At 39.6% G+C, this 54,580-nt stretch overlaps 1 protein-coding gene across 3 annotated transcripts; it reads left to right on the forward strand.

Annotated features, from left to right (window-relative positions):
* Positions 1-19,355: 19,355 nt before the first annotated feature.
* E2F6 (E2F transcription factor 6) lies at positions 19,356-39,680 on the forward strand. Of its 3 annotated transcripts, none has more exons than XM_006869451.1 (7): positions 19,356-19,463; positions 27,012-27,066; positions 32,618-32,834; positions 34,293-34,448; positions 35,731-35,845; positions 38,820-38,967; positions 39,563-39,680. In XM_006869451.1, exons 1-7 carry the CDS (start codon positions 19,356-19,358, stop codon positions 39,610-39,612), a joined length of 849 nt encoding a protein of 282 aa, XP_006869513.1. In that variant the 3' UTR covers positions 39,613-39,680. The 3 variants fall into 3 exon arrangements, with proteins under 3 accessions (XP_006869513.1, XP_006869515.1, XP_006869514.1); XM_006869453.1 differs by having other exon boundaries at positions 32,694-32,834; positions 39,563-39,612; XM_006869452.1 differs by lacking the exon at positions 27,012-27,066 and having other exon boundaries at positions 19,362-19,463; positions 39,563-39,612.
* Positions 39,681-54,580: the final 14,900 nt, after the last annotated feature.

Raw genomic sequence — 54,580 nt, forward strand, 5'->3', positions numbered from 1 at the left:
GGAGAGGCAGTCTGATGGGGGAGTGGACATGCAATCACGTTACCAGTTTATAGGGGAAAACAGCACAATGGGGTATGGGACGAACAAAGTACACTGACAAATTTTAAGCAGAGTAGTGATGTAATTAGATCTATGCTTTAGAAAGATTTCTTTGACAATGCAAGAAAAAGAAAAAAAAAATCCAGTGGTTTCATTTGGCAGTTGTAGGTGGGAAGACCAAAGATAGGGAGATGAATTAGGACACAATTATAATAGTTCAGGAACAATGATCCGAGGGCAGTTGTGGGGCAATGGGAATCATGAGAAGGAGGAAAGAGACTGAAAACACTTTTTGGAGATTGGACTGACAAGACCCATGCCTACCCATTCCCTTCCCTTTGTTGCTTTCACATTGGGGCTCACTGAGGCGTAAGGCAATAGTTCATCTTTCCCACATCGCTTTTCTGACAGGCTTTCATGGGGATTTACCCTTGTGGGTGTATCTGACTGTAGGCTTGTCTTTTTGTTTCCTTTCAGAAGCAGGAGGCAGATACTGTTGCTAAGTGGGGAGACTGAATCAGTGTCTTTGTACCAATGAAAACTTTTGTGGGCTAGTATCTTCTTGGAGGCTCTCAGTAAGACCTGTCAAGTTCTGAACAAAACCTCAGAACAAAGAGATAACTGCACCTCTGTTTGCTCCATCTGATGTAATTCTAGAACTATTTTTTTCATCACAGATGCAGGGAGCTTTAAGTTGATTAGAAACACTCGCTGTGAAACTGTGAAGTTTGTGTTTTCGTTGAAGATGAACTGTGAGCCAAAAACGTCGATCTATTCTATCTAATACTACGGGGTTTCAGGGACTCCTACCCTTTGTTTGCACATTAAAAAACCCTGAAGTCCCTCAAGGGTAAGATACATGCCAAGGAGACCTAATAAGGGGCTAAGGTAGGGCTCTAAGCCAGGTTTGTCTGCTCCTTCTACCAGGTCACCTCCTCCTCTCCTGCCAAGTATTTGCTGTGAATTCTGTCACCTTCTTCTCATCTTCCTAGAAAGCTGACTGGCCTGGAAAGCAAAAGACCAGGATTCCAGTCAGATCTCTGATAGAGACCATCTTCATGATCTTAGGAACAAGTCACGTAACGTCTCTATTCTCAATTCCCTCGCCTGTAAATGCAAAGGGTGTTACTAAATGATTCCTGTGTTGGCTACCTAGTGTTGCTATCACATAAATACCACTAGTGGGTGTTTTCAAGAACAGGAATTTATTTCCCTACAGTAAGAAGGTCAAAAGTTAAAATCTGTGTTGATTCTTTCTGTGACCCACGTTCCTAGTTTCTGCTGTTTGCTGGTGATCCTAGGCATTCCTTGGTGTATATACAGTCCTCATGTGTCATCTGTCTTCCCCTGTGTGCCTCTGTGTGTGTGTTCTGGTCTTTTTATGACTCAGAAGTATTAGGTTTAGGATCCATCCTACAATGGCATGAGCTCAACTGACTGATTGAATGTGATTATATTATGTTAGATTATGCTTTGGAAGGGTATTACATTACAGTAAAAAACAACACCAAACATGTTGCTGTAGAGTTGATTCTGACTCATGGCAATCCTATAGAACAGAGTAGAATTGCCCTACAAGCTTTCTAAGGCTGAAATCTTTATGGAAACAGACTGCCACATCTTTCTCCTGTGGAATTGTTGTTGTGGTTAGGTGCCATCAAGCTGGTTCTGACTCATAGCAACCTTATGCATAGCAGAACGAAACACTGCCCAATCCTGGGCCAACCTCACTACTGTTGCCATGCTTGAGTCCATCTCGTTCAGTGTCTTCCTGTTTTCTCTGATCCTTCTAGCTGAAAAAAAAAAAAAAGTCAACTTTGAGGATTATGCTCTTTTAAAAAGAACTATCTGCTGTTGTTGCTGTTAAGCTGTAAGTGCTGTCGAATCGATTCCCACCCATAATGAGCCTGCATAGGGTTTCCGAGGAGCAACTAGAATCATTCAGGAAGTACAAATAGAGTGAGGTAGGGCACGCCCGGAGGACTGAACCCGAAAGGAGTACTGCCTGGTCCTGTACCATCTTCATGATCCTTGCTGTGTTTCCGTCCAGTGTTAACGGTGCCAGTCCATCTCATGGAAGGCCTCACTATTTCCGTCCAGTGTTAATGGTACCAGTCCATCTCATGGAAGGCCTCACTGTTTCCGTCCAGTGTTAACGGTGCCAGTCCATCTCATGGAAGGTCTCACTGTTTGCTGACCCTCTATTTTGCCAAGCACAATGGGCCCTCCTGACAACCTGTCTAAAAAATATTCAAGTCAACGCCTTGACGTCCTCCATTTTAAGGTTGTACTACCTCCAGGACTAATTTGTTCAATCTTCCTGCAGTCCAGGGTTATTTCTAGCATTCTCTGCCAAATCACAATTTGCATGTGTCAGTTCTTCTTTGCTTTTGCTTTTTCATTGTCTAGCTTCACAGTCATATGAAATAATTAAAAAGACCATGTTCGGGTCCCCTCAGTGCAAGCCCCCTTCCAAGACTAAGACTCAATGGGAATACACACTGTGATTGGTGACCATGCTCAAAACCGATAAGGGGAAGTGAGAGAAAAACAGCAATGAAGTGGTGAGCTAAGCCCTACAGCATTCAATAGACTTCTGTGAACCCGGTGAAGACCTAGTTGGCTAGCAGTGTGGCAAGACCTGGAGACTCTTGGGCCCAGAGTCAGTGACATAGCCACAGAGGACTAGAGTGGAGAGTGAAGCGTCCAGCTGATAAGAAGAGGGGGCATATGCATAAGAACACCCACACTTGCAGATAATACCCACTTATCCTGGCTCCAGTGACTGGATGATCAGAGCTCAATCAGAAGTAAAAAGAAGAGGGAAAAAAAAAGTATTCTCATACAATTTGATGAACTTGACCTACACCTATGGAAGCAGTAGCTCAAAAGAGGGAACAAGTCCTTACAGCAAGAATCATTCCCACCCCCTCCACATACAGAGTAGACAGGGATGGGCAACTTGGACATTGGCTACCCAAAATGGGGGGCGGGGGGCTACAAAGGCAAGAAGTGACAGGCTTACAAGCTTTCAAGAGGGAACCTAGATCCAGAGGGCCTGGAGGAAGGTAGAATCTCCAGTGAGTAGTATTCAATCTGACTAGGCGGGGCTGATGCAATGAAATGCAAATGGGTCTCTTGTGATACAATAGTGAATAATTGTTATCAGGACTGATTGTGAGGGTCGGAAATGTAAAGGTAGACATTTTATAGCAAGGAGGGGAGTGATTAACTTTTCAGTCTAGGAGCAGAGGTCCCTAGGACCATCAAGGGAGAAGAGCAGAGAGCGGGACCCTACCCAGAGAAGGAGTGACGCCTGAAATGGAGCCAGAGATGATGATGTGGAGCAATGGAGCAGCTGGAGACTTTAGATCCAGAGAGGGAGAGCGACTATGTGCTGAAGACCTGGGGGGTACGGGGGAAGGGGCATGGAGGGGATTGTAACCATGGCAATGAGAGGATATATGATAGAATGAATGTAAAATTAATGTTCTCCCATGTAAACTATCACATAATTCACAATAAAATATTTAAGAAAAAAAAAAAAAAAGACCATGGCTTGGGTTAGGCGCACCTCAGGTGAAATCAAAGTGATTACTTTGTTTCTAACTACTTTAAAGAAATCTTTTCCAGTAGATTTACCCAATACAATACATTGATTTCTTGATTGCTGCGTCCATGGATATTCATTGTTGATCCAATGAAACAGTTAATAACTTTTATTTCTCTAATAATTCCCTTACATTTAATGTAATATAATTCAGGAGTCTTGGTGACACAGTGCTTGAAACTCTTGGCTGCGAACTGAGCAGGACCTTACTCTATTTGTGCTTCCTGAATGATTCCATCTATTCCTAACTACCCAAATTGCCATTTTAAGTCTTCCCATATGCCCAATCAGACCCACAGCTCTGCCTCTTTTTCCTCTACCCTCTATACCTGATACCGGTTCATTTCTCTTCAGTTTCACTAACACCTACACAGTTCAGGCCATCAGAAGCTTTCTTTTCAGTTACAATAGCAGGCTTCTCACTATTCTTCTTGCCTACAGTTTTAATCTTGTAATATTTGTCTGAGGAGCCCTGGTGGTGCAGTGGTTAAGTACTCAGCTGCTAACCTAAAGGTTGGTGGTTCAAACACACCAGCTGCTCGGTGGGCAAAATAATAGAGATTACAGTCTTGGAAACTTATGGGACAGTTCTGCTGTGCCCTATAGCGTTGCTATGAGTTGGAATCAACTCAATGGTGGTGTTGTTGTTGTTAAATGCTGATGAGTCAGTTCCACTCATAGCGACCCTGTATAGGGTTTCTGAGGAGCAGCTGGTGACTTTGAATCACAGGGTCAGTAGTTCAAACTGACCTTGCAGTCTAGTGCTTATCCTACAATGCCACACCAGGACTCCAACTCAATGGTTGTTGTTAAGCGCCACTGAGTCGGTTCCAACCCATAGCAACCCTGCATAGGGTTTCCGAGGAGCGGCTTGAGAGCTTGAACCACTGACCTACTGGTAATGGGTATTAAATCATTCTCCACCACCACTACCACCTACCTTAACTACCAGAATAATTTTTAATATCTAAAACTATATGTGCTGGGATGAGATGTGTATACAGAAAGTTATAATAGCCGGCAAATATTTATTTAGCTTGCTTGCAGTGACCATTGATGTTTGTTCTAAGTCTCAATCTCAAAACACTGCATTTGAAAAGTCAATCCTGACTGCAATCTAGCTAGCATATCAGGTACTTGGAAAGGCAGGGGATCAGTTACTTACACAGAAAACAAGGGGTTTGACTAGACCAGTGCCTCACAAGTGCCCCTAAGCCCTCAGAGATTCAGAAGGTCTAGGGTAGGACCTATAATGTACTAGACTGCAAGGTTGGTTTGAACTGCAAGGTCAGAGGTTCAAACTCACCAGGCACTCCTCAGAAACCCTATACAGGGTCACTGTGAGTCAAAACCAACTCCATGGCACTTAACAACAAGAAGGGTAGGTAGGACCCAGGAGACCTGTGGTACAATGATAAAATACCTCCTAAACAAAAACTTGACGGTTTGCATCCAACAGCCGCTCCACACAAGGAAAGAGCTGCCCATCTGCTCCTGTAAAGATTTCAGCCTAGGAAACCCTACCAGTCAGTTCTGCTCTGTCCTATAGGGTCACTTTGAGTTGGGAATGATGCAAGAACCCAACAGGGTAGTTAGTGCTGGAGAATTTGCATTTCTAACAAGCTCTAGGTACTAGTGAGCATCAGGTCCACAGACCACACTTAGAATAGCCCTGCACTAGATAGCACCCTGTGGAGCACTACACTGACAAACATGTCCACCATGAGTTGGAATTGCCTCAGCAGATACTGGTACACGATACCCATGCTCTCCCCTTCCACAGTTTTAATTTCTTTGCCCACACTATCCATAGAGTAGCTAGTAGTCACATGTGGCTATTTAACATGTTGGGTTGCTAACCGCAAGGTAAGCAGTTCAAGTCCACCAGGTGCTCCTCAGGAAAAAGATAGGACTTTCTGCTCCTGCAAAGATTTCCAGCCTTGGAAACCCACCACAGGGTGGTTCTGAGATGATTCAGACTCCATGGCACACCACCACCACCTCCACCAATCGTATCTCCATGGAAACTAACAGCAGCAGCAATCTTTGTTATTGCTGTTAGGTGCCACAGCAGAATGAAACACTACCCGATCCTGGGCCAACCTCACCATTAGCTGCAACTTAGATGGCTGCTCCCAATACATCCAAAGTAGAATGTAGGACATTGTCTTTGTGAACTGTGTTGTGCCAATTGACCTTGATGTCCCCTGCAACTGTGGTCCTGAGCCTCCAGGCCCAGTGCCCCATTCCTTCAAAGTGTTTGGTTATGATTAACAAGTTTACAAACCATTGCCCTATATAATAGATTGCTCTGTTATATACATGGATATATTTATAGCTCATACAAATACATATGTAGAAATATCACCTGCCAATGCTGTCATCTTTATGGAAGCTCACTGCCACATCTTTGTACCAGCAACCACCATGCTCCTCCAAATAATCATTTGTTGTTGTAGTTATTATTTTGGGGAGCATGGTGATTTTGTAGGATAAGCACTGGACTTTAGGATAAGCACAAGGTTAGCAATTTGAGCCCACCAGCTGCTCTGTGGGAGAAACATGAGACTTTCTGCTCCTTTAAAGATTTACAGCCTGAGAAACCCTATACAAGGTCGCTATGAGTTGAAACCAACTCCATGGCACTTAACAACAAACAATTCTTATTATCACTACTACTACTACTACAATGAATCCTGGTGGCGCAACAGTTAAGGACTTGACTGCTAACTGAAAGGCTGGTGGTGCCAACCCATCCAGTGGTTCTATGGCAGAAAGACCAGGTGATCTGCTCCTGTGAAGGTTACAGCCAAGAAAACCTTATGTGGCAATTCCACTCCATCCCATGGGGTTGCTATTAGTCAGAATTGACTGAATGGTACCCAGCAACAATCACTATTACTATTGCCACACTGGAGACTAGTTATTCTCTCTTCCCACAGAAAATGGCATGCAAACCTCATAGTACAGCAAGTAAGAGTCAGGCTCAATATAAGTAGACAGGTTCGGCCAATACAAGATCACCACTATTGATAACTAGCCTGGAATTAAGAGATAATATGTACTTTTCTATGAATTTTTTTTTTTACGTTTTATTGAGAATAGAGTAAAGGGTTACCAACAAAATCATCCATTTTACATTCAACAAATCATATATATTGTTTTTAGCTCAATGACTGAAATCCCCTCCATGCAACAACAGTTATCCTGTTTCCTCCCTATGGCTCCTATTTCCATTCCACCCTCTTCCCATCCCTTCTAACTTTGTCCTTATGTGGCCTGTTTGATTTTTGAATGACTGACTGTCCCATGGTGAGCAGACCTTACTAGTGCTGTTGTCCCTCTTATATATTGCTTGGCTGAAAATTGGGCCACAAGAATAAGTTCCTTTCAAAAGAGTCATAGTCTCAGGTTCCTCCAATCTCTTTCTGATCAGTAAGCTTAGTCTTTAAAAAGAAAAAATTAAATATATAAATGAAAAGTTTAAGGTCTATTTAAGCCACTGCTCTTGGAAATTGCTTTAAAAAAAAAAAATTCATACAGTATACTTCCTTTGCATTGTCTCACCCTGGAAACAAACCTTTTACAAGGCTGCATTTAAAAGTATTGCTACAAAAGCATAGAAACCCTAATTAAACAAAACATCAAAATGTGAAGCTATTCTTTCTAGATATATCCTCCATCTAGGTCAATACACTTCTAAAGGTGGTGTTTCCATATCAGTAACTCTTCCCTGAAGAATTTTGTGCTCTTCAAATGACACCACATCAAAACGGAAGTTTGGGCATTCTCAAGGAAACCAAGCTGTGTGCCTTTTCAATGATCTTTTGAGTTTGGAGGGAAAAAAGAAGTCTGAAGGGGCAAGATCAGGGCTGTAGGGTGGATGGGATAAGGTTTCCCATCAAAATTCTTCTAGACAGTCCTTGCTATCCTTGAAGAATTAGCAGGTGTATTGTTATAATGGGAAAAAAATTCCTCACTGCAACTCTCCTAGCCTACTTCTCACTAATGTATTATTCAATTTTCTTAAAACGTCTTCCTAATAAACCACCATGATCTTCCTGTGTCCTTCTAGAAAATCTAGCAAGATTTCCCCTTTGGGAGCCTCTAAAAAACAACAGCCATAACCGTCTGAGCTGACTGAAATTTAACTGGTCTAGCAGATCCCCAAAGAAATCATTGTTATAATTGGACCTGTTAGTGTTTGTTTTGTTTGTAACTTTTTATTGTGAATTGAGTGAAGGTTTATAGACAAGATCATCTGCTTTACATTCAACAAATCATAAATTTTGTTTCATCCCAATGATTACAATCCCCCCTGCAATATCAGTTATCCTACTCCTTTCCTATTGTTGTTAAGTGCCATCGAGTTGGTTCCAACTCATATAGCAACCCTGTATGGTTCCCCATTTATATCTTTTATTTCACAAATGAACAAAGCAAAAATATTTGATGCACACATACAAAACAAAACAAAAATAGCTTCATTTAAATGACCAAAGGGCACATTCTGCAAGCCGGCCTCTTGCCCACAGGCACACAACTTTACCCAGCCCATAGGCCTAAAGCTGGAAGTTACTCTGTCTCTCCATGCCACCATCTCTGCTGTCTCTACTTTTCTAAGCAGGGATCTCATGCTCCACTCAGGTTTTTCCTTTTCGATCATCTGTTCTTAAAATGAAAGATTAACTACTGCCCCATTTTAGTTATACATCTTCTACAATTTCAGTTTTGAAATTCACAATTAATCTAGCTAACAATTATACACAAGTGAATCATAAAATCCTATCAGCATTATCCCCACCCCCTCTTTCACCAGACCCACCTAGATAAGAGGAAAATATTCAATGGGGATTCTACCTCACCCTCCTTATTCTGCAACTAAGCACATCCATGAAAGCTTGTGAACTCGTTTCATGCCTTGACAGCTAATGTCTAAAGTTCCCATCTCTATCAACCCAGTGCACCGAGGAGACAAGCAAGTTCCTTGATACGAAGAATCTTATATTCTGTTTAGAATTGTGAGCAACTGCATCTATAAGCAAAACTCCAGTTCATCAAAGTAATTTACACTTGCTCACAGTATCAGAAATCTTTATCTTCATCTGGTCAGGTTCTAAATTGGACCTGTTTTTGAAGACATCTTAGCTAGTAAAACAAGTGTATTACTGAGAGAACTTGTCTGCAGTCATCCACTTGCCACAGAGACAAGTTTAAACATGTTTTGTTTGGAATAAACCCATGATGAATGAACTGGAACCCTAGTAGCAATACTTTTTTTTAGTTATCCTTGTATTCTGATTCATAATCCTCTGAAACTCATCATAAAACACCACTCTATACCCGAATCACATACTTATATGCAAAAAGTGTAACCACCTCCAGGCAATAAAATTACATGACATTAACTTTTAGGTGAGATGGAAACTTCTTTCTTTTTGGCATCTCATATTAGTTGCGGTAGATGTATGATGGTTTCTAAGAATTAGAAATTTTAAGTATTCTTAAACATTTAAAGGTGTCCTGGTGTGGCACTGTAGGATAAGCATTCAACCTCAAGATTGGTTTCAACTGTAAGTCCAGGGGTTCAAACTCACCAGCCACTCCTCAGAAACCCTATACAGGGTGACCATGAGTCAGAACTGACTCAACAGCACTTAACAGCAACAACAAACATTTAAAGCTGGATTTTTATTATTATTGTGAACTGAGTGATAGCTTACACGGGAGAACATCAGCTTTACACCATCGTTTCATTACAATGATTATAATCTCCTCCATGCATCATCATTCAACAGTATTTGCTTCCGTTCCCTCTTGTTTTTCTTTTTTGGGGGTGGTGGGGGTACGTACACAAAATATACTCAGGAATATATAATAATTTAAACAACCAGAGGGCACATTCTGCAAGCCTGCCTCCTGGCTGCCAGCACTCAGTCCCTCTCTTTCCATGAGTCTAGAGTCCTCAGCTGCTCCTTCTCTCCATGTCCTCATCTCTGCCTCCATCTTTGGTGTCGCTGCTTCTCTGGATAGGGTCCCACATTCCACTTGTGTTGTTCTCCCTTGATGGTCCTAGGGTCCTCTGTTTCTGGACTGTAAGATTAACTACTCCCCCGTTTTTGTTACAAAACTTCTGTGTTTAGTTATGACAGTTGCAATTAGTCATGATAACAATTACTCACTATTGAATCATAAGAATCTTATCCCCATCTCTTTTCATCAGACCCATCTAGACAAGATGAAAACTATTCAGTGGGGACTCTACCTTCCCCCGCACACTCTTAAGCTAAACTCCCTCTTAAAAACTTGTAAGCCAGTCACCTCGTGCCTTTATTGCCCCCTCATGTTAGGTAACCAGTGTCTAAACTGCCCATCCCTATCTACCCTGTGTACAGAGGGAATAGCATTGATACTTGATCTGAAGATTCCTTCCCGATCTGTTGGTATTTTGAGCTACTACATGCATGAGTATAGGTCAAGTTCATCAAATTGTAGCAATTTACACTCATTTCCTTTATCCAAAAAAAAAATTTTTTTTTAAATCTTTCTCTAGTCAAGGTCTGATTAATAAGCCATCAAAGCTAGGTCAAATGGATACTATCTATCTGCAAACTTGGGTGTTCTTGTTAATCTCCCCTCACTTCATTTCAGCTGGACGCTTCAGCTTCACTCTCAACTCTAGCCCACCATGGCTATGTCCTTGTCCATGGGCTCAGGTGTCCCCAGGGCTCACCACACTTCAGGCCAACCAGCCCTTCCTTTTCTCTCTCTCATCTCCAGGTCAATGGGAGTCTATGGAACCTGGTTGAACTCAGAATTCAGCCCATTTCTTCATTGCTACCTTTCCCCCTCTTCCACTCACCAGTAGATCAGTGTGGTTGTCAGCAAGTTTACATGTCTGCTCATTTGCTCCCTTTGAGTTTCAGTCTTGGAGGGGGGTTTGTCCTGAAGGGACTTGATTGCTTGCCTTGATGGCTTCCCAGTGAACAACTTGCTTATTTTGGGTTTTTCCTTCTGATTTTTCTTTGAAAATGTATTTTCTGTTGTTCTAGCTGTTCCAGGCTTGTCCTTTCTAGTGGGACTGTCCCACCTCAGAATGTTCTAGATGGGACTCAGGATTCCACCTAAGGTCCTAAATACTGCAAAGGCTCTTCAGGAAGCCTCCTTCACTGGGCAAGTTGTAGAACCCCTTTTAGGTATTCCAATCAGTTATAGGCTGAAGACGGGCTTACAAGCTTTCTGTACTCATGTTTCCCAACATTCCTTTCTATCCCACTCAAGTGTCTATTTTACAATAACTAGTAGGCAAGGGACCAATATTCATAAGACAATCAAGCATCTTAGTATTATTTCCCCTCTTCAGACTATGCCTGGATCCCTGTATCACAGAGCCCTGTTGTTCCAAGGTTGAGCATGCAGCACTATTTACCTCTGTCCCATTTTTTATAAAGCAGAATTTTTACAATACAAATGTAGTCTTGTTATGATAAAATAAATTAGTATCTGATTTTTAAAAACTTTCAGATATTCTTGCCAAAAAGAGAAGAAAACTCCACAGAGAACAGAGACCCACGTCCATCATGGAAAGATTTGAAACCTTCGAAGAATATAGGAGTCACATGCTCCATTCAAATTTCAACTGAAAAAAACTTACTCAAATTTTCAAACATCTAAGGCCTTCTCTTGCTCCTGCCAAGTTTTGAAAAAGTATAACAATTTTTAAGGAATCTAAACTGGATACCCTTTGTAGTATTTTTGCAAATCATGTTTGAAAAAACAGACTGCTACCAATTAAGCATGTGGCAACAACAATGGGCTCACACTGCAATCATGAGGATGGCGCAGGACGAAGCAGTGTTTAGTTCTCATGTGTGTAGGGTCACTATGAATCGGAACTCACTTGATCGCACCTAACAACAACAACCATTTGAGCACTGTTGTTGTTTAGTGCCGTTGAGTTTATTCCAAGTCATAGCAATCTCATATAGGGTTTCAGAGGAGCAACTGGTAAGTTTGAATGGCTTGTGTTTAGCAGTCCAGTGCTTATCTTACAGCACCACATCATGACTCCAATTGAGCAGTTTCCTCTAATCTCATAGACTAATTGGTTAATTCATTTATTCATCCTCTTTTATAAACATTTGATGAGTACCTAGAACACTTTACCAGGTGAAAAACAAAGATTTGGGATACCCAACTCTGCCCTGAGTAAATAGATGTGGCTAGCAATAATCTCACAGTCTCAACGAATGTATTGCCAAATGTAGTGTTCTGTGTACTTTCTATAACTGAACTTAATCTCCATCTTCATTGTCCATCTGTTTCAGCAGGAAAATATATCCTGGTACTTTCCAATAAACTCTGTCAAATGCAACACTTTCTTAGCATTCCCAGTTTAAAACTTTGCAATATTCCACAAAGCCACTCCTCCCACCCTCCTCCCCTTGCTTTTTCTCTGGAATTGATGATAAATTGTTGGAGGGAAGGAGGCGTAGTTACAAAAACACTTCCGTGGCACTGATGAATAGGATCGTTTTTCACCAATAATGCATTCCATGTGCTGTATTGAAAGTGTGTTCCCCCTGCTGTCAATCTAATGCCATGTAGCCTGGTCACTGTCAATTCCCAGTCTGTCCAAGGCAAGTAGTCCACTCACTCTCAGTAACCAAGATCAATGTTGCTAACAGGAATTCAGTTTCCCAAGGCTGTTGCAACAAAACACCACTGAATGGCTTATGTTCTTCTTGTTCTTAAGTGCCATTAAGTCAGTTTACCTGCATAGAGTTCAAAACTAGTGGGTTTGAACTGCTGACCTTGTGGTTCACAATCCAGTGCTTATTCTATAGCACCACACCAAGGCTCTGAATGCCTTAAAAGAACAGAAACTTACTGACTTGCAATCATGGAGGCTAGAAGTCATGGTGTTGATTCTTTTTAAGGGCTTTGAGAGAGAATCTGTTCCATGCCTCTCTCCTAGCTTTTGGTGACTCCAGCAAGCCTCGGTGATCCTTGTCATTCCTTGGCTTGCAACTACAACATCACATGGTTGTCCTTTCTCTGTCTTTCTGTCTCTGTGTATATTCTCATTTATAAGGACACTACTCATCTAGGATGAGGACTGAACCTGTTTATGTTAACCTACCTGATAAGATCTTCAAAGGCCTTATATCCAAGCATGGGCACATTCTAAGGTATAGGGAGTTAGGATCTCAACATATTTTGGGGTTGTTGTTATTGTTATGTGCCATCAAGTTGGTTCCAACTCATAACAACAAAAGAACCAAACACTGCCGGGTCCTGCACCATTATAACAATTGTTGTTTGAGCTCATTGTTGCTGCCACTGTGCCAATCCATCTCATTGGAGGTCTTCCTTCTGATCCTCCACCTTACCAAGTATGATGTTCTTTTCCAGGGACTGGGCCTTCCTGACAACATGTCCAAAGTACAAGAGATAATGTCTCATCATCCTCCCATTCTGGCTGTATTTCTTCTAAGGCAGATTTGTTTGTTCTTCTGGGAGTCCATGGTACTTTCAGTATTCTTCTCCAACACCATAATTCAAATGCATCAATTCTTCTAAGGTCTTCCTTACTCATTGTCTAACTTTCACATGCATATGAGGCTATTGAAAATACCATGGCTTGGGTCAGGTGCACCTTAGTTCTCAAAATGATATCTTTGCATTGAACACTTTAAAGAGGGCTTGTATAGCAAATTTGCCTATTGCAATACGTCTTTTGATTTCTGATTGCTGCTTCCACAACCACTGTGTGGATCCAACCAAACTGAAGTCTTAGACAACTTCAATCTTGTTTCCCTTTATCATGATGTTATTCATTAGTTCATTTGTGAGGATTTTTGCTTTTTACATTCAGGTGCAATCCATACTGAAGGCTGTAGTCTCTGATGTTCATCAGTAAGAATTTCAAGTCCTCTTAACTTTCAGGAAGCAAAGTTGTGTCATCTGCATATCGCAGGTTGTTAGTGAGTCTTCTTGCAATCCTAATGCCACATTCTTCTTCACATAATCCAGTTTCTCCGATTATTTGTTCAACATACAGACTGCATAAGTATGGTGAAAGGATACAACCCTAGTACAAAGCTTTCTTGATTTTAAACCATTCAGTATCTCCTTGTTCTGTCTGAACAACTGTCTTGGTCTATGTACTGATTCCTCATGGGCACAATGAAGTGTTCTGGAATTCCCATTCTTCACAATGTTATAAACTGTTTGTTATAATCCACACAGTTGAATGCCTTTGCATAGTCAATAAAACAAAAGCAAACATCTTTCTGGTATCCCTTGCTTTCAGTCACAATCCATCTGATGTCAGCAATGATATCCCTTGTTCCAGGCCCTCTTCTAAATCCAGCTTGAATTTCTGGCAGCTCCGTTTTAGAATTATCTTCAGCATAATTTTACTTGCATGTGACATTAACAGTATTGTTAGATAACTTTTGCATTCCTTTGGGTTACCTTTATTTGGAATGGGCACAGATATGGATCTCTTCCAATCAGGTCAGGTAGCTGGCTTCCAAATTTCTTGGCATAGGTAAGTGGGAACCTCCAGCACTGATCAGTTTGTTGAAACATTTCTTGTCTATCAATTCCTGGAGAGCCTTGTGTTTCACCGTCTTCAGCTTGGACTTCTTTCTTGCATACTTTCAGTTCTTATCATATGCTACCTCTTGAAATGGTTGAACATCAACCAATTCTTTTTGGTACAGTGATTCTGTTTATTCCTTATATCTTCTTTTGATGTTTTCTGCATCATTCAATATTTTCTCCACTAGGAGCTCTGGTAGCGTAGTGGTTACGAATTGGGCTGCGAACCTTAAGGTCAGCGGTTTGAAACTACCAGCCGCTCCGCGGGAGAAAGATGAGACTTTCTACTCCCGTAAAGATTTACACCCTCGGAAACCCTGTACAGGGTCGCTATGGGTCGGAACCGACTCAATGGCACTTAACAACAACAACAACAACAAGGTGTTGTTAAGTGTGGTTGAGTCTGTTTCCACTCATAGCGACCCTGTATAGGGTTTCTGAGGAGCAGTTGGTGGGTTTGAACTGCCAACCTTGCAGTTAGTAGTCCAGTGCTTATCCTACAGCACCACACTAGTAGTCCTTCAGAATTGTAGCCTGAGGCTTAATTTTTTTTTCCTTAAATTCTTTCAGCTTGAGAAATTCTGAGCATATTCTTACCTGTTGTTTTCCAACTCCAAGTCTTTGCACATTTCCTTAGAATACTCGACTTTATCTGCTTGAGTTGCCCTTTGAAACTTTCAGTTCATTTACTTCATCATTTCTTCCAGTTGCTTTAGACTACATTCAAGAGCAAGCTTTAGACTTTTCTGACATCCATTTTGGTCTTTTCTTTCTTTTTTACTGACCTTTACATACATACTTAATGTATGATGTTTTTGATGTCAGACCACAGCTCCTCTGGCCTTCAGACATTAGTGTTTTATACATCAAACCTGTTCTTGTGATGGTCTCTACATCTAGATGGGAGATATGTTGGCTCTTGTAGAATTGCTTTAATTGTTTAATTGCTTTAGCCTAAGCTTGCAAATGAGCAACTGATGGTCTGTTCTACATTTGGCCCCTGACCTCGTTTTTTGTTAATGACATTGAGCTTCTCCCATTCTCTTGCCACTGATGTAGTCATTTTGATTCCTGTGTAGTTCATCTTGCGTGGTTCACGCATATAGTCACCACATATTGTTGAAAAAGGATATCTGCAATGAATATGTCACTGGTCTTCCAAAATCTTATCATGAGATCTTTAGCATTGTTTCTGTCACCAAGGCTAATTTTCCCAACTATGGATCCTTACTTTTTCTTTCAACTTTTGCATTCCAATCACCAGTAATTATCAATGCATCTTGATTGCATGTTTGGTCAATTTCAGACTAAAGAAGTTGGTAGAATTCTTCAATTTCATCATCACTGGCTTAAATGGTTGCTGAGTATTTGAATACTCAGTAAATTTGAATAATAGTGGTCTTCCTTGTAGGCATATGGATATTATCCTATTACAGATAGCATTGTACTTCAAGATCTTGACCTGATTTTCTTGACGATGAATGTGATGTCATTCCCCTTCAATTTGTCATTCCAGGCATAGTAAAACATATGATTGTCTGATTCAAAATGACCAATACCTGTCCATTTCAGTTCACTAATGCCTAGAATGTGGATCTTTATATGTTTCATTTCATTTTGATAACTTCCAATTTTCCTAGATTCATACTTCGTACATGTCATGTTCCAATTATTGATGGATGTTTGCAGCTATTTCTCCTTATTATGAGTTGTACCCCATCAGCATAATGAATCTCCCAAAAGCTTTGCTCCATCCACATCATTAAGGTCAACTGTACTTTGAGGAGACAGCTCTTCCCTGGTCATATTTTCAGTGCCCTCCAACCTATGGGTCTCATCTTCTGGCACTATATTTAAAAAAACAATGTTCCACTGCTGTTCATAAGGGTTTCAGTGTCTAACCCTTCAGAAATGGTTCACCTCTCCTTCTTCCTAGTCTTTCTTAGACTGGAAGCTCTGTTGAAACCTATCCACCATGGGTGACCCTTCAGGTATTTAAAATACTGATATTTAAAATAGTTTCCAGCATCATAGCACCACAAAGCCACCGCAGTACAACAAACTGACGAGTAGGGGTGAGGGGACAGAATGCATCCCATCACACTTTCTGTACCTATCATGGACCTCAGGAAACACACAGATATAGTTTCTGGGTAGCACATACTCTGAGTACCACACTGACACTCCCATTTCATCTGCTATGGTCTCTGTGTTGGGATAGTACAGGGGCTTCCCAGTAAGATCTATCACTTTCCTGGGCTTTACCTGAGCATGTGCTCTGCTCTGAAGTCCTTAAACCTATGTGTTCACCTCCCATCCCACTTTGGGACTGGCTATGAGGGAACACGTTCAGGGGCATTATTTTCACGTCTCTTTTGCTTCCTTTCCTAGCTTCATTCTTGTCATTAGCTAAGAAAGCATTTTATTCTGACTGGAGTAAAGAAAACTGATTCTGTCTAATAATGAAATGTCCAAAATCTATCATTTAACCTCATCCTCTGAGTTTAAAAGTTTTTATTTTTTGTTCTCAAGGCTGATTCTGAGAGCTCTCCCTTGGAACAATGGGACCTCAATACTAAAAATCTAAATGGTAGAGAAGAAAATAATTACTGTCCCATTGTATAATTCTGAAACACTATGATAAGAGCTAAACTAGAAATTTACTTAGAGGCCCTGGGTAATGAAAACGGTTAAGGGTTTGCTGCTAGTGAAAAGGCTGGAGGTTCCAGAGAAAGAAAGGTCTGAAAATCCACTTTGGAAAGACCAGTCATTGAGAACCCCATGGGTTCTGCCACAAATGGGGTTGCCATGAATGGGAATTAACTAAACACCAACTGATGTTTTTAAAAGAAGAAATATGCACAGAATACTAGTTGAGGGCATGGCGAATAGGGTAGGGTAGGGGCATGGGAAGAGTAGTAGAGAAAGTAAATCACACAGACTAGAGGGGCGGGGGGAGAAAAGTAGAGAAGTTTTCTGAAGAAAGAATAGCTATGTTGAGCCAACTAGGATGAGTAAAGATGAGAAATTACTGATTCCAAGCAAAAAAGCAAGATATACGAAGATCCAAAAGCAAGAGTATAACCCTATTCTGAGTACTGAAAAATCAGACTGGACCTCAATGTATAAAGGAGAGAAACGTGTGCACAGGAGACAGGCTCCAGGTGAGGCTCCCTTAAAAGGTCTGTAGTAGCCAGCTCATGACGCCCTTTGTGTGCCATGATGAGAAATTTGTCATTAAGGGGTCTTAGAAGGAAGTAACATGACCATATTTAAAATTTTTCTGCTTATTCCTCTGATCTTGAATCAACTCTGTGCCAAACTGAATATATTTTTTATTTATCTCAAGCCCAGTACAGTGCCTGACACTGTTTATGGGGTTTCTGAGGAGCGGCTGGTAGATTTGAATCCCTGGTCTTGCTAGCAGTCATGAGCTTATCTTATAACACCACACCAGGACTCCTGACAATTTCTTGTTTTTAAGTGCTGTTGAGTTGGTTTCATAGAGACCCTATGTACAAGAGAACTGTTCAGTTCAACATCATCCTCACAATAGTTTTTATGTTTGAGCCCATTGTTGCTTCCACGGTGTCAATAATCCGGTTGGGTGTGTTCCTCTTTTTCAATGACCCTCCACTTTTTCAATCAATATGTTCTTCTCCAGGGACTAGTTCCCTTCGGAAAATATGTTCAAAGTACAACCAAGTCTGGCCATCCTTGCTTCTAAGGAGCATTCTGGCTGCACTTCTTCCAAGACAGATTTGTTTGTTCTTCTGGCAGTCTAGGTTACTTTTAATATCCTTCTCCAACACCATAACTCAAATGCATCAATTATTCTACAATCTTCCTTATTCATGTCCAACTGCCATATGCATATAAGGCTATTAAAAATGCCATAGCTTGGGTGAGTTATACCTTAGCCCTCAAACTGACCTCTTTACTCCTGAACACTTACTTTAAAGTGGTCTTGTGCAGCAGATTTGCTTAATGCAATATATTGTTAGACTTCTTGACTGCTGCTTCCAGGAGTGTTGATAGTGTATCCAAGTAAAATGAAGTTTTGACAATTCCAATCTTTTCTCCATTTATCATGATGCAGTGTTTCATTCTGCTGTGCATAGAGTTGCTATGAGTCAGTACTGACTAGATGGCACCTAACAACAACAATTTATTGATTCAGTGGTGAGGATTTTTGCTTTTTTTTACATTGAGGTGCAACCCATAGTGAAGGCTGTGGTCTTTGATCTTCATCAGTAAGTATTTAAAGTCCTCTTCACTTCCAGTAAGCAAAGTTATGTCATCTGCATATCGCAGGTCGTTCATGAGTCTTCCTCCAATCCTGATGCCACATTATTCTTCAAATAATTCAACTTCTAGGAGTATTTGCTGACACAATAGGTAATCAATAAATTATTCATTAAAGAAAAGGAGGTAAGAGAGGAAAAGGAGAAAGAAAGAAGAAAACGAAGCCTGTAAGTAAACAATTCAGAAATTATTTGTTTGCCAACCTGCTACAAAGCATCAACTATGGGCAAGTGCCTGTGATGGGCAGAAGGAACTACAATAATTAGCATTCCTGCGTACTCAGAACTTTCACTTACTAGCGTCAACAATTGCTAGACCACAGTTGTGTTTCCCCATTGCCTCTTTTCTCTCACCCCTGCTCCTTTTCTTCGGAGCTCCGGCTCCACCTCTTCCTTTCCTTCGCCACCCTCTCCGAACAGACGGCCGTCCGGGCTTTCCCGCGCTCCGGCCGCTGGGAAAAGAGTAGTGTGTGGGAGCGATGCAGCAGCGGCAGACATGCGCAAATTTAGGACGGCCTACTGCGCATGCGGGAACATGGCGGCCCTGACGTTTTGAACAGTATTGGGTCACCTTTTTCTCCTACAGTCTATGCTAGCAACTCTTAGGTTCGTGGAGGTAGTGACGCTTTTGTTTGCAGGGTAACCCAGACGGGCGGCGCCTCCGAGTAGTCCCGGGATCTGTTTCGTGCGTAGTCCCCAGAAACTCGCGTGTTGGAGGCGGTGCTTGACTCGAGCGGGAGAAGGCGGGAGAGTGCGCGGGGTGCGAGGGGCGAATGGCTGCTTGGTTCGGCAGCATGAGTCAGCAGCGGCCAGCGAGGAAATTGCCCAGCCTCCTCGTGGACCCGGCGGAGGAGACCATTCGCCGCCGGTGTCGAGACCCCATCAACGTGGAGGGCCTGCTGGTAAGACACGATGGCCTGCCCTGAGCCACACGGGGTCGTGGGATAGAGGGTCTAGGCACTGAGAGCTCTTTGAAAGGGAGGCCAGACTGATTGTTGTCTATACTGTGAGCTTCCCCAGGGCTGGGACCGCTTCGCCTCCTGTGTCTCTGCAGCTTTTCCACTGCTTACTGGTGTGGCAGCGGAGGATAAATCACTGGAATGCAAGGTCTGTTTGAAACGCAAGGTTGGTGGTTCAAACTCACCAGCTGCACCTGGGAAACCCAATACAGGGGTAGTTTTGAATCAAAACTGATTCGATGGCACTTAACAATTACTATGGGGAGCGCGGTGGCCCCGTAGGGTAAAAATCTGACTGTGAACCACTAGGCCAGCGGTTCGAGCCCACCAGACACTTGGCGGGAAAAAGATGGGCCTTTCTGCTCTCTCAATGATTTGCAGCCTCAGAAGCCCTATGCAGGGCCTCTGAGTCGAAACTGACTCGAGGCACTTAATAACAGCAACACCTATTATGAATCAAACTAATCTCACAGCTCATAAATGTGTTCTTGGCTAGCTTGGCTCTTACCTGGGACACCAGAGCACTTCTGGAGAAAATTGCTTAACATCACATTATAAATGCATTTATTTTTGTCTTCTTCAACTGGGCCCTCAGTACAACTGTGCATCCTCTCATTTCGTTTTTCTTCTCAGCCTCCTCTCCCACCCTCTTGCTTAAATACAGCCTTTAAACGCTTTTTCCACACTTCACGGATCCCACCCCACAGCTCTTCGTCCAGTAAATTCTCTTCTGTCCTGGTTCACAGAGAAAATGGAAGGAGGGCTGGCTCCCTCCCTGCAGTAGGCTTATTTTCTCTATTGTTCTAGACTAGAAGTTTTATTCTCTGTGGTTCCCAAGACCCATGATGGTCCCATCATTTGCTCTTCCAACTTCTCTGCTTGCTTATTTCTATAATTTGTTAATAGCTAAACACTTACTGGAACAGTCATTGCCTAATTCTGCCAAATTCATTTAATTCCTCACAGCAATCCTAAAACTAAAAGATAAGCACTGACTGTCGTTTTGTGTTTGCTGCTACTGGTGTGTGCTGTGCAGTCAGTTCAGACTTGCATTGACTATAGAGCAAAATAGAACTGTGCCCCGTTAGGTCTCCCAACTGTAATCTCCTCTCCCCTCTCAAGAAATTCATTCTGTAATTTTAACATGTGTTAGAGTTAAATTTGCTCAGATGCTTAGGTCTTTTCTCCCACAGAGCCAATGGGTAGGTTTGAACCACCAACCTTTAAGCAATTGAGAACTTAAAACATTGCGCCACCAGGGTTCCTGATTCTTGCTTTACAGTTGCCAAAACAGATTAGGAAATACTTAGTGACTTGCCCAGGATTAAATAAAAATGTTGTTAAATGCTGTCGAGTTGGTTCTAACTCATAGTGACCCTGTATAGGGTTTCTGAGGAACAGCTGGTGGTTTGCAGTCAAAGTGCTTATCCTACAGTGTCACACCAGGAGTCCATCCAAACAGCTAATAAGCCGTAGTGTAACTTCAAAATGTCTGACTCCAGATGATGAAGTCTTAACAATATAGCTGATTTTTTTTCTCTTTTTTTAACTTTTTATTTTGAATTTAGTGAAGGTTTACAGAGCAGATTGTCAGTTCTACATTCAACAAACCAAACACTTTGTTTATCTCTGTGATTGCAATCCCCTCCATGCAGCAACAGTTGTCCTGCTTCCTCCCTGTGGTTATTACCGTTCCACCCTCCTCCCAGCTCTTCCCACCTTGTCCTTAGGTGAATGTTGCTCTTTTGATGTTGAATAATTGACCATTCCATGGCTTAGTGGTTACGAATCGGGCTGCGAACCTTAAGGTCAGCGGTTTGAAACTACCAGCCGCTCCACGGGAGAAAGATGAGGCTTTCTACTCCTGTAAAGATTTACACCCTCGGAAACCCTGTACAGGGTCGCTATGGGTCGGACCCGACTCGATGGCACTTAACAACAACAACAACATGGTGAGCATACCTTAAGTAGTGTCAGGCCATGACAGTGAGTTCCATTGACATTCTGCCCAGGTCCTTCTCATGTGATCCCTTTCAGAGCGGTACTTAACTGATCTTTGTCTTAAAATAGCTCTCCCTCAATTTTATATCTCCTTCCATCTACTTTGTCTCTTCCCCTTGAAGCCAAACTTAAAAATAGTTCACTTTGTCCACTTTTTCACCTCTCATTAACACTTCAGTCCTCCTACTAAGGAACTTTTGCCCTAACCACCTCTGAAACTGAGCACACATCAGTCTATCTTATTAATTCTAGTAGCTATTTTGCACCTGTAATTTTAACATAGCCCTTATTAGAAACTCTCTAGTTCACTTCTGTGACATGCATGACATGTTCTTGGTGCTCCTGCTTATCTGGCCTCTGTTTGTGCTCCTTTGCAAACACCCCTTTCTCTTCTTTAAATGTTGGTGTAACTCAGGGCTTTCTTATACCTTCTCTCTTAATAATTGGTACCACAGCCACCATACACGGATTTCCCTAACCAATGTCCTATGCATCATCCTTCCCTTTTCCCTTCTCCAAACTGGCCTCTTTCATCCTTTTAAAATTAACCACCATTACTTGCCACTTCTAAACATTATCTGTCTTTATAGATTGTTGCAAGGTTTTCCTACCCACTTTTTCTGCTTTCAGTCTTTGTGAAAGTGCCTTCTCACTTTCCCATGTGTTCTCCAATAATAACCATAATGATCTTTTTAAAGGATATTTCTCAGCATGTCATTCAACCCAAAGAATCTGTCATGGTTTTGGAACTGACTCAGTGGCACTTAACAACAACAATATCCTGGTTCCCCAGTGCTCTCAGGATAGAATAGAATCTTAACATAATCCAGCCCTGAACTCAGCCATCCCAAAGGGCTTATTGTTTCTAACATTTTCCATATTCTTTCTGTACCCATAGGTCATCACATTTGCTCTTTTCTTTGTGTGAGGAAAACCCCCTACATACGCTGTCTTTCCCTCAAAGTATGTATTTTTAACACACGTAGTTTTCTTTGTCTTCTCCTGGGGTCCTTCAGGTCTAGATTTATAGGTCACTTGTCTGAAAAGAAGGAACCCTGGTGACTCAGTGATTAAGTGCTTGTCTGCCAACCAGAAGGTCAGAGTTCAAACTTAACAGCTTCTTCTCAGGAGAGAGATATGATAATCTGCTTCTTTGAAGATTACAACCTGAGGAATCCTATGGGACAATTCTACTCTGTATTGTAGTGTCACTGTGACTTGAAGTCAATTAACTGGCATTGGGGAGTCCTGGTGTGGCACTGTATAAGCGCTGGACTGCAAGGTTGATTTGAACCGCAAGGTTAGTGGTTCAAACTCACCAGCCACTCCTGGAAAACCCTATACAGAGTCACTATGAGTCGAGAAGACTTGATGGCACTTAACAGCAACAACAACTTGCATTGAGTTTGGTTTGGGTTGTGTGAAGAACCCTTCCTCACTTTTCAGGATGGGATTAAGCATTCTCCCTTTGTGCTCCTAAAGCATTCTGTGCTTACTTACTCTTCTCTTTGCAATGTATGTCCCTTCAAATCTTTAGTACAGGGACTTTGTCCATTTCGTGTTACATTCCCTAGCAGACTTCAGCAAATAGTTTTGAATGAATAAAGTAGGCCCTCTGTAAGTGTTTGAATGTATGATTGTGTGTTTTTCTGCCTTCAAAGTAGGAATTCTAGCACCTATATCAATGTTTTGTTTTTAAATTGGCTAACAATTGGAAATATTTAATAAACTGTATTGCTATGCAAAGATTAGTTGTGTACCTTGCTGAGTGTTTGGTGTTGCCTAAATAAGAGAGGAGAATGCAGTCACCTTGCATAAAGGTCTATTTCCAAAGAGCTCTTGAAGGAATGTTACTATCTAGAACAAAGAATTCCAGTATGTGTAGGCAAAAGTAGGAGGAACAGGATACTTGCATAGCTCCCCACAGATGCATCTTTGAAGAGAAATTTGTAGCCATCTTGAAATCATTGCTTAGAATTTTTGTCCCTGAGACTCATCTTTTATTCTTCTAGTGTGGAAAAAGCTTCTAAAGTCACTTAGGCGTCAGCCAGAAATAATAGGGTCAAGGGATTGGGCACTGTCCTCTGAGATCTCACATGAACCTATAGGCCTTTACCTGTGTTATTTGGAGCTGTAATGAAATCTTACGTTGTGGGTTAAAACACTGAACTGCAAGGTTGGTTTGAACAGCCAAGGTCAGCGGTTCAAACTCACCAGCCGCTCGTTGGAAATCCTTCAAAGGGTCACTGTGAAACGGAACCTACTTGACAGCACTTAACAACAACAGTGAAATCTTAACTTGGAACTTGAGAAAATCCTACAACTTGCCCATCTGGAGCTGCTGGTTCCTGGAGAATCATTTATTCAACAAAGGCATTGACATCATACTCGGAGTTACTCGGTTTAGAAACACATATCTTCTCTATTCATTCTCCAGCTAATATACAAACAGGCTAGATAGTAAACCTGAGCAAATGAGAAAGAAAGTTATATCACTATGTTGTGATATAGGTAAAGATCAGGGTCTTCCTGCAACTAAGGTCGTATAATTGGTAGTCCTGAACCCAGTCCTAAGCCAAGAATTATCTTAATATAAAAGAATATGGATGCTATGGGAACTTTGGAAGACTCCTGAATTGTGGATCTAAAGGATTTATATATATTGGGATGCCTGGCCCTGAGGGGTGATGATGATACTGTTGTGATTCCTCCAAAGAAAAAAAGAGTAAATGAATGATCTTGGAGTCTGGTTTACCCACATGTATGCATATGTTGTTGTTAAGTGCCATCCAGTTTGTTCCTACTCATAGTGACCCTGTATAGGGTTTCCCAGGAGCAGCTGGTGATATAACCAATATGTAATTGAGATATTAGCCCTGTGCCAACCTGTAAATGGCACCAGTCCAGATGAAGAGATAAAAGTCAGGGGCCAATGTGTACAGCAGAAAAGGTGCCCTTCTAGAATATTTGGATAGCTGGGAATGTGGTGGTGGATTTGGGAACCTTTAAGTGTTGTGTGGAACCCTGGTAGCATAGTCGATTACCAGATGGGCTGCTAATCTCAAGTTCAGTAGTTCGAATGTTCTAGTCACTCAGCTGGAGAAACATGAGGCTTTCTGCTCCTGTAAAGATTTATAGCTTCGGAAACGATACAAACGATTGCTGATGAGTTGGAACCACTTGATAGCACTTAACAACAACAAAGTATCTAATGGAGTCCCTGAGTGATAAAAATGGTTCACCTGCTCAGCTGCTGGCTGAAAGGTTGGAAATTTGAGTCCATCAAGGCACCTCAGAAGAAGGTGTTTTAAACATCAGCCACTGAAAACTCCTATGTAGCACAGTTTTACTCTCACAAACATGGGTTCTCCATGAGTGGGAATTGACTCAATGGTAACTGGTTCGTTGGTTGTATTGTGTAGATTTCTCTGCAGCAAGACACCTGTGAACATTGCTGTGTTAACCTCTTCTGTCTGCAATTTCAAGTGTACACTAACAACCATAATGAAATGTGTCCTAACACTATTAATTCAGCAGTATGCTGCATATATGAGGGCATGTCAAAAAATTCACGAGAAAATAGAATTGAAAGATACTGAAATTGTTCCATGAATTTTTGAAGCACCTTCATGCATGCAGAACAGATCAGTGGACTGAATGGAAAACTTATAAACAGACCTTAATAATTTACTTAGCAACTTAGGATATAGCAAGAGTTGTTTCAGATGTTATGAGGATAGAATTTTTTTTTTTTTCATTTAAGAATCTTGCTACAATAGGTTTGTTATGTGATAAATTTTTAGCCTCCCACAGAAGAGTTAAATACAAAAATAGCATTGATAGCAGTCCTCCTTTATGTTTTGATAGCAATGTTTCAAGTGTTTTGCTGTTGAATATCATGTTGCAAGTCACTGTTGTAAGCACAGTTTAAACGAGTTAGTTAGACACAGTCTCTGGCAAGCCAAGACAGCCATTCCCAACTCTAGTTTTTCATACCGTAGCAGGTCAGCATATAAGTTCTTAAACTAAGTTTTACAGCAGGATCCTATTTCTGTGAAATTATTTCAAATCAAATTACCTTGTTAATGTTGTTGTTATGTGCCATGGAGTCGGTTCCGACTCATAGCGACCCTGTACGGGGTTTCCAAGGCTGTAAATCTTCACGGGAGCAGAAAGCCTCATCTTTCTCCTGCGGAACAGCTGGTAGTTTCAAACTGCTGACCTTGCGGTTCACAGCCCAATTCGTAACTACTACACTACCAGAGCTCCTTACCTTGTTAATCTTGTCAGTAATGATTAGAAGCAAATTACCTAGTGTGGCTAGTTCAGAAATACCACACGTGGATGCTTTTAACCAACAAATTTATTCTCTCTCAGTTTAGGCGACTAGAAGGTCAAATTCAGAATGGTGGCTCTAGGCGAAGGCTTTTTCTCTTTGCCAGCTCTGAGGAAAGGTCCTTGTCTGCTCTGTCTCTGTAGGCCCACCTTTCCATGGAGATCCATGCATCTTGGTATGAATCCTCTCTGGGTACACCTCAAGTACTCTTATTGATTTCTCCCAGCTTTTTTTTTTTTTTTTTTTTTTTTAACGGACTGAAAGTTTTCTCTTAGCAGGAGTTGAGCCTGGTCATACATAGCCTGGCTGGAGGCAGGCTATTCCTAAACGTGCTCATTCTAAGCATGACAGTATTAACATTGCTTTAAGGTTTCATGTTATTTGTTACTATGTGAAAAATGGCTTCTAAGTATATTACAAATGTCAATCTCCAGCTTGTGTAAACTTTCTTGACCTCTGAATAAATAGCTGGGGTAATGGTGAGCCTTAGTAATGGGGCTACTACAGATGGCCTCGTTTTAAGAATTTAGAAAACTTTCTTAGTAGTCTAATACCAAAGTTTCTAGTTATGTACAGCTTGTATTAATTTCCATTATTAGAAATATTGTGTTTTATATGAATTATGATTGGAATAAATGTATGGTTATAAAAAAAATTAGGATAAAAAAAATTTGGAGCCATATATACTGAAATAGCAAGAAATGAGCATTTGTTATTTTAGACATTATCTTTCCCCTCTGTAGAACTGTCCAGGGGCTGTGTCTGAATCATCTTTGTGTTCCTTTTTATCCTCACTGCAGATGCAGTTGATAAACAAATAACGATTTAGTACCAAATGATCATTTCTCCTTCATTCTTTCTGTCTTTACTACTACCATACCTATGGGAGCCCATGCGTTATTATGGACATGTTTTGGTTCTTTCTTCTTTTCCAGTTTTATAAATTCAAATCTATGAACATTGTCAGATATGATTAGATATAGAGTAGATATAGTTTGAAAGAGAGATTACTTCTCTTAAATTAACACCTCAGTTTGGGGAAATGGCAAAAATAAATAAATCAAAACCCGACATTTATCCTATCCAGTAGAATAATATTAATTTTCATTGTTTTGTAAAATTGGTAAATTAAATTTTTTATGTCTTTTTTTCAGCCGTCAAAAATAAGGATTAATTTAGAAGACAACGTACAATATGTGTCTATGAGAAGTAAGTTTACTTCACAATAGATTTCAAGTTTTGTAGTTTGAACTTCATACAATTTAAATGATTTATTTTAAATGTACGTGAGTTGGTGAGAAATTTACATGTATAGTTTCTGCAAAAACTCGCAAGATTATGGGCTGCGTAACGTATACCAATGCTAGTTTACTCCCCACTGCTTTGGAAACATGTAATTTTAAAATAGAGCAGTCTATGGTTTAGAGTATTTTCCCAAAATATTTGTGAGAGAAATTATGTGCTATCAGCAGAAATGAAATTAGTTTGGCAAGAACTTGTGAATAATCATTTACTCTCCTAGTTTCTATAAACTCCCTTTACAATTTCCTTCTTGGCCCCTGGCATGGTTGAATGTTTAGGGTGTATGTTAAAGAAGCTAGGACGTCAGTTGGTTTGGTTTCCTATCTGGGAATCTTTACATTAAATTACCCCACACCTAGTATCCTCCGAGGTGACCCTAATCTCAGTGGGTAACCAGTTTCATCTGTGCAGGTGCCCAGTCTAAATTTTAATGTTAACTTCAGTTCCTTCACGTCTCACTCACATTTGCTCACCAGGCTTGGTTATGATGAAGTGATTCCTTCAACTCTCTTATTTCACTTACTTAAAATAATATCTAACTTTATTGCACTGCTGTAATGCCTCGCCCTGTATATGCACTTTGCATGGGCTATCACAACACCCTTTAAAATATTGGTATGGATTAGTGTTTATATTTTATAAGGAGATTTGGTAATCGGTAGTTAATAAGGTGGTGGTTCAAACCCACCCGCTTTTCCGTAGAAGGAAGACCTGGTGTCTTAAGAGATTATAGCCTAGAAAACCCTATGGGACAATTCTAATCTGTCACATGAGGTTGCTATGAGTCAAAAATGGACTTACTGCACCACCACCACCAACAGTCTTAATATTTTATAGATGAGTAAACCAAGGGCAAGGACTCCTGGTGTGGCGCTTTAGGATCAGCACTGGATTGCGAACCATAGGGTTGACGGTTCATACCCACCAGTTGCTCCTTGGAAGCCCTATATAGGAACGTTGTGAGTCGGAACCACTCAGCAGCACTTATTCAACAACAACAGACTGAGGGCAGAGAGGTTACTCAAGAGTTAGGATTCAACCCTCACCTTTCAGACTTGAACTCATTATCTCTTAACACACTGTGTTAGACTGCTTTTTCAAAAAAAAAAAAAAGATTCAGGTTCCCACTCTCTCACACTGAAACAGTGGAGTAGCTTCCTAAGTAGGTGAGCAGTTCAGGGTCTTCCCATCCCTCTTACATTTCTGTTGCCAATGCAGTTTTTCTAATACAGAAGTGGGATTATGGTATTATTTAGCCTAAATTCTAAAGTGATGCCCTGTCACATGTAGAGAAAACCATGACTCATCATATGTCTGGTTTTACTTACAAGGGGGCTTCAAAAATTCATGGAAAGATGGAATTTAAAGATAATGGAATTTTTCCATGTACTTTTTGAGGCCCCATCATATTTGTATAAAGCTTACAAGCTACGTCATTGCAAAAGAAAGGCAGTAGAGAATGGATAAATAGGACAGGGCCCTTCCAGGTTGTTTCTTGCTAACCTTTTCAATCCCATATTCCAGCAGTTCTCTCTCCTTATTCATTGCTAAAACTCAGCTATGTGTGTATTCCTACATACACCAGCCTCTCAAATGCTGCTTTACCATTTGACGGGTTGTTTCTTCTGTCTCACTTTGGCCCTTGCCCTCCCTCTGAATGAGAGAAAGAACACCTTCCTCTTTTGTCTTTCTATACTTTGTTCCCAGTACGGTCCCATTAGGAGGCTCTCCTGGTTTCTCATCCTAGTTAAGGTTTTATCTCATGTTTTAAAGTCACTTTGATTACTTCTCTTAGTCCTTTATCCGATTTCCTTATTAGACTGTTGTTGTTGTTAAGTGCTGTCATGTCAAATTGGTTCCAACCCATAGTGACCCTGTATCGGGTTTCCTAGGAGCAGCTGGTGAGGTTAACCATCAACCTTGGTGTGGAGCAAACTAACCTTGTAATCTAGCGTTTTAACCCTCAGCACCACACCAGGACTCCTATTAGACTGTTGGAACTTCTTTAATTTGAAGACCTTTTTAATAGTTTTTATATCCCCTCAGCAGTTGGTATCTTCCAGGTGTTCAATTAGTAATTTGTTTTTTATAAAAATTGACATGATAGGAATGTACTTATTTTAAGCTTAAAAGAATTTGTAAGGCATTAAGTATGATTTAACATAGACTTTTTTAAGTTACAGTTTCTCATTTTGTAGACTTTCAAACTTTGTTGTAGAATTGTGACTTTTTTTCTACTTCTAGTTAAAACATTAAAAAAAAAGTCCTTATATACTCTTGTTTAATCATAAATATGGGACTGGTGGCCACAGAGAAGGTGTTTGTGTTATAAAAACTATGCTTTTGTTCTTGGAGTAATTGCCAGTGATATTTAAATATCACATTGCAGAGGTTCTGGATAAGGGTAGTTCTGATGGAAGATGGTAAGAACTTTTCTTTGGAAGCACATTGGCTGGTATGCTATGTAGTCGAAAGAATGAAAAAGCATGACCCACATCAGAGTTGACAACTAAGTTATTATTAAAAGTATGAGAGTAAGTCAAAGAGCATTGCTACTTTTGGATAGATACCTTTCAACAAAACTATCAAAATGTGAAGTTATTATTTCTCACATATTCTCCATCTAGGTCTATATACTTCTGAAGGCAGTATTTGTCTAACCCTCCCTTGAAGAATTCTGCACACTTCAATATACACCACATCAAAATGGAAGATTTTGCATCCTTGAATGGCTTAAATCATGTTCCTTTTCAATGTTCTCTTGAGTTTGGGGAATCAAAAGAAATCTGAAGGAGCAAGATTAGTTCTGTTTAGTGTATGGGATAAGGTTTTCTAATGTAATTCTTCTAGGACAGCCCTTGTTACCCTCGAAGAATGAGCAGGTGCCTTGTTATGATGGAAAAAAATTTCTCAACACAAGTCCCTGTGGTCATCCTGTACCATTCAAGAAAATCTGTCAAAATGACCTCTTTGAAATCTCAAAAGCCAGTTGCCATAACCTTCTGAGCTGACCTTTCTGCCTTGAATGTAACTGGCCCCAGCAGATCTCTTGGGAAGCCACTGTATTGACTAGAACTTAATTTTTTATGGGGCGCCCTACCAAGGTTAAGACTGAGTTTCAAATGTTTGTGGGGAAATGACATTTTTTTTATTTCCTAAGTTTTTATTGTGAATTATGTGATAGTTTACTTGGGAAAACATTAACTTTACATTCATCCCATCGTATTTTGTTTCATTGCAATGATTACCATCCCCTCCATACATCATCAAGCAACCAAAGGGTGCACCCCAAAAGCCTACCCCCTGGCTACCAGCACACAGCCCCTCTCCCTCTCTTGAGTCCAGAGCCCCCAGCCACTCCATCTGTCCACATTATCATCTCTGCCTCCATCTCTGGCATCAGTGCTTCCCTGGGTAGGGTCCTGCACTCCGCTCTTCTCCCTTGATGGTTCTAGGGACCTCCACTCCTGGACTGCAAAATCAACCACTTCCCTTCTTTTGTTACAAAACATCTACCTTTACATTTCTAACCCTCACAGTCAGTCATGATAGCAATTATTCACTGCTGTACCACAAGGGTCTTATCCCCGTCTCCTTTCATCAGCCCCGTCCAGTCAGACTGGAAACCACTCAGTGGAGATTCTACCTTCCCCCACACCCCCTGGAACTAGGCTCCTTGAAAGCTTGTAGGCAAGTTACTTCTTGCCTTTGTAGCCTCCCCCCTTTTGGGTAGCCAGTGTCTTAAGTTGCCCATCTCTGTAAACCCTGTGTACCAAGGGGGTGGGTATGATTCTCACTGTAAAGATTTGTTCCCTCTTTTGAGCTACTGCATTCATAAGTGTAGGTCAAGTTCATCAAATTGTAGCAGATTACTCTTTTTTTCCTCTTTGTTCTTCTAGTCAAGTTCTGATCATCCAGCCATTGAAGCCAAATCAAGTGGGTACTATCTGCAAGTATGGGTGTTCTTGTGCATCTTCCCTCACTTCATATCAGGTAGACGCTTCACTCTCCGCTCGAGTCCTCTGTGGCTATGTCACTGTCTCTGAGCCCAGGAGTCCCCAGGTCTTTCCATACTGCTGGCCAACCAGGTCTCAACCCAGGTTCACAGGAGTCTATTGAACATGGTCGGACTTAGCTCACAACTTCATTGCTGTAAAATTCCATTATTTTTTAATTACATTTTTTCACAAACTTTTTGAAGCCCCCACATATTAACTGAGCAAACGTGGCTACAGTCATCCACTGATTGCAGAGACATATTTAAACATGTTTTGCTTGGAATAAAAGCATTTATGAGCTAGAACCCTAGTAGCAGTACTTTTTGACCCTCTTATTTCCTTTGCAGACCAAACCATTAAGAACTCTCTAGTAGTATAGGATACAATTAGAAGTTTGTTTTTTTAATTACAATGTTCACTTTTGGCAAGGAAATGAAGAGACCGAGACCCTCATATACTGCAGAATTGATAGACACCACACGGAGAGTGGTTTGGTTAAAGTCCCTTTAAGATACCCTCAATTCAGCAACACCATCTTCAGCATCTTGGAGATTATCTAAAGGGAAGAATTAAGAATGTACAGAAAACAAAACAAAAAGGAGTCCTGGTATGGCACTCAACCATAAGGTCAGTTTGAACCACAAGGTCAGCGGTTCAAACTCACCAGCTGCTCCTAGGAAACCCTAGACAAGGGTTCCTTTGAGTCGGAACCGACTTGACGACACTTAACAACAACACAAAAATTTAGCTGCATGGAAGTTCGTTACAGTATTGTGTTGAAGACAGTCTAAATTTCAAACACTGGGATTCATTTAACAAGTATTCCATTCAGTTGAATATTCTACAATCATTAAAATAGAATTTATGTGGTAGATTCAAAAAATTTGTGGGAAAGTTGAATTAAAAGATAATGGGAGTCTTCTACAAACTGTAAAGTCCCTTCATAAAGAAAAACAAAAGCTACATAGTAGATGGGTTCAGGCATTAACCTGATTTCCCCCCTTCTTTTTATTTAATTAATATAGGGTAATGGGTGTTTTAAAAAGACAGATACACCATTTTTTGTCAAGGTTTGTATCATAATTGTGTTTATAGAAGATTAGTTAGGAAATTTTCAGAAACTTAATCAGAGTTATACTATGATATGTATGGAAACAGTCTTTTTTGAAGACCAAGTGAGAAATTAAACTTAATGAGAAATAAAAACTGGTTGCATATTTCAAATACTTCAAAGGATGTAAATCAACAGCCTTTGTTGCAGTCTGGCATAGGTTCATAAACTTTTTTATCCATTTTGAGAAGTTTGTTTTATAAGAGATCTTAGCCATCATTTGATCAGTGCATAGGAATTTCTTTGTGTCTATTTTTACTGATCAAGAGCAAATAAATGATTTGAAAAAAATAAGTTTAAAAAGAAATGTTACTTAAATTTTTACAAATGTGTTTATTTTGTTTCCCAGAAGCTTTAAAAGTGAAGAGACCTCGTTTTGATGTATCACTGGTTTATTTAACTCGAAAATTTATGGATCTTGTTAGATCTGCTCCTGGGGGTATTCTTGACTTAAACAAGGTTGCAACAAAACTGGGAGTACGAAAACGGAGAGTCTATGACATCACCAATGTCTTAGATGGAATCGACTTAGTTGAAAAAAAATCTAAGAACCATATACGGTGGATGTGAGTTGATTTGGCTTTTCATTGACTTTTTCTTGTTTTCTTTTCATTAAAACAAGCTAGATAATGGCAATGTTTTAATAGTATTAAGCATTGACATACGATTTCTTGTTAGAAAAGGACGTTAAAATTTTTTTGCAGAAAATCACAAGAAGGGGACATCTGGTTATATAGGAGATTTTAAACAATTATTTCCTCCCTTGCAGTTGATTATTGGTAGTAGGAGGAAATTGGTTAAGTTTCTAAAATAATGGTTCTTTACGTGTTAGTGTACAATAAGTATCAGGAGACCTCATGAGTGCTAATTTAGTAGTTCTGGTAGACTAGCAGGAATCTGTATTCTTAACATAAACACCAGATGTCTATGATGCAGGCGGGCTACCGTTGACACTTTGAAACGCTTTGTCCAGAAGATAAAGCATACATTAAAGAAGAGGGGCCATTTTATGATTTGGAGAGCAGAAAAATCAGTAAACTTAAATTAACGTTTAAAGACAATTGCTAAAGGCTTAAAACATGATTAGGAAGGAGCCCATAGAAAAAAGGACTCTATGAGATGTAAATATATATATATACACACATACATCTGTAGATGCATTCATACACCATATGTGTAACAAGAAAGCTTGTTATGCTTACAATAGTCAAATAGAGACCTTTTAGGCAAATGGAAAATCAACAAAGATCATTAAAGAATTCTAAATAATTAACATAGTTGCAAGAAGGCTTCCTAAAGATTTACAGCCCAAGAAACTAGATGGGGCAGTTCTGCTCTGTCCTATGTGGTTGCTGTTAGAATCAACTTGATAACTTACAACAACTAAATAGCATTAAAAATACTCTGGATTGTATTTTGAATCTCCTGTTGGAATCAGACTTGAAAGCTAGCAAGCAAAAGATAAAGTGATAACTTTAGACCTTTCCTCTCCATTTTTCATAAATATGGATAAAATCAATTATCAGTTGTTATGCAGATCATCTTACATTGGAGTAGAAAGAAAGAAATGAAGTGAATATATCTTTCTTGTTTTTCTTTTGTAGAAACTAAGATACTAAAAGGTACTTTATCAGAAGCCATGCTTCTGATACATACATAGTAGAGCGGGGGCTTGCACTGGCTATCACTGACACTTTAACTCAATGCTCTTTCTACCAAACTAAGCTTTCTGTACTGTTATTAACTTCAGTAGGGTTATAATATATTTCTGAAAGTACAGAAATCTCTGCATAAGATTAGGAGCTATGCATGGGAGCAAAAGTCAGTTTACGTACAGGAAGAATACTGGCTGCTAGACTAAAGAGAGCAGGAGTTAAGTGGAAGTACCTGGTGTCTACTATAATAGAAAACACTTAATATAAACATTTGAAGAAGTTCCAGTAACCTTACCTTGCATTTAGCTTTTTGCAATGTCTTAGATACTACTTTTGGTGATTTTTAAAAAATATATTTTTCTTTTAAAGAGGATCTGACCTTAGTGATTTTGGAGCAATACCCCAGCAAAAGAAACTACAGGAGGAACTTTCTGACTTATCAGCAATGGAAGATGCTTTGGATGAATTAATTAAAGATTGTGCTCAACAGTTGTTTGAATTAACAGATGACAAAGAAAATGAAAGATATCCTTTAACTCTATATATCTATTTTATTTCTACTTCCCAAACCATTTACTTTAGATAGTACTGTCAGCTTGGGGGTTTGTTTTATATATTTAAGATACATATAAAAATGAACTAGATCTTTTAAAGTTAAGTACAGCCTCAAGCGTACCCACATACTGCCTTTGGCTTCTTTGTGTGAGTTTCTGTGGATTAGCTTCTGCATTGCTGACCTGAGCTGGCCAGTGTACAGCAGACTTCACATTTCCATCTAAAAAAAATCAGAGTGGTGGAGCTTGCTCTTTTGGTCTTTATAATCTGAGAGTATAAGGACAGTAAAATGTTTGCTGGCTTTTCTGTAGCTCGGGTTTTCCTCAATTTGTGAACTAAAGTTGATTTTTGAAACAGAATGAATTGCCATTAGAATGCTACTTAAACTGCCTTTCTAGTCCACAGGAACCTAATATAGCTGAGTTCAAATACTGCTCTTAAAATTAGTGTCTCTGGTACATCACAGGGAAGACTTATCTTTGGTATTTGACCTTCTTCTAGGTATGCTACTCTGCTCTTCTCTGAGAGGGTATCATTAATTCTGAGCCGTTCGGTCCCTCAAGTTTACTTACTTTCTCTACCTCAGTCGAAAAAACTACCCATGAGAAGAGGAAGTAGAAGGAAAATCAAAGCTAACATTGTAGTTAAAAAAAAAAAATAGTAGAGAAATCTAGTAAATCACTTCATTGGTAACATTTTAAACAAAATGCATGTAGGCAGCAAGAGGGAAAATAATTTTAGATGAAAAACCCCATGAATGCAGGCTAAACTTGAAAACTTACTGTGTAAAATGTTTCTGCTTTTTATGGATTTTCATTTTAGTGGATGAATTTTTTTTTTCTTTTCCCAAATTGTACTCACAGCAAGATCTAGCAATGAGTAGGAAATAGGTAGGGTGAGAATTTGAATACCTTCATGAGTTATATCTATGTGAGGATTTAGAGTCTATAAATATGTTACTTCAGAAATTGTCATCATATCAAAATAACACAGTTTAAAAAAATGCTCAGAGTTATATTTATTGTAAAACAGTTGGTAAAATTGTTATAAATTGTAAGAATTGTTTATGAAATAATAAGTATGCGTAAAATCATTTTTATATTGACTGCATTCTTTCCCTTAATTGTGAGGGTTTTACCTTTAAAAAAGATGGATATTCCAACATTATACTTGTATTCATGTATTATAAGAGAGCAATTATCTCACCAATGAGTAGTCCTCTGCTTAGAGATCTTTAACTTATTTTTATTACACTAGCATATGTTACCTATCAAGATATTCATAGCCTTCAAGCCTTCCATGAGCAGATCGTTATTGCAGTTAAAGCTCCAGCAGAAACCAGATTGGATGTTCCAGCTCCCAGAGAAGTAGGTAGCAAAGCATTTTAAAGAATACTTAAAGAAGTGGGCCAACTTAATTAGGCCATATTTTAATTAAGCAGTCATAGTAATTTAAATATTTTAGTGATATACCTGGTTCTGTTCAAGGCACTTTACGTATTTTAAATTATTTTTTACTTAATACAATAAGTGACATAGCTTAGTTATTCTCTTAATGATGAAACTGAGGCTCAGAAAGAGATTCAGTAACTTTGCCAAGGTCATACAGTAAGTGGCAGAGCTAGGACTCAGACATAAATGGTTTATAGCTTTATAGTTATGTTCTTAACCGTTGTGCTGAAATGTCTCTGAGAAGAATCACCAAGAATTGACCTTAGACTTGAAGTTCCAAAAGTAAGATCTGGTATCAGCCAAGGCTCTAAATAATTAACCTACTCACCAAATGCTTAGAAGAATAATGAATAAACTAGGATGCTAAGTTATAGATTTTAAGTGAAAAATAAAGTTGCTGTAAATAAAAATATTCTAATCAGCTGCCAGCTGCTTAGCACATTCTTTCCCTTGCAGGAAAGTTTCTTTTGAAAGATAATTGTCATCAGAAGGTTGCTTGGTAAGGTTGGAATCAGAACAAAGGGATGTGGCCATTCTTGGGACAAGTCATCAACTTTGGCAGCCTGATAAAACCATCGGAGCTTGTAGTGATACACCCTTCATTGCTATAGGGAAACATACCTGCCTCATATTGAAGAATATTCTGTGTCCATCTTTCCTTTTATTCCAAGCAGACCATTGTCCAATTGAAACCTCCTAGTGTTACTTGACAGCTTGTTATAAATTCATGAGATACTAGCTTTCTTTCTCTCAATCACATCTTACTTGTGATTTCTTGGTGATGTTTCCTGTTTTCTGTTTTTATTTGGATTTATATATATTCCAAGTCTTCTAAGTAGTAGTATATTTAATATGAGTGGGTTTGCAAATGTTTAAACTCAATTTTTAAGATAAGTAACCACTAGTCTTTCAACCTATTTTAATTTGTGGGCATGATAGTTCATTTTATAGTGACTAATGAACTTTTATTTTTTTCCCCCTTATGCTGTGAGCTTCCTCAGACTCTGTCAAATCTTGCTGAGCCTATGATTAGGTCCAAAGCTTGTCTAAGAGTCCCATTTAAAATCTATGTACTTGGGTCCTTTTGGCCAGCCATTCTCAGTAATCGGAGAAGTAATGAAAGCAGTGAAAGAGAGCACACTGTTCAGTAGGGTCTGACCACAAAAGACCTAGGGAGAGAGCCAACTGGGGAGCTATCTGTAGATCCTAGTGTAGGGATTGGCAAACTAGGGTTAAATCTGGCCTCCTTGTTTTTGTAGACAAAATGTTATTGGAACAGAACCACATGCCCATTTCTTGAGATACGTTTGTGGCTGCTTTCGTGCTACAGTGCAAAGTTGGACAGTTGTGACAGAGATGGTATGGCCCAAAAGCTAAAGATATTTACTATCTTACTCTCTATACAAATTTGTCAGCCCCTAATTTCATGGAATGTGAAGTCCTCAGCTGCATGCCAATTCTGAGCAACATACCAGTTTCTTTTATTTTGTTAAATAATTGTAAAAGATATACCTTTCAAGCCAAACCTGGACAGGCAAGCTAGAAGCTGAGCACATGTGTTCTCTAGTCTGCTTGTCTGGTACCAGGAAGCTATAGAAATAGAAAGGCTGACAGAGGAGACGCTGAGACCCTCAAGAAGGCTGCATCTCTGACCTCACTCTTACAATCACAATGAGGTGAGGAGCAGGAAGTGTCCACAATATCCAATCCAGGCCTAACAACATGATAAGAATAGGTTTTATGCTACAGTTGAACCAATTCACATTTAAAAAAAATTAAAAAAAGTATCATTTTGTAGGGACTATTCCTTCAGAATTTAGCATATTTCTCAGAGTAGAAGCAACTGATTTCCTGATGGTATCTCATGGGACAAGTATTTTAACTGAAGGTCCACTGATCCACTGCCATCAAATCAGTTCCAACTTGAAGTGATCTTGTATAGCATTTCCATGGCTGTACAGCTTTACCCAGAGAGCCTCTTTTCTCCTGCTGGAGTGGCTGGTTAATATGAACCACCGACCTGTGGTTAGCAGTCTGGTGCTTATTCTACTGTGCCACCAGGGATCCCTGAAGGCAAAGGATGTGAATAATCACTCCTGGTGTGGCACTGTAGAATAAGCACCGGACTGCCAACCATAAGGTTGGTGGTTCAAATCTACCAGCCACTTATCAGAAACCTGTATGAGTCAGAACTGACTCGAGGGCACTTAACAACAGTTAATAATAGTCCTTTATATGGCTATCTTAATACTTCTCACAGTTTGAAATGGCACGAGGTGTATTTTTATTTGATTGCTTCCTCTGAAAATTCTTTAAAATGGATTTTAAAAAATGGTCCTTTCATTTAACTCAGTACCTCTTCTGTGGTCTGAAGATCTAAACATACCCGTTTAAGAGTGTAGGGTGTTCTAGTGTTCTTTACACAGACTTTTGACTACCGAGTATGGATTCCTTGAAGGAGTCCTTGCCTTGAGGAAGGAAATGCTCTTTAGTGTTGAAGACTTCACATCATGACTTTGAAAATGTCCTGTTGATTGTCTGTTTTAACTATATGAATTTGACTAATGGATTAATGTAACTATAGTCAGATAAATAGGGAGCTTGGTAGCATAGTGGTTACGAATCGGGCTGCAAACCTCAAGGTCAGCAGTTGGAAAATACCAGCTGTTCCATGGAAGAAAGATGAGGCTTTCTGCTCCCGTAAAGATTTACAGCCTCAGAAACCCTGTACTGGGTCGCTATGAGTCGGAACCGACTCCGCGGCACATCATCACCACCACCACCACCAGTCAGATAAATGATTTACTTTTCTAAGAACTCTAGTAAGTGAAAAAATGTGATTAGTGAAAATTCTCTTATTCATCTTCGTGATTTATATCTCTTTTACTAGGACTCCATCACAGTACATATCAGGAGCACCAAAGGGCCTATTGATGTTTATTTATGTGAAGTAGAACAGGAGAATATGAGTAACAAAGTAACTGAAGATGTAGGCACCTCTTCATCTGAAAGCAAGCCTGTAGAACACCCTAAGGAAGGTAAATACCAGTTTTGTTACTAGAAAAAATGTAAGATCCTAATGATTATATATAGTTGGCCTTATGAATATTCTTACTCATCATATGTATAAAAACATTTAAAGAGTATTTTAAATGTTCCAAGGAGTCCTGGTGTAACGCTGTAGGATAAGCACTGGACTACTAACCGTAAGGTTGGTGATTCAAACCCACCATCCGCTCCTTGAAAACTCTATACAGGATCACTATAAATTGGAAACTAACTCAATGGCACTTAACTACAACAACATATATAACAAAGTAATTCTTCCTGTAGTTTTAAATATTTCAAAAAATTTAATTGCATAGTTAAGTTTTATTAAGCTTTCACATCAGTTAAAATTTAGTATTATGGTGGTGTCAATTGATGGTGTTCTCTTTATAGCAAAAGACTATTTAGTCTCTGACAGATGCTCTTGAATATATACTTCAGTTTATTTATTCTTTTGACTTTTAAAAAATTAGCCATGAGACTATGGTAGATTTTCTTTGTTTTTGGAAATTGAATCATATGTTCTGTTGCTCATCTGTCTTTTAAACTTTGCTTAGAGTTTCTCTCATGTGTGTTCTTTTGTAGAAAAAAATCCTCCTCAGCAAAGTGAAGAATTGCTTGAAGTGAGCAACTAACTACCTACCTATAGCATTTGAGAATTCATGTATTAAGTTCTTTTGGAACATCCTGCATGGATGAATTATGTTATCAACTTGATTCTCAGAGCAATAAATCATCCATGAAGTTCTCTTGTGTCTAGTTAGCAGCAGATTTAGGGCCAGTACTATCTACAAGCAGTGCACTGCTTAAATTTCTGGATAATTACAGCTGCAGCATTCGAAAATAAGTCTTTATATAATTATGTACTGTTTTTGTCAGTTAAACAGACATCTTGTCTACTGTTGAAACTTCACAAAGAGTATCACTAAAATGGATGATCAGAACGGAAATGGATGCTCTTCCTAGGTACTTCCCTTTTCCTCAAAGATTATGTGTCATAAATCACAAACGAATTGCCTTACACTGGTTTTTGTTTGCTTTGAAATGTTATAAATTGGATGTGTTTACACAAATGGATCTGAATGTGATGTCTGTATATATTTGTATAATGTTTTAATTACTTATGGGAAATGTCTAAGTGAAACTTTTCACTGTTGTACAGCCAAAACAATGTATATATAGAAAGTAACTGACAAATTCTCTAATATCTGTGGTGTTTATAACTTATTAGAATCCTCTTAATGAGGGTGAGAAGAGAGTTGTTTTTTCATACTTCTACATGTAGAAGTATCAAAAATGTGCTATACGTTTAAAATTCATGGATTTAATTAAAGTATTTTAATATAGTTTCCAACTCTAAAATTGGGTTCGGATAACGTGATGTCAAGCTACTTATACACTATTAGATGATGGCTTAATTCATTGTGAGACATAAATTCAATGATGGTGGAAATTGGAAACTATTGTAAAGCTCTTTGTGAGCAAACTTTATAATGTTTCTGTAAGCCTGCAGCCTTGTTCTTCAATCAAAGTGGTTTTACTGATAATGAGTTGTACCCTGCCCTGTGTCCAGCTCTAGTCCCATATTTCCAAGTAACTAGCCATTTCTACCTCATTGGGTAAGTCATTTACCACTCTGTGCCTCAGTTAACTCAATAGTTTGCCATTAGACTGTGAGCTCCTTGAGGGACTTTATCTTATTCTTTGTTATATTCCAGCACCTTGCACCATGCCTGGCACTTAAAAGGTGCCAAATAAAGGTTTGAACAATGTTGCAAAAGTGAGTGAGTGAGTTATAAAATTAGTGTAATAATACTTGACTTCTCTCATACAGGATTCTTGTGAGCATCAATCAAATTAATATTTTAAACCTCTCGATTTCTAAGAGCGATTTGATGCAACTTTAAATCAAGACTGTATCATAAGATTTACAATAGGAGTCAAAAATTAAAATGTTTAAGAATAATGCTGCCAATTAAACCTGTTTTTTATGGGATTGGATTGGGTTGGAATTTCCTTAAGCTTGCATTTTCTGTGCTGTAATGTGATTAAGTTATTTTAAAATGCCTATGTCCTCAGGATTTAGGATTTACTTACCTCTGAGATCCAGTGGCTTTTGCCAGTCTTATCCCACAGCTAAAGACCCTCCTCTCTCCTAGTAGACTCTTCTAGTTTATTGGTATATACCTGGAATTGTTCACTTTTCTCCTTCTGAATGAGTGCCCTCAAAGACCTTTACTCTTTGTTTTATACAAGCAAAAAAATTACTTGAACTGAGCCAAAGAAAAGCTACCAAGGACCACTATTTGATCACCACTGGACTAGAGGGTGGTACAGTTTAACAGAATAGGAAGTACCGGCATAACAGCAAGGTTAGGGTAAAAATTAAGTTTGGGACTTGTTTGATGAATGTGAGAGTTTAGGCAGGTAGTTGTGAGGCAAGTGTTCAATGCAAAGATTGGAGCTCGGTTTACAAGTGATGGTTAAAACTATGAGAGTGGATGAGGTCATCTAATGAGAGGGTGGAGCAGGAAAAAGGAGGGAACATCTATATATTTAAGATGGAATACAGAGGGCAAAAAGAAACCTTTCCTGAGAAGGAGTAATAAGAAAAGGAAAAAACATAAAGGTAATGTCCCAAAAACTGACAAGAGGAAAGCATTTCCAAAGATGGCAGTACTGTTTCTGAGCTGTAGTTCTATATTTGTGAGACGTGACAGATGTTCTTCACAAATTGTATCATGTAAGTGAAAGTCCTTTATAACCTGTAGACTATTTTTCCCACCTTGTCACTCCATGTTCAGGTGTTTGGTTTCAGAAGAATTGCTAAAATAAGCACCCCTCGAACTAGCTTCCAAGCGCTCCCTCCCCACTCTTTCCTACTCCATCATTGCCACTTTCTTCCATGTCAGTCCATCCTGTTTAGAAGACTTGTTTCCATATTTCCTTTAGGCTGAAGTCCAGACTGTCACGTGAGACCTCCAGGCAAGCCCTAATCCAACTTTCCAAACTTGTCTTTCTACTTGCTTAGTAAGTCCTCAACCCAAACCAGATTCATCTCTGCCTGAAACACACATTGCACTTTATTATCTCTGTGCCTTTGCTTGTATAAGCCTTCCTGAAATTACCCTCTTCTTGACTTTTAAAGTACATCCCTATCCTGGGCCTGCTGTAATCATGGCTAACCTACATCCCTCCCTTCACTTTACTCCCATTATGCATACAATCTAGGGAATTTCATGCTCTTCTTTCTCTTTATTTTGTTGTAAGTTTTCCCAACTGGCATGACATGCTCTCAAAAAATAGAGACCATATCTCATGTATGGGTCACGTATCCTACATTTAGGCAGTATTCAGTAAGTTTTTATGTTTTGTTTTTGTTTTTCAATAAGTTTTTGCTGGTTGATCTGACTACATTCATTACTACCAAAAATTAAAAAGAAAACAGACTTCAAAAACACAAACCAACAAATTCAATTTTCACTGGAAGAAAAAAAATAATACTTTATACTACTTTTAAGGAGCTCTGGTAGCTTAATGGTTACGAATCGGGCTGCCAACCTCAGGGTCAGCAGTTCGAAACTACCAGCTGTTCCGCGGAAGAAAGATGAGGCTTTCTGCTCCCGTAAAGATTTACAGCCTCAGAAACCCTGTACAGGGTCGTTATGAGTTGGAACCGACTCCACAGCACATAACCAACCAACCAAAGTCATGAAAAGCAATTCATTCTACAGGGTTTCTGAGTTGGGTCTTTAATTCTCTTAATATTGCCTTTCCTATTCTCACAGTAGACAGGCTCAGCCATGCCAGGTGTTTTGCTGAGCGTTAAGGCAGTGCCTTCTGGCTTATTTCTCACTTTTGCAGCTTTTCTGACCGCTAAAGACAGACCTGGCAGCCTGAATGGCATTGGATCCCATTCTCACTAGTCAGGTGCAGGGTGAGGGGATGTTGTAGGGCTTTTATCCTGACCGTTTGAGGAGGAAGAGGTAATCCCCTCAGAGGAGGTGGAGAAAGGAGCACAAAATGAAAAGAAGGGGAAGAAGGAGCCAGGATGAAAAGGGGAAAGTTGTGGAAGGGTGGAAAGAGGAGAGGGAGAGTGTGGTGATGTGGCCTGGGAGATGGGAGTAGGAGGAGCAGCCTGTGGCCAGAGAAGAGGTCCAATTCAGTGTCCTGATCCCCAGATGAGAGGCCTTTGCTGCATCACCAGTGTAAAGTCTGGAAGTGAGATGCCCAGTGGTGGGGGCTCGCAATTAACCTTACCCTACTTTTTAAAAATTTTGTTGATAGCCTGAAGGAAGAATAGCCTCAATTTTCTAAAAAGACTATTAAACACCATCCCTTATCAAATACCTATTTGTGTGAGGTTGGACTTTTTCTTCATAGCTCAACAAAGTGGATGCAGAAGCAGATTCAAGAATGTTTTCTATCAGGCCAAACATGAAAAGGTTTGTAAAAATATAAAATAATACCACTTTTCATGAAATTGTTTTCGTTTTTGGAAAAGAGTATTTCTAATAAAAATTTGAGGGTGAGTCAAAATATCTGTACTCTGGCTGCAAAATTTATTTAAATTAATTTTTAGGAGAGACAATTACATCTTTTTTAGACATAATCTTGGTTTTCAATACATTTCATCCGTGTGTCAACAAGACTGACCCTAATATGTCAAGATATATTTATTAATGAATTATCATTAAATTTTGTTTTAATTTCTAGTTCTGTAAATATCAGTTGATATAGCCGTAGACAAAAGTTTTTGTGACTCCCCAGTAATATTTTAGAATTTTAAGAAGTCCTGAGACTGAAGAATTGGAAAATTGCCTGGTGTGGCGCTGTAGGATAAACACTTGACTGCAAGGAAGATATGAACCACAAGGTCGATGGTTCAAACTCACCAACTGTTCCTCAGAAATGCTATGCAGGGTCACTGAGTTGGAACTGACTCAGCAACACTTAGCAACACCCCTAGTTTATTCTGCCCAGGAACTGAGAACTATGGGGCATCCCTTGTTGTGTTAAGAAAGCTGAAGTGGTTGTGGGTCTTGACCCAAAGAGGTGTACAAAGGCACACACAATGTTCTTTTAAACACCCACAATAGAAAGGTGACTTGTCAATAAATGGACTTAACAACAATGGCCATTCACTCAGAAAAAGAACGTAGCCTTGATCCCAACAGTTTTATCTTTCTAGCTTTTTGAGGCATTCTGTCTCCATCCTTTTATTTCCAATGAAAATAATTACACCAACCAACCAATCATTCAAAATATTCCTAAACAATTGTTGTGAACATTTAGGCTATAGGAAAAGCCTTTCATTGTACACCTGTAGATGTATATTCCCTTTGGTATAACCACTGGCTTTTGGTTTCCGTGTTGAGGAACTTTGTTCTTAGTAACACTCATGCCATTCCTTCCCCTCGCCTCCCCAGTCATTTCTGCAGAAGAAAATGTGTGGTTTATCTCATTGAGGATTATGAGAAAAGGAACTGAGCATTAAATGTTCAGTCCCTTTTCAGTTTCCTGAAAATTTTCCTGCCTGAAAATGCGTTTTTGTCTGCCCTCATCTAGGTAAGGGGTCTTCCCAAGGGGGAGGCCTGTAATAGTTTAATTATGCCAGTAGTTCTCAATTCAGGGCAACTTTGTTGCCCTAGTTTATCTCACATATTTTGAATGTGAACAGGAAGGAGAGATGTTATTTACTTGGAAGAGAACCTTAACAGCCTTTACATTTGGGACCCCATCTTAGTAAGGAGTAGTTCAGCTGCAAGTTAAAATCTCAAAAATAACAGTGATTTAAACAAGGTTGAATTTTCTTTCTCTTTCACATTTAGGAAGTCCCATGGAAACTGGCTTTCTGGGTCCCTGATCCTTGCAGAGCCATATGTTGTTGTTAAGTGCCATTGAGTCGATTCTGACCCATAGCAACCCTATATATGGTTTCCAAAGAGAAACTGATGAGCTTGAACCACCAACCTTGTAGTTCAAATGACTTTCCGGTCTGACGCATTAGCCCACAGTGCCACACCGGGACTCCATGTTGTTGTTGTTGTTGTTAGGTACCATTGAGTCGGTACCGAACCATAGCGACCTTTTGCACAGCAGAACAAAACACTGCCTGATCCTGGGCCAACCTCACTACTGTTGCCATGCTTGATTCCATCGATGCTGCCACTTGGCCAATTCATCTCATTGGGGGTCTTCCTCTTTTTCTCTGACCCTCCATTTGAGATATGCAAATCAAAACAACAACGAGATACCATCTCACACCAGCAATATTGAAAGTGCCATGGGCTGCCAAAAGAACCAATAGATCCATTTTGGAAGAAGTGCAGCCAGAGTGCTCCTCAGAGGCCAAGATGTCCAAACTTTGTCTCTCATACTTTAGATATGTGTCAAGAGGGACCAGTCACTGGAGAAGGATATCATGTTTGGTAGGGTGGAAGGTCAGATAATATTAAGGAGTTTTATTACTATTGAAGAATGAATCAGTTTAGGGTAGGGTGGACATTGCCAATGTTTACTAATGTCTGGTTCTCCCCTTCTGGATGCCTTAGTGAAATCATGTGACTAGTTGTAGCCGGTCAGCTATAAAGGGAAGTGATGCATGGAGAAAAAAACATGCATAATTCCCCATCACTCCTTCCTGCCTCAGTAGCCAAACAAAGCCATAGGTTTTAATACAGTTACTAGATACTGTAAACCACATTATCTGGAACCTGTACATAGACCAAGAGGCAGCTATTTGAACAAAACAAGAGAACACTGAATAGTGTAAAGTCAGGAAAGATGTGCACCAGGGTTTTATTCTTTCATCATACTTAGTCTGTATGCTGAGCAAATAACCCAAGATTTCTGGATGAGGATAAACATGGCATCAGGATTTGAAGGAAAGCTTATTAACCTGTGATATGCAGATGATACAACTTTACTTGCTGAAAGTAAAGAGGAGAGGACTTAAAATACTAATGAAGATCAAAGATCACAGCCTTTGGTATGCATTGCACCTCAATGTGAAGAAAACAAAAATTCTTATCATCGGACCAATAAACAACTTCCATATTCATGGAGAAAACATTGAAGTTGTCAAAGACTTCATTTTGCTCAGATCAATCATCATCACTCACAGAAGCACAGTAAAGAAATCAAATGACATATTGCATTAGGCAAATCTGCCACACACAACCTTTTTAAAGTGTTGAAGAGCACAGATGTTGGTTTGAAGGCTAAAGTGCGCCTGACTCAAGCCATGGTATTTTCAGAAACCTTGTATACATATGACAGTTGGACAATGAATAAAGTAGACTGTAGAATAACTGATGCATTTGAGTTATGCTGCTGGAGGAGAATATTAAAAGTACCCTGGATTGCAAAAAAAAAAAAAAAAAATCTGTTTTAGAAGTACAGCCAGAATGCTCCTTAGAAGCCAGGAAGGCCAGACTTTGTCTCTCATACTTCAGATATATTATCAGGAGGCACTAGTCCCTGGAGAAGGACTTCATGCTTGGTAAAGTGAAGGGTCACTGAAAAAGAGGAAAACCCCTCAATGAGATGGATTGGTACAGTGTCAGAAGCAGTGGACTCAAGTGTAGTAATGATTGTGAGATTGGTACGTGACCAGGCAGTGTTTCATTCTGTTGTACATAAGGTCACTATGAGTCATTACCGACTCGACAGCACTTAATGACATCAACAAAAGATACTGGAGCCTTCATCAGCCTGAATCCCAGAAACTGGAACAGAGTCTCTGCCCATTTCATGCAATATGTGTGTCGAATCACTGAAACTGTGGAGTTGATTTGTTATTGCAACAGAAGTAAGATGTTCAGAGACAACTAACAGTCTCAGCCATAGGTCATTGGGTAAAAGGAAGATATAATCAAAGGACATCCTTAAAGTTAGACACATGCATCAAAAGTGTAAAAGAGGAGGCTTCTGGCAAGATGGAGGAATAGGCAGACATACAACACAGACCCTCTACAACAAAGACACGAGAGACAAAACATGAAAATTCTAGCACTTCAGAAGAACGATGAGACAGTTGGACAGAAGGCTTGCTGGGAGAAGAGAACAAGCAGAGACTGTGATAGAGGGAGACTGACAGTAGTGAATGGCTGGCCAGACATGGCTCATCATCTTGTGAGCAGCTTTGGCAGCAGAGGGAGGTCTGGCAGAGCAGGTTTGAGTGCCCTGAAGATAGATAGCACCAAGACCAATAGGATCATCATCTAGGGTCAGGAACTCTGTTGTCACATCCTTCCACAGCCACCTCATGAGCTCCTTGAATTGAAAGAACCACCACCACCCCAAAGATTTCTCCCCTCTATGCCCAACAACTGCCCTGTTTGTTTTTGCACATATGACAATTCCACAATGCCTCAAAAACAGCAGACAATTTTAGCTCACGTGAAGAAACAAAAGAATGGCTCAAACAACTAAGATGCAGAGCCAGAAAACATTGCTGAGGAAGAAAAGGTAATGGAACTAACTGAAAAAAATTCGAAAGAATGATAATTAGGTACCTTCAAAGGATTGATAAAAAGAGGAAAGCAAGGAGAACACAGTAAAAACTTGAGATGAATTCAAGAAAACACTACAAGAACAAACAGACAAAATAAATGTAAATGTTCTAACAATACAAAACCAGCAATCAGAAATCCAAAAAATTAAATACTGACATCTTAGAAATGGACAATACATTGAAAAGGCAAAGGAGTACATGCAAAGCAATGGAAGCCCGAATTACTGAGTTTGAAGCTAGATCTCTCAATACTAGTGTGCTAGATGAACAATCAGAAAAAAGAATGAAGAAATCCAAAGACTTTTTTTCTAAGAGTTCTGTGGGACACCATGAAGAGAAATAACTATGAGTGATCAGAATTCCAAAAGAGAAAGAGACAGCACAGAGAAAATTATTGAAAAGTTGTTGGAAGAAAACCACTAACATACTGAAAGACTAGAAGATAAGCATACAAGAAGCTGAACAAACCCCAAACAGGATAGATCTCCAAAGAAAACCACCAAGACATATCATAAACTTTCTAAAATCAAAGATAAGGGAAGACTCCTGAGAGCAGCTCAAGAAAAACGAAAAGTTACCTACAAAGAAGCACTAATATGTCTAACCTGTGATTTCTCAGCAGAAACTGCAACAAGAAGGCAATAGGATGACATATATATAATTCTGAAAGAAAAAAATTGCCAACCAAAAATCATATACCCAGCAAAGCTGTCTCTCAAATACGATGGCGAAATTAGAACATTTCCCAATAAACAGAAATGAAAGGAATTTGTAATGACCAGACCAACTTTACAAAAAATGCTAAAGGGTGTTCTTTGGACTGAGAACAACCACAAACACCAACTTGAAATGATCATACATGACAACACCACCCAGAACTCAATCCAGATACAGAAGTATTTAAAGTAAAACAAACCTACAAGACTGAAAATAGGGAACAGAACCAGAGATATCACTGTGTAATGAGTCAACTACAAAGTAAAAAAGGAGCTCTGGTAGTGTAGTGGTTATGAATCAAGCTGTGAACCTCTGGGTCAGCAGTTCGAAACTACCAGCTGTTCCATAGGAGAAAGATGAGACTTTCTGCTCCCGTAAAGATTTACAGCCTTGGAAACCTGGTAGAGGGTTGCTATGAGTCGGAACCGACTCCATGGCACATAACAACAACAAAGCAAAAAGAGGGACTACTGTAGATACAGAACTTCCACATGACAATGAAGTCAAGTAGATTTCAAAATAAAGCAGACTGTTTTAAATAGGAAAAAAATTAATAAATTACAAGGTAACCTCAAAGAAAATTAATACACCTGCACATAACAATAAAAAAGCAAACAAAAAGAATCAGAAAGATTTAGTAGAATTAACACAACAGAAGTGAAAATGTAAAGAAAACCCCCAAAATGAACTCAGCACAGAAAATTATGGGGAACAAAGAGTGCCAACAGCACCACAAAAAAATTGACGACAATCAATTCATACCAATTAATTGTAAATGGATTAAATGTACCACTCAAGAGATATAAAGAGCAAAATGGATAAGAAAACAGAACCCTTCAAAATGTTGTCTACAAGAGACATATCAAAAATATGGAGACAGCCTAAATGCCCATCAACAGAAGGTTAAGCAAACACTGGTACATACACACAATGGAATGCTATAAAATATTGAAGAAGAATGATATGTGAACCATCTCACAACATGATTGAACCTGGAGGGAATTATGCTGAGTGACATTAGTCAATCACAAAAGGACAAATATTATATGAGACCAAAGTTGGAAAACGGTTATCTTGATGAAAGAATCTATATGATGGTTACAGGGGTGGGGGAAAGAATATTATTCATGGGCTAGAGGGTACACACATGTTAACATGGGTGACAGGGTGGACAGCATACAACAAGAGGAAGGTTAGCAAAGGAAAGATGAAAGTAGCGGGAGACACAGGAGGAATGCAATAGTTAAAGTCCTTGACAACTTCAATATTTTCTCTATTGATAAGAATGTTGTTTATTGGTCCAGTGGTGAGGATTTTTGTTTTCTTTACATTGAGATGTAATCCATACCCAAGGCTGTGCTCTTTGATCTTCATCAGTAAATGTTTTAAGCCCTCTTCACTTTCAGCAAGCAAGGTTGTATCATCTGCATATCGCAGGTTGTTAATGAGTCTTCCTCCAATCCCGATGCCACGTTTTTCTTCATAGAACTCAGCTTCTCGGATTATTTGCTCAACATACAGGTTGAATAAGTATGGTGAAAGAATACAACCCTGTCTCACACCTTTCCCAATTTTAAAACATTCAGTGTTCCCATGCTCTGTTTGATTGTATCAAGATGGCAGATCGGGTAGACGTGCATTGAGGAGCTCCATCAATAACAACACAGAATACCGGGCCAAGCAGGCTCGGGATGGTGCTGGAACTCGGAACTGCATATAAAGGAATATTTAGAGGATTGGAAGGCTTACCGCAAGGGTAATTTGTAGGAGAATCAAGAAATCCATTGCTTTCTAATTCAAGACGCTCAGCTATTCCTGGAGCCGCCATCTTGGGCGAGAACAAGTGGGGGAAGGATCAGAGCAGCCACGAATGCCTGACAGAACCGAGGAGATACAGGTGTGGACATTTTTTTTTTTTTGGTATCTGTCCATTGTTCATTGGTCTCTCCCTGACTGCACACCTCCATTCTGGTAACTAGAGGGGATACCTGAGCGAATGGATACTCTACCCCCACCCCTGGAGGGTTCCACTACGCATGCACACATATCTCAAAATTTAAAGTGACAGTTTCAACACAAAACCAAACGGCCACCACTCGTCTGTCGTGCTGTGGTGGCTTGAGTTGCTGTGATTCTGAGGGCTATGCCACCAGTCTTTTAAATAAACAGCAGGGTCACCTATGGTGGACAGGTTTCAGATGAGCTTCTAGACAAAGACAGGCTAGGAAGAAAGAGTGACGAACTACTTCCGAATCGTTAAGTCACTGAAAACCTTATGAATAGCAGAGAATCACTGTCAGAAATCCCATATAACCCAGCAATCTCTCTACTTGGTCTATATCCTCAAGAAATAAGAACTGTGAAACAAATAGATATTCGCACACCCATGTTCATGGCAGCATTATTCACAATAGCATACAGAGACAATCTAGATGCACAGCAGCAAAGCAATGACTAAGCAAACTTTTGCACATACACATAGTATTAAAGAATAATGATAGATCTGTAAAACTTGGCAGAACCTGGAGGACATTATGCTGAGTGAAATTAGTCAGTCACAAAAGGACAGATACCATATAAGACCACTACTATAAAAAGTCAAGAAAAGACTTTCTTTTTATAGCAAACATTCTGTGATGGCTACCGGGGGTAGGAAGGAAGGAAGAATTATTCACTGGGTAGAGTATAGACATGTGCTTACTTGAGTAATGGGGAAGTCAGCTAAAAAGAAAAAGGGGGTGGGGTGGAAAACACTTTGTTTTTCATGTACTGGAAGGGAAACAATACTTATTTTTTCAGTAAGACAAAGCATTGGGAATTTTCCTGCAATTAAAAAAGGAAAGGGAAAGAATGGGGGGGCAGGGGTGTGGTGGAAGAAAGGAAAAAGAGAAAAAAATCTGGTGTGACTGGATTATTCATGTAAAAGTGGTTGAAATGACAGATGTTTTGTTGAGTATGTATTACTACAATGAAAAAGGGAAGAAAACAAAAATGATACCGTCAAAACAGTCTCACACCAAACAAGTGTCATAAATACCATTGGCATACTCTCAACTGGTGTTACTTGCTTATGAGCAAAAAGTAAAAATATTTGTGAACCCATTTGTTGCTACTTTTGGAATGAGAGTGTCCCAAGCATGATGCAAACAGTTAACATGCTCACCTGCTAACCAAAAGTTTGGAGGTTCAAGACCACCCAGAGGCACCTCAGAAGAAAGACCTGGAAATCTGCTTACGTAAGTCAGCAATTGTAAACCCTATAGTGAGTGCACAGTTGTCCTCTGACATACATGGGGTCCCTGGTATGTCAGAGTAAACGCAACCACTGGTTTAGTGTAATGGGAATCTTAACATCAATTTGTGTAATGATTGCCACCTAGTGGAGAATTAACAGATATTATTCACATTTGTTTATTTATTTTTTTAATTAAACAAGATTTTGCTAGAGAATGGCATTGACTTAATAAAGACGTTTCCAGGTCCCATTCTTGTTGATGAAGTGAATTCACACTAACTTTAATATATTAAAATATACATGGAGTCACTTGGGAAGGAAAATGTTGTTAAGAACTTGTCATGATATCCTGTAATAACACTGAAAGTGAAATCAGGAGACCTGGGTTCTAGCCCTTGCTCTGTCATTGGTACTATTTGAACTTGAACAAGTCAGTTTACTTCTCTAGATCCCCTATCCTTCTTTGGAAAATGAGCTGTTGGAATCTCAAAAGTCATATGTCTGACATTAGCTGTGTTTATGGCCAAATCCAATCTTTTCAAAGAATCTCAGTGATAGCCCGAATAGTTCTAGGACTATTCTGATAAGAAGAGTTCCATGGCTTCATGTACAGGTGCCAGTATAGCAAAAGCTCCTTTGGCCACCCAACTTGAATGTGACATTTGTGGCTGGGACTAATTAGGAAGCTATGTAAGTCTGCCAAGATTTACGTCTCAGGAGATTTCTCCATTATCCAAGTACTAACTAGACAGCCTGTACACCATGAAAGCATACCTCTCTTTTTATGTTAGACCAGCCACCTACCTTTTATCTCCTTCTCTGCTCTCAGATTGCTACAACAAAACAAGGGAAGGAGTAAAATGAGTTTGGTGTTACTGGTTTAGGAATTTCTGAAAAGGTCACAGAAATAAAGGTCAAGAAAGAGGGAAGCACAGATTGGTTAAAATAAGGTGTTGGGTGTTCAGATTAACAATTAACTCTATTGTTATAGTAGTGGTAGTAGTAATAGGAGGAGGAGAAAAATAAGAACATATCTAATAGGGGGAGGGGCTGGGAAAAGCAGTGTGGCTCTGCAGGATAAACACAAGACTGCTAATCATAAGGAAAGCGGCTTGAGCCCACCAGCTGCTCTGTGGGAAGAGGTGAGGCTTTCTCTTCCTGCAAAGATTGACAGCCTTGGAAACCCTATACTGGGTCACTGTGAGTCAGAACTGACTCAAAGGCACTCAACAACAACAACAACATTTTTTAGTGCTAACCTCTTGTCAAGCATTGTTTCGAATATTTAATATGTTTCATTTTACTTATTCTTCATGACAAAAAAAAAAAACAAAACTATTTGCTTATTTTATTATTCCTATCTTGTAGATAGGAGCTCTGGTAATGTAGTGGTTACAAATCGGGGCTGCAAACCTCAAGATCAGCAGTTTGAAACTACCAGCTGTCCTGCAGGAGAAAAATGAGGCTTTCTGTTCCTGTAAAGATTTACAGCCTCAGAAACCCTGTACAGGGTTGCTATGAGTCGGAACTGACTCTACAGCACATGACAACAACAACAACATTTTATAGACGGGAATACTGGTGTGGCGATCTGGGTTAATGCGCCAGACTTCAAAGCCGTTTGAACTGCAAGATCGGCAGGTCAAGCTCACCAGTTGCTCCTCAGAAACTCTATACAGGGTCGCTATGGGTCAGAATCGACTCGACGGCACTTCACAACAACAACAATCTTATAGATGAAGAAATTGAAGCAGGTCACACAGCTAATAAAGGAAAGAGCAGGGATTAGAACGCAAGCAGTTGATCTGGCTCCAAAGTTCTACTGAGCTTTCCACGTCTTGTTTCTGAGAATTGTGTTTATTCGTTCATTTCAAAAATATTTATTAAATACCTACCATGTGTAAAGTACTAATCTATGTGTTTGGGATACGTTGTTGTGTGCCATCAAGTCAGTTCCTCATGGAAACACTGTCTTGGGCCTCATCTACATTCATCTTTATTGTAATTACTACAAGAATAGTATGTAAATTGTCCAAGTAATTTATAGCTCTTTCTCCCCCAAGGTTACTTTATTTTGCTCTTTGTTTCTTTTGTCTGTGCACATGCTGACAGAAAGCACTTATCTACTCTAGAGTTATCTATAAATGTGGCAACTTCAACTGCTTATTCTGCACTGAAATTCTGTGCCAAGAATGCAAGCCCACTGGTCTTTAAACTGAGCATGTTTTAACATAGAACCACTATGCTCATAAATGAAGTGGCTGGGTGGTTGAGGCTGGGAAGCATTCCAGGGCATTTTTGTAGTATTTTGGTCATGAAGCACCTATGGTACTGTGTAGGTGGAACATGCACACACATGGTATTCACAATGCATCAGATTAATAACTGAATTACTTTGAAAGTACATTTCCTACAGGGTTATAGGTGTTTCAAAGAGAGGTGACATAAGGGAAAAATTACAGAACATAGCAAAGTTGATAGGGAAAAATTATTTTCAGATTTAACCAGAATTATATGAGGAAGTGCCCATTGTTGTCTATAATTAACTTCCTTATGTTGTGTTAGGTATCATCCATTCACTTCCAACTCATAGCGATCCCTGTATAGGGTTTTGAGGTTGTAAATCTTAACAGGAACAGAAAACCTCCTCTTGCTTTCATGGACAGTGTGGTGGATTCGAACTGCTGACCGTGTGGATATCAGGCCAATGCTTAACTGTATGATAAGCACTAGACTGCTAACCAAATGATGGGCTGTTTGAACTCACCAGCAGCTCCTCAGAAACCTTATACAGGGCTGCTATGGTTCGGAACTGACTCAATCAACTACACTTAACAACAACAAACATAATGATTGAGAATGACGCCACATTATGAAAAACAAAGTCAATCTCACTGAAGGGTTTTTGTAAAAATTATAAAGTGGGAACCTAGAATGCAATGTAAACTTCCAGCTTAAACACAGTAAAATATTATTTAAAATACAGAAATATAGTTGAATCTAAAATTTTGAATTTTCCTAATCAATTTGTTCTCTTATATTCTTCCACCACCACTTGTCTGTCAGTTTGTCGTACTGTGGTGGCTTGTGAGTTGCTGTGATTCTAAAAGCTATGCCACCAGTATTTTAAATA

This window comes from Chrysochloris asiatica, unplaced genomic scaffold, assembly GCF_000296735.1.
Source record: "Chrysochloris asiatica unplaced genomic scaffold, ChrAsi1.0 scaffold00131, whole genome shotgun sequence".
NCBI classification, from domain to species: domain Eukaryota; kingdom Metazoa; phylum Chordata; class Mammalia; order Afrosoricida; family Chrysochloridae; genus Chrysochloris; species Chrysochloris asiatica.

Bases quoted from the DNA above. Each gene is read 5' to 3' on its own strand.
- E2F6 (XM_006869451.1), top strand. From the start codon at position 19,356: ATGAGTCAGCAGCGGCCAGCGAGGAAATTGCCCAGCCTCCTCGTGGAC. The intron at 19,464-27,011 runs GTAAGACACGAT...TCTTTTTTTCAG, and splicing joins TCAACGTGGAGGGCCTGCTG to CCGTCAAAAATAAGGATTAA. The intron at 27,067-32,617 runs GTAAGTTTACTT...TTTGTTTCCCAG, and splicing joins ACAATATGTGTCTATGAGAA to AAGCTTTAAAAGTGAAGAGA.